Source organism: Coenobita brevimanus, chromosome 72, assembly GCF_032717465.1.
Source record: "Coenobita brevimanus isolate Jiangsu-jjx chromosome 72, ASM3271746v2, whole genome shotgun sequence".
NCBI classification, from domain to species: Eukaryota; Metazoa; Arthropoda; class Malacostraca; order Decapoda; family Coenobitidae; genus Coenobita; species Coenobita brevimanus.
This window is the reverse complement of record NC_137025.1, coordinates 20,421,840-20,492,990: the sequence shown is the minus strand read 5'-3', so window position 1 is coordinate 20,492,990 and position 71,151 is coordinate 20,421,840. Positions and strand designations below refer to the sequence as shown.

General features: G+C 43.6%; 1 protein-coding gene across 1 annotated transcript; it reads left to right on the top strand.

Annotated features, from left to right (window-relative positions):
• The first annotated feature begins 31,551 nt into the window (after window positions 1-31,551).
• On the top strand, window positions 31,552-66,501 carry PIG-Z (phosphatidylinositol glycan anchor biosynthesis class Z). The gene is made up of 3 exons (XM_080278093.1): window positions 31,552-31,625; window positions 41,424-41,542; window positions 64,688-66,501. The coding sequence occupies exons 1-3, from the start codon at window positions 31,552-31,554 to the stop codon at window positions 66,499-66,501; spliced, it is 2,007 nt and encodes a 668-aa protein (XP_080134219.1).
• The last annotated feature ends 4,650 nt before the right edge of the window (window positions 66,502-71,151 follow it).

The following is a 71,151-nucleotide window of genomic DNA, read 5'->3' as shown; positions in this document are numbered from 1 at the left end:
TCTCGATGAGTCTTAGTTATGAGGCTGTAATTAATCTCCTTGGTTTCTAGTCAAAACTACTATCCCATCTGACTACACTTGGCCATCAACTGACCTGAAAGAAGTCAGGGAAACAAACCAACTATAACAGTGCTGGGGTTAAACAAGGCTACAACTAACCCTTCTGGTCCGAAAAGCTTACTCAGGTTGAATAACGTCGTCTGGAGAGAGAGAGAGAGAGAGAGAGAGAGAGAGAGAGAGAGAGAGAGAGAGAGAGAGAGAGAGAGAGAGGTTTATGTAGCAGGTGATTTAAAAACGTTAAATACCAGAAGAATTAAATTAAACCCAGCAGAGCCATGAGGCTCCCTTTCACATGATTCTGCCCACCACCACCACCACACCATTCCATTCAGATGTCGTGCAGTTTCTCCGCCTGATGAGATGACGAATTTCCAATGATCCGTTTAGCTCCGTGAGGTGCTTTTCGTTGTCTTCACATTACCTCCACGCGATGTTATGTATGTTTACGGAGCATTGTCGAGCTGGACGGCTTGGATGTAGCCTTCATTGCCACTTTCAAAATGTCTATCCCAAAAGCTGAACTAAATCGTCCTGAAGTAACTAACAACGATGTGATTCAAGGGGTTAACATCTTTACAATGGTTGACATTTTTTTCCATATAATTCTTTGCTACTGCCAGCTGACTTGTTTCAGGGCAAGAGGGACGTGTGGCAGTGAGGCGGTTAACCCAGAGACTGAGCAAACGCATCCTACCAGCATGCTCCTGCAGCCACCAGACGATTTTATACAGCTGTGAGGAGACATTTTGTACTGAACTGATAATTGAAGACCGTCTAACCCCTGTAGCTATAACACTATAACTTAACGTGAAAATAAAGTGTGGAGATAACAAAAATAAAATAAATACGTCATTAGATTTACTGTATAACAATAGTAAAAATATAAAAGGGAGGACGTTCACTGCCCTGTTGGAATTAATTACAATTATACAAAGACATCCTTTTCCTTATAAGTCGATAAGCAGAATACCTTGGCGGTGAATGACTATATCAAACGGTTGTTTAAGGAGATTTTGGATGGTGTCTGTCCAGTTCGTCTGAAAACATGGCTGTTCTTACTTGGTTTCACACACACACACACACACACACACACACACACACACACACACACACACACACACACACACACACACACACACACAGTGTCTCAGGACTTGATATACTACTGCAATATCGGTAGATGATGCCTAAGGTAATTCTAGCAGCCGTATACTTCAACAGACACAATATTCGGATACCGTTGGTAGCACTGAACGCTGATTGATATGCAGGAACAAAATGTAGAATCTACATTTGTGGAAGGCCACATTTGTGCGATCCTTAAATGCTACAATTTGGGTGAAACGTGAAGTGCGACAAGGTTCTTCACAATCACTTTTAGAAGCATATGGTATAATGATATACTATAAAACCATTCTTGTCGTTCCATTGCTCTTACTAATCACATACCACTTAACAATTATAACTAAGCGTACGCAAAAATTATACAGTCCACTTCTGGAGTGTGAGGATGACACAAATGTGCAATACAACAAACATTGCTTAAGCATATGACCCTAAGACGTCTGTGAACATACTGATACGTCACAGTTATGGGGTAAGAGCTGTTTATACCTGAATGGTGGTGACGGGAGATATTTGCCACCTCTAGTCCATGCTGCCAACCTCTACATTCTTCATTTCTTTATTTTTACTGAGAATAACATAAACAACAATAAAGAAATAACTGTCAAACCAAATAATAATAATAATAATAATAATAATAATAATAATTGTAATAATAATAATCCATCCATCCATCATCCAATCCTACGTTGCCCCATAAGAGGCGTAGGAGCCCGGGGCTAGGCAAGTTGGTCCTGACATTCAAGTTGCGAGTGACATGCTTCACTCATCCTTGAGCGGCATTACGTGAACAGTAAACCCCAGCCATCCCTTGGATATAAACCTTCACCGGCTCAATCTGACTGGAGCTCCGTAATTACCCACTGAACCACCAGGCGCCATAATTTGGTTATATGGTTACCAACCAGTGTAGTAAATGATTTCCTGGTGTACAGGAAACCATTTGGCTTGTCACTCAGTGTAGAGTCACCCAAAGGCAGAAGGACGAGGAAAGAATGAAGGAAAGATAGACAGAAGAGGATGGAAGGAAAGAAGGATGAGGGAGAGGAAAGGGCAGACACCTGAGAGCAGCACTACATCGAGTGAGTGGATGGTTAGCGCCCCCACCTACCACAATAATAATAATAATAATAATAATAATAATAATAATGCCATGAAGAGTGTTTGGGTGGACACTACAATGTGGAAATGGATAATTACCATAAAGCTTAACGAGTCTATAGTGTTTCCTCCCTACCCGTGGCGTCATACCTATGGTCGTACAACATGTAAGTCTCGGAATGGCCTCAGGCAGGGGCGCAGGCAAGATTTTATTTTGGCAGGGCTGAGTGTTGGTTACCATTATTACTGAAGTACAGCTGCTGCCAAAATATTATATTATGTAGATTAATAAAAATGTGTTTAGTGCTAAACAACAACAGAAGCAGCCCAAGAAACAGGGAACAAACATTAATAACTCAATGATAATATATATATATATATATATATATATATATATATATATATATATATATATATATATATATATACTAAATTCGCGTCTATCTGTTCCTCTGTCGGTCTGTGCGGATCATCATGGATAAACCGTAAAGTAAAAAATAAATTCTAAAGGCAAAAGTTGTTAAGCACCCATGGAATGTGTTGCAGGCCGCCTCCCCACCCCTCCACACACACACACACACACACACACACACACACACACACACACACACACACACACTACCTGATATTTGGAAAAAAGCAAATATAGTCCCCTTATTCAAGAAAGGAAATAGACAAAATCCTCTCAACTACCGACCAGTATCACTGACCAGTGTTGTAAGCAAGGTATTAGAAAAACTTATAAGAAAAGCTTGGGTAAATCATCTAGAAGAACACAGTATGATAACAGAAAGACAGTTTGGTTTCAGAAAAGGAAAATCATGTGTTACTAATCTGTTGAGCTACTATGACAGAGTAACAAACACAATACAGGAAAGGGAAGGATGGGTGGACAGTATCTATTTAGATTTCAAGAAAGCTTTTGACACAGTACCACACCAAAGACTTTTATGGAAACTGTACCATGAAGGAGGAATTCGAGGCAAACTGTTTTGTTGGATGCAAGACTTTCTCATAAAAAGAGAAATGAGGACAGTGATAAGAGGAAACTACTCATCATGGAAAGAAGTGACTAGTGGAGTACCACAGGGATCGGTGCTGGCACCAATCATGTTTTTAGTGTACATAAATGATATAAACAGTAACACTGGAAATGAGAGCTATCTGAATATGTTTGCAGATGATGCAAAAATACAAAGGAGAATTACTAGCACAGACTCTTGTAGGGAGCTACAAGAAGAATTAAATAAACTTCATGAATGGAGTAGTACATGGCAAATGGAATTCAATGTGGACAAGTGTCATGTAATCAAGTTTGGTAAAAGTGGAAAAAGACCTGATTGGGATTATAAGTTAGGAAATAAAACCCTATACACATCAGAAAGAGAGAAAGACCTAGGTGTGATTATCAATAACAGACTATCTCCGGCTGACCACATCAGCGAGAAGGTACGGAACATGTATACACTGCTTGCAAATATGAGAATAGCATTCACATACATAAATGAAGACATACTAAGAAGGATAATAACATCATTCATTAGACCAACCCTGGAATATGCATCAATAGTCTGGAGTCCTCATCTCAAAAAGCATATAGACAAGATTGAAAAAGTTCAAAGGGCCGCTACAAGATGGATACCAAGCTTAAGGGACCTAAGCTACGAAGAAAGACTAAATAAACTGAATCTACCAACACTACAGGAGAGAAGGAAAAGAGGTGACATGATAATGCTATATAAGTGCATATCAGGGAAGGAGAAAATAGACATAAATGATTACTTAACATATGGAGAAGCATCAGCAAGAGGACACTGCAAAAAACTGCATAAGAAGAGAGGTGATAAAGACGTAAGGAAATTCAGTTTCCCAAACAGAGCAATTGATCAATGGAATGCACTACCGAATGAAATAGTGTGTGCCAAAACAATTCACAAATTTAAGGATATGTACGATAAATATGGTTTAAGACACGGGACAGTACGAGCTTGACTCATTCCTGTAAAGATACAATTAGGTAAGAACAATTAGGTAGGTAAGAACACACACACACACACACACACACACACACACACACACACACACACACACACACACACACACAAATCCTAATAAGTCGACCGTGTACTTCCGTCGTGTCAGAAGGGCTGTTGTTCCAGGCCTTACACGCAGATGGTAAGATACATCAAAACACTCCAAAAACAAAAGTTGCTCATGACGCTCTGGTGTGTGCTTTATGTAAAAAAAAAATAAAAATCGGAAAGTCGATCGCATACCTTGTGTCGTGCCAGAATAGCCGTTTATATGACACGATGGGCCGGGACAACACAGTACATACATACCTCCATACATACATACATACATACATACATACATACAGTACTTTAATCTAACTCTATAGTCATGTCTGCCCGTCTGTCTGCAGTGCGAACTGTGTAAAGAACCCGCCCAAAAATGGGTTACAGATGACGAACTCTCAAAGCATAAGTTGTTAAGGACAACATGGAGTGTGCAATAGACAAGAAAAAATGCCTGGAACCCAGAACCTGTACGTGCATCGTGTCAGAGTAGCCGTCAATATGATACAGGGGAGCAGGGCAGGACATTACATACATACCTGTACATACTTTCATTTACTGTAATACTAAGGTCGTGTTTGTCTGTCTGGAGTGCAAACTTTGTAAATTGAACCGTGAAAAGGCATTTGGAGAAACGACAAACTCTGAAAACCTAAGTTGTTAAGGATCCTTCCAAGTGTACCATAGAAAAGAAAAAGGAAAAAAAATCGACCGGGTTCCTGCGTCGTGCCCAAATAGCAGTTCTGGGAAGCATCGCGCACAAAGAATGACAAAATCAAAGTCGAAAAGCGGAAGTTGCTAAGAACCCTTTAGGGCAGTGGTGCATAACCTTTTTTCTTGTTTACACCCCCATCAAAGCACCAGACAGTTCTCGTACCCGTGCCCCACTGTCGTGAGAAATAATACAGTTCTCAAGGGTATCCAATAACAGATCCATCCTGGTTTTTAATATTTATTTACAGTTCTACGTAACTGACAACTAAATGACTCATTACAAACAATTATTCATTCATTTCTTCATTACTGGTGTGTTTTGAGAGATAATGTTTGCCATGTAAACTCAGTGGCTTTGTTACCCGTCCCCGCCCCGGAGGGGCTCGGAGACAGGTATTGTTTTCACTCGGTTTGTTTGTCTGTCTGTTAACAACTTTACATGAAAACTACTGGTGCAATTTTAATAAATCACAGGGATGATGGGCTATGACCTTCTGATTACCTCATTAAGTTTTGGGCCAAATTGGTCTATGGCCAAGGCTGCAGACCCCCAAAAACGTAAAAGGACTGGGACGGATAAAAATCGTGTTTTCGCCATAACTCCTTTCAAATTAGCCATTTCGACATGAAACCAAAACCTAAAGGTGCATCTTTTAAATCTGCATCCTATAACATGCCTCATTACATCAGGGAGGTCACCTCCCAGTTAACGGTGGGGGGGGGGTCAATGTCAGGTGGGTCGGTCCTAAAATTTCAAATGGACATAAAATCGTCAATTTTCAACATATTTACTCCAAACTTGATATGTGATATCTTTGGCTAGATATCCTGTCGTGTCTGTACCACAGCACTAAAATGACTGCCGGGGACGGGTTTGCTGTGGCACTGCTTCTTATAGTTGTTTTTCTGTGATGGTATTGAACCTTGGCTTCTTTGTGCTAAGTGCTACTCGCATGTCGTGCTGAGCAACCACCCGATTTCTGCAAACAGTTTTTATATGAAGCAGACACGAGAACCCAGTTTCACAAAGATATGTGGTCGCGAATGGCACCAGCACAGCAAAGCCTTTCCTGCTAGTACAGGATAGGTTTGCAGCTGAGAAGCACAGAAGTGCCCCAGATGACTCTCGATAAACTCCATTTGGACTGCATGACTGCCTCTTTAATCGATGAGATCTTCCTTGATGTCAGTCATCATCAATTTCTTCTAAATTCATCCAGAGAGGGTGCCTGGTCCAGTTATCACAGACTTGTAGCTTTCCTCACCAAAAGCGGCCATTAAATGAAGTTTGCTTCATCTGCAGATGCTGAACAACACCTGAAACAATGCCAAGCTGCAAGGATGCATCTGCGGTGACTATTCCTTCAAGAGGTGGCAATTTACAAAATTACATTTCCATGCAACCAGCTTTTCATTTGCAGTTGCGGTAGTGCATCCCCTTCCTGCACAAAGTGACGGAGGGCACTGAGTGCTGTGAACAAATCAGACAAATATACAGGCATCAGAACAAACTCAGGGTCATCAAAATATTCAGCCAGGTCTTGTCCCTGTCCATGGAGACACTACTGAATATCATCTCGCAGTTCAAACACACTAGACACCACATGGCCATGTGACATCCATCTCACTTGTGTGTGGTACAAAAGCAAACTATGTTCATGGCCTATTTCCTCACAAAACAACTGTAACAGTTAATGATTCAAAACACAACCACAAATCGTTCACACAAACATCCAAAATTCTCCTCACGTGTGGAAACAATGTGCCGGTGATGAAAACAGTGGGTGATCTTCACGTCAGGAATTTCTTTCGTCATTAATGCAGCGAACCCTGAACGGCTGCCCAACATGGCTGGTGTCCCGTAAGTACATATCGCACCAATCATGTTGAGATGGAGTTGGTATTTTGTGAAGAATTCCTCTATCATACTGAACACATCTATAGCTTGTGCAGGTGTCTTCAAACACTGACAGAAGAGAAACACTTCTTTGACTTATTTGTCCTTTACATAGCGGACCACTACCAACAGCTGACAACAGTTTGACACACGTGTTGATCCATCCACCTGTTGGCTGATGTTTACTGGACCAGCCTTAATATTAGCCACAACCTGCTACACAATATCCTGGTTCATGTCCATAATTCGGTTATGCATCACATCTTGATCAAGTAACTCGTAGTTTTTCGTTGCCTCCTTACCAAGAACAATCTTGACAATTTCAAGGGCACACAGCTTGATGAGTTCCTCGTCAATTGTTTGGGCTTCCTTTGCCTTAGCACCGTGATAATGCAACTTGATAAGAAGCAAGTAGCAAAGGCTTCTGTGTTGGTGAAAACATAGCTACGTGGTAATGCAACTTGATAAGAAGCAGCAAAGGCTTCTGTGTTGGTGAAAACTTAGCAACGTGGTAATGCAACTTGATAAGAAGTAAGTAGCAAAGGCTTCTCGGTTGGTGAAACCCATAGGCTATGTCGGCCATGTCCCTGCACGGTTAAACCTGGCTCGTTTGTCCTTCAATGTTCCAATGTTCCCTGCATCCCTGCCGCCAAGTTTATTCTGGAAATGTTCCTTGAGCTCTGATGGCTTCAAATTCGCGCTGGAACATGATACTGCACAGGATACACTGTGAACGTTGTGAACCATCCTCTCCCTAACGCATGTGATACTAAATTAAGGTGACCAGAGTCCCGGTTTTAGGCTGGACAGTCCCGCTTTTTGGACGTCTGTCCCGATTTTTTAATTGTGACTAGAATGTCCCGCTTTTTGAGCAAATTTTCTTAAATGTCCCGCTTTTACAAAATTACTATCGCATTAGATATAACATAACCTTCTTTTATGAAATTAGGATGAATTAGAAAAATTATGCATAATCCTAACCAAATGAAATACCTAATTGTTAATATTAAATCTGTAATACTCACTAGCTGGTAACTTGGTCGAGCCATTCACTGCATCGTATGGTATGTTCGGAGTTATATATATATATATATATATATATATATATATATATATATATATATATACTGTATATATATATATATATATACACACACACACACACACACACACACACGCACGCACGAACGCTCGCACGCGCGCGCGCGATAGTGTCCCGCTTTTAGCTCCAGTAAATCTGGTCACCTTATACTAAACTTAACATTGTCAGCGTTACACTTCCGTTTTTTTCAGCATGTTAAAGACAAATCTAGAAAAAGTAAAAACAAGTAATAACAAGCAAATGAAATTAAATTAATACATAAAAGCTATGGTGTGTCTGGGAGGGCAAGATGGGATGGAATGACGAACATATAATTGCAATCGCATATGAGAAAAGTAACATGGTCTAACCAAGATTACACACGTAAAAACACCCATGAGAGATCTCACTTCGGTGCACAAGACTCCTAGCCGCAGATCTACCCACACTGGATTACGTGGGACGCAGATGGAATGGTTCTGCTATCGCTCCTGTCGACCATTAAGTGTGCGTGGCCCCACCCCTACGGTAACACTACCCCAGGCACCATCAAGCACATACTTGTACTCGCCTACTGGCGCCTGCTCTCCCTCGCGCGCATACCACGCTTACAAAGCGAAATATTCCCAGTACCATAAATTAAATGATATAACAGCATGTATAGCCCATTATACTGCACAGGTATTAAAATTAACTCACACTGCATAAAGTTCATTATTAAGTTGCATCACAAACGTTATAAAGATACAGCCTCACTTTATTCTCTACTCTCAAATGACGAACCACATTTGAGGACAGCATCCTCGTCACCCCTAACAGATCTGTCTCCCATCCCCCATAGGGGTGCGAGCACCCCTGATTAGGAACCTCTACTTTAGACCTTAGGGTGTGCTTTCAGACAACATTTTTTTCCAGAAACTATTCCAGTTTCCCTACCACCAATGAAAAAAAAAGAAATACTAATAATAAAAAGGAAAAGAAAACCCATTATACGCAGATGATAGGAAATTCTATCGCTCATAATGGAACGCATCATCGGCGAAGCCACAGAGGCTGAAGGCCTTTCTTGGACGAAGCCTAGGAGGTGCCGACGGTCTCTAGTGTGTGTGTGTGTGTGTGTGTGTGTGTGTGTGTGTGTAGAGAGAGAGAGAGAGAGAGAGAGAGAGAGAGAGAGAGAGAGAGATGGACCTAAACTCTCCTATTGAGGCAAATGTGAGTGAAAGATTGCAGCTCCTGATGACTCTACTCTGGCCGTGTGCACCTCTTCACCAAGTCAGCCGCCACCTATGACTGGGCTGCCCCACATTCTCTGGGATGGAGTGCATACCATACGGTAAGGGTCGGGTATAAAGCCCCCCTTAAGGCAAAAGGCCTGCTGCATTTAAGCTATTTGAGCTATTCATCTGACACCGGTTTTGCTAGAAACCTTAGTTAATGGACTACCATTGCTGAGATTTTTATTCATCTATTACTATTTTGTAGGGGTGAAATTGTGTATTACAATGGAAAAAAGAAAAGGGCCTTTTACCCCAGGCCAGGGGTAAAAGGCCCAGGGGGTGGGCTTTTTACCCTATACTAGGAATTATATTAGGTATCAATAAAACAATACTTTATATACTGAATTTCTATATCTATTTTGTTGTGAGACGTAGAAGATATTATTTAGTGCCCAAACAATTAGAAAATCATTCATTTTGAAATAAAATTAAAGCTCTTAGTTTCTTCTAAACAGTATGAAAGCAAAAACCTTCTCTATGTGAAAGAAAATGATTTTGTATGAGCCTTGGAGAAACATTCTTTGTTGCATCCGAACTGATCCTTACTCTCTACAAATATTTTTCAAATACTGAGCCTACTTAATAACAAATAAATGGCCTTCTCTTAAAATATTTTTCAATTACTTACTGATACCAAATAAATGAGCAAACTGAATTGCAGTTTCCGTTTTATAAAAACCATGTAATTAAGGAAAATTGTATTTCTAAATCTCTGCTAGGACTTTACATAATCAACATAATAACTTAACATTATCAATCTTCGTCAGATTCACAGTTGTGACAAACATACCAATCAAAGCCAGGTGTGCAGTCTTCATGTGACCACTTCTTGCATGAATTACACCGCACCCACTTTTCAGAGGGTCTGCTGCTACCATAAGGTGCTCCACATACTAAGCAAGGCCATTCTTCATCATCAGAAGAAACTGGGCTTGGAATTTTCTTCCTTTTCTTTGGTGCTTTTCCTTTAGCTGAGGTTTTAGAAGTTGCATTCTTATCAAGCAGTTGTTTTTTGTAAGGTGATGATGTTATGACCTCAGAATTCTGTGTTTTCCTTTTCCTAGCTCGCTTCTCACTTGGTTTGGGGGCTACAAAGACTTGTAAGTAACCTCCTGGCTTCACCGTCTTTGGACGTTCCAGCTTGAGGCTCTTGTGTGTTGGAATCGCAGGGATCATTAAGTGATACATCACCAATGTTACTGCTAGTAGGAATGTCTTCCACATCTTGATTCTCATTTGGAGGATCATTGTTGTTATTCTTGTCTTTGCTAGCAGCAGTGGGTGGTGGTTCTTCTGTTAACTGTGCTGCTACGAAGTCCTCATCTGTAAACACATCATCATTAAATGGCCAGATGCCTGTTGCTCTAAAACCATTAATGGCCTTGTCAATAGTGGCTGTCTTCATGTATGCAGTGCCAAATATTTCTGCCACATTAAATTGGGAAATGCGCTTGCCAGCATTTGCAAGCATCCAGTTGTCTGCTGCTCTGTTGTAGGCAGCCTTTAATGACTTGAAATATGATACATCAAGAGGCTGCATCTTGTGAGCACAGTGAGGCGGCAGAGTTATCAAACCTATGCCATTTTCTCTTGCAAAGTCAATGGCAGCTAGAGTTTTGTGACTGTGGTGCCCATCTAGAATTATAATGTGCCTGTCATCTTGAGTTGGTTTTGCATGGGTAACAAAATGTTGCAGCCATTGTAAGAAACAATCATCATCAGACCATCCATTAGCAGTGCATCTTGAAATAGATCCAGGTGGGCAACCAGTCATTAAAAGTGGTGTCATCCTTTTACGGGCAAATACAAACATTGGGGGAATATATGCTCCAGCTGCATTAACTGCACAAAGAACGGATGTTGTCTGTCCACGTTCAGCACTAGTTATATGTCCAATTGATTTTGCTCCTTTTGTTGCCACAATATTACATGGATTCTGCACATTCTTTATACCTGTCTCATCCATATTCCACACCTGTCTTGGACTGTAGTTACCCTTCGATAATTCATCACGATAAACCTTGAAGAATTGGTGAACCTGAGGACGATTAAATCCTACCGCTCGTGCCATATTAGTAGCCTCTGGTTTCCTGATTGATAGTGTTGGATTTCTTTGGAGAAATCCTGCTAGCCAATCTTTTCCTGCCATCTTTGAAGTCTTACAAAATCGATGGTCGATCTTCATTTTTTCAGCAAAATCAAAAGCAAGCCGCCGTACATCAATAGGTGTGAGGCCAAACAGAGCCTTTTCCATTGCAAGGATATGAGAAACTAACATAGCCTCAAGATTTTCATCAAAGTCTGGTCTGAAACGACCTAGCAGTGCTGCCCCAGGATTCTTGACTTTCCCATCCCGATGTCGTCTAAGAGTTTTGCAAGGGATGCCATAATTTTTGGAAACAGTTTTTAGTGGTGTTCCATCCCGAATTGCTTGCAACGCATCCTGTAGAACTCTGGTCCCATACGAAGCACGGTTTGTCTTCCTTTGGTATACACGTGGCATCTCTTACCTGAAGCACACACAAAAAAAAAAAACTATAGTTTATTTAATTAAGCTGAAGAAAATAGACAACAAGCATATAAGTTATCATACAATAATCTGTAATACGGAACATAGTATAGTAAAACCAATAAAGCAAGTAATTATAAACACCCAATACTAATGAGGGTTAAAAAGCCCCCACGTGGAGTAAAAAGCCCCCTAGTGGGCTTCTTGACCCACAACACAGTAGGCCTTTTACCCCAAACGCCATATTGGTGTAAACGAAACACCACAACTAAACAGCACTATATTCAATTGTGAAATGCACTGCAAAGCAATCTTACGTTCCTAACCTCTCTATCTATACCCACAATGTTAATATTGCATGCAAAGCATATGCACAAGATATCACAAACATATCCCTATACTTACATGAAATGTGGTCAAAGGAGAAAAACACGTGCTGCTTCCTTCCCCGGTCATCTGCTACTGATTTGTTAGTGTAGGGAAATGCCACCAGATGGTGTTGATCCCTTGATCAGCTGACTAGGATGAATAAGTAGATAATAGAGGAGGAACAAGGGGGGGGCCTTTTACCCCACTCTACCCTACACATTAACTGGTTCTTTGAAAGCCGTGAAAAAAAAAAAAAAAAAAACAGGGAAGTGAGTATGGATGTGAAAAAGTCGCTGCATGACGGTATTGTGATATTAACTCTAACTTATGGAGGTGAAGCTTGGATCTTGCTAGAAGGACACAAGTCAAGAGTGAGAGCAGTGGAAATGAGCTACCTGGTATTTGAGAGGAGCATGTGGGATTACGTGGAGAGAATGACACATGAGGAAGTGAAGGAGCGTTGTGGTATGGATGTAGATGTGACAGAAAGCGTTAGGAGAAATACATGAGGTGGTTTGGCAATGTGGAGAGGATGTAGGGCAAGAGACTGACGAGGAGAGTGAATGCGAGTGATGTGGAGGGGGGCTGAGAGATGGGGAAGCCGAGGATGAGATGGGTGGGAGGAGTGGAGAGGTATATGAGAGAGGGAGGGTGTGAGCTGGTAACAGGTCAGTGAAATAGCGTTGGACAAAGCGACATGGAGGCGATTGGTTTGGGGCCACCCCTTATGGGATTGAGGCGTCTGGCAATAGATAGATAGATAGACCATAGCTACACTGTGGTAGGTGGTGGCGACCATCATCCACTCACTCAGTAAAGTGCTGCCTACTTCTTCCTTCACCTTTATCATTCTTTTCCTGTTATTGCAATCCTCTCGTCCTATTTCGCTCATCTTTCCTGTCGTTTTTTTATTACTCTTTTTTCCTTTTCAGGTGGCTTTACATTTTGTGACAAACGTAATGGTTTCCTGTATGCCAGGAAACCATTTACAACGCTGGGTGGTAACCATATAACCAACCCACCCGTGTTCCCTACGTGACAATTGGGTTGGCGGAGGTTTAGTGCCCCTCTCCGTAAAACAACTAACGGCCACCCCTTAAGGGATTATGGTGTCTGGCTATAAATTACGTATTTAGAGTATATAGATAGATAGACAGATAGATTGTATGCTTGATTATTTGACCGACTGACTGATAGATAGATAGATAGATAGACAGATAGATAGATAGACAGATAGATAGAAAGACAGACAGATATACACTGAGAGAGAGAGAGAGAGAGATTAAATACGCACGTGGTTGTGATGGAGGTGTGAGGTGGAATGAGGGCTGGTGTGCTGGTGACCCCGCCCCCCGCACACACACACACACACACACACACACGCACGCACACACACAGAAACCTTCACCCATTAGGCAAGTCAAGGCCGCCAACGATTTGACGCCGATAATGTTGTGGTAGTACAGCGGTATATTAATGGGGAGAGAGAGAGAGAGAGAGAGAGAGAGAGAGAGAGAGAGAGAGAGAGAGAATGTTGGCAATCTACCTTAAAACTGAAGGAATACAAACAAAGAAGGAATACAAGCCGTATCCAGTGTAAGGGCTATATACCGTAGATAAGAGAGTAAGGCAACACCGCGGCACAGACTAAATGGGTCGCTGAGAAAAGGAGCGCTGATGGCACGAAAATACTCTAACTCCACCCAATTAAAAGATCTGTATAACACACACACACACACACACACACACACACACACACACACACACACACAAGAAAACATGACAACTATACTCCCTACACAACAAACCGAAAAAAAAAAAAAAAAAAAGGTCGGTTCAGCACACCCAGCGCACGAGAAGCCGATGTTCCAGGCTCAGTAATGTAATATCTGCAAGAGAGACGCGAAGAACGGAAACTCGAAGCTCCAAAAATTGAGGGCAATTGAAATGTAAAAAGCGGAAAAAAAAAAAAAAAAAGTAGTTTGCCTTTTTCCATCCCATCATTTTTTTTTCCTTGTTAAAGCCAAATGATTGAATTCAGACCTGGAGTGACTTTTTCAGCGGCAGGGTTAGATATATCAGCAGCAGAGTTAGCAGGATTAGATATATCAGCAGCAGAGTTAGATATAGGAACAGAGTCAGATACAGCAGCAGAGTTTGACAGCCTTCACTAACGAATTCAGAAAGAGAGATCTTTCCCGAGCTGTATAATATCATCGGTTGGAGGTAGGAATGATGTGTAAAAATTTATCGTGCCAGTGAACAGGTGAGAGAGAGAGAGAGAGAGAGAGAGAGAGAGGGAGGCACTTAACCCAGCTGTCTGCCAGTAATCTACCAGCCATAGCATTATCCAGTACCTACCATAATTCTGTATCGACCAGTGTATAAACATATTCAAATTACCGCCTTAGTCTACCTCACATAGCAGGTTCCCTACACCCTATTCATTACCTTTTTTTTTTTTTTTTTTTCTTACACATCACCTTTTTTGACATACTACACCGTGTTAGTCTCATCTATGGTGTTTATACCAGTAAAGTGCGCTTTGTGAGTGCGTGACCGGTGAGCGAACGCCATGTTATCACAATTTCCCTCTGATATACAGAGACAGGATTGTCAAGTTTGTTATTTCTCGAAATCGAGTCATAAACATTGGTTATGTCGTTTCCATGGTAACATCGATAAGGTCTGAATATTCAACGGCGTATCGATTTATTACGAAAGAAACTCAAACGCGTTGTTTTAAACTTGGCTCCCAGTTAAATAGAAGAATCGCATCGTACGAACCGCGCGAAATATACACAATGGACGAATAGTTCAGTGGACTACGGCATACTGTCGGCTACCAATCGCAAGATGTAAGAAGCAGGGCGTTCCCGGGAGTGAATTCTCCCTGGATGTTTTTCGGCTATTGATTAAATTTAGATTCGCCCACTGAGTATTGTGGAGCACACACTATGAAGCGAAGAAAACCAAAGCTAATCTACCTCAGGGTTTGTTTGGCCAACATAGGTTCCAACGGCAGGTGAGAGCTATTGTAAGGCGAGGCGCCATGGCATTCATCACAAGCGCAATGCTAAATTCTACACTCTCGCTGCCAACCTGCCATGTCGACGAAAATGAAACGATAAAGACTGAGTTATTGATGAGATGATTAAACCCAGAAATGAGGGTGTTTCCCTTGGTGATTTCACCATCAAAGCATAACAAATACACTAATGTAAAATTAATGGCAGAATCTTCGATTTTTAATTGCTAGAGTTGATGCCGAAAAAAAAAAAAAAAAAAAAACTGTTATGCCGGAAAATCTTTTTTAATTTCCATTCGTAACTGAGGTGTTCACTGATTAGAGCCAAACACTCCCTTGGAAAACTCGAGATTCCAGGGGGTAGCCTACGCCTTTATGAATGAGTTTTTAGTTGATAACAAAATTTATTGAATGAATGCATCACATGCAACAAGAATTTCAACTCTGCTTCACATAGGAGTAAAGCTATTAGTTTCTGCACAGCGTGACGGTCGGGTCGGGCCGGGTTTGACCGGGCCGCTCATCTCCAAGCTTAAATGAGCGTAAACATTGCTCGGTCGCTTGTAATAATTTTATTATGGACATGGTTTGCAACTATTCCTACAAGATAATATGATTTGTATGGTAAGAAATGATTCGCCAAGAAAGAGGTGTTAGGAAAACTCAGAAGCAATTCTTAATACTGCCATCCCTTCAGCCAGTGCCGAATATTGCCCCTCGAACAATGTAGGTGGCCGAGGCTAGGATACTATAACCAAGAACATACTGTACATCCTACAAACACACGGTGCTTTGCGATATAATGTTCCTGTTAGCAGTCGTAGCTCAACAGAATCAGGGCAGGATCTGTGTGCTGGCAGACTCTCTTAGTAGGACCCCGACGACGCCCACCATGCTCGTCAGGGGAGGGACGCCCACTGTGCTCTCTTCCCCGACGAGCATGGTGGGCGTCGTCGGGGTCCTACCTGGGAAATCTGCCGGCACACAGATCCTGCCCCAATTCTGTTGAGTGCTGGTCCAGGTGGGGGGTAATGCGGTAGAGCAACATACCTCTAGTTGATTCTGTTGAGGGGAAGTGGGGTGCGTGGTGGTTGGAGACTTATGTCCGCCTTGTCCTGATCGCTCGTTCACTTCTTGCGTGTCTGTATGGTCTCCCCTTGGTACTACCCCATACCCATCTCGCATTTCACCACTGTCGCGGCTTAAGAAGTCACGTCCTCATGACTGGAGGTGGTACACATTAGAGGAAGTGGTGGTGGTGAGGACAGGTGTACTGTAGGTGGTGAGAACATGCCTGACTAGTTGAATATCTCTGTCAAGGTCTCCCGTTGGGTCACAGATTGTGAAATGTTCTCTTACAGTGCTGGGGAGGATCCTTCTACTGCCTCATGTAGGACCGGGACGACGCCCACTGTACTCATCAGGGAGGGAACACCCAACGTGCTTCCCTCACCTGCAGCTCCCGCCCCAGCAGGACCGTGGCGACGCCCACCGTGCTCACCAGGGAGAGGACGTTCACGGTGCTCCTCTCGCCTAGCAGAACCGCGGCTGTGCCCACCATGCCAGTCGAGGAGGCGCCATCCACTGTATGGACCTCGCCTATGAGGCCTAGGACAACAGTGGAAGGCCCAAGGGAAGGAAGAACCTTCGAGCACACCACAGGGGACAGAGCAGGCTCCCCTGTGGAGTCACTGCTGGAAGAAGTCTGGAGTGGCCCGATAGTGAGTCCTGGGGTACACTCATTACCACCAGCGTCCCTAAATCATCAGTCACTGTCGGACTCCCAAAGGAGGTGTGACCGCAGACACCAGATGAAGAGGGACACCCCCAGAACTCCCGGTCGAGACCTCCCTAGACAAGCCGGGAAACTGTCCTCCACTAAGGGCAGGCACAAGGAAGCTCGCCTACTGGACCCGTTCGGCCCCAGCCTCAAGGGCCAACACACCGACAGAGGCCCCTCCAGTGAAAGGCCTTGCTCTACGCCGGCCAGCAGCCCTCGCTCGACAATCCAGAGTAAAATAGTGATCCCACGCCCCTTCAGAGAGTGCACACCTGACAAGGCACCTCCCACACCTGGGTGCCACCTTTAGTCATCTTACCAGCCCAGTAGTCTCAGACTCAGATCCTTATAATTCGTATAGTGTGTGTCATCCATCATATTGTGCTGTGTCAAGTCACTATTCTTTGTGGGTAATATATGTGTAAGACTGGTTAGCGTGTGGTTTTAAGCCCTGTTCCTTTGGTTGCATGCTCTGGACCCGGTCTTAGAAAGAACCCAATATCGGACCCACATACTCAGAGAGCAAGAAGCTGATCTCTGAGCACGTGGCATAACAAGATAACGTTAGATTCGTAGCACCTACTCTTTAGCGATTTATTCTTCTTTTTTTTTATGCGAGGAAGAAGGAACCAAAGGCCATGAGCCTGCAGTAACAGTTCCCTCCAAGAGAAAAACAAAATACAATAGAGAGCCAAATTCAAGAACAGATCATTTGGAGATGCCTGGACACACTGCGTTTGAAAGACTGGAGATCATAGGCAGCAGGAAATACAGACATAGGGAGACAGTTCCAGAGCTGACCTGTTGCATAAATGAAAGACTGGGAGTAACGGTTAACTCTTGCATTAGAGAGTTGGACAGAAAAGGGATGAGAGTTTGCTGCCAGACGGGTGCTACGTGCCCGTCGTAGAGGTGGAGGAATGCAAGCAGACAGTTCAGAGGAGCAGTGACCATTAAAGTAGCGATAGAAAAGAGATAAAGATGCAACAGTGCGGCGAAGAGACAGAGGTTGAAGGGAGTCAGTAAGAGAAGGAGAGTTAATGAGACGAAAAGCCTTTGACTCCACCCTATTGAGAAGAGCTGTATGTGGGGAGCCTCCCCACACATGAGAGTTGTACTCCACACAGGGGCGGATAAAACCCCTGTATAGAGTCAACAATTGTGCAGGGGTAAAGAACGAGCGGAGTCGGCATGTTACACCTCAGAAAAATGTGCCATTTTAAAGATGAATCTTAACCCGTCACGTCCCGAGGTTTTCCGCACCTCCGACATCCCCCAGTCCCGAGGCATTTTCGAAATTTTTTTTTTTGGCTAAAACCTTCGCTTTTGGTGAGAAACATCGAAAATTCATAGAGAAATCGCTCACCTGAGGTTTAAAGTGCCCAATCCAGGTAGGAGTTCCTCCTTACCTGAGTGGGTTTTCTAACATGCTGGCACCAAAGAAAACGAGTTCTATGGGAGGGTAACTATTTTATCCACTCATAAACGGTATTTATTTATTTACTTGGTACGAATGTATATGTAGTATGACAGTATATTGGTTTTCAAGCAGTAATAAAGGCATTATAAGCATTGTTTCACTCACTAACTAATCACCATACCTGACCTATTTTTGCCACACTACCTGATCATTATTTCTGGCTGTTTCTTCTTCTAATGCTATGTAAACATTGTCCTCCACATTGTCATCGATTGGGGAATCACTCTGGCCCTGAATAACTTTACTAGCCAGGTCACTGGTAACAGGTCCTTTGCCAAGACAATGGAGTGAGGGGGGGAGGGGGGAGGTTATGCAGTGTAAGGCATTGTCCCTGCTTGGTATCTTGTACAGGAATAGAGGAAGGTGTCCCGTGTATACATACGAAAAATCATGTGCGAAAATTGAAAATTGTGCAAATTAGGTACCTTGCAATTGCACGACGTACTGGTACGTCGCCGGGACTGGCAAATGCAAATCGTGGTGACGTACCCATACGTCGTCGGGACGGGGCGGGTTAAGAGACTTTGATACGCCTCTTTATATTGTCTTACAATTTATTATGCATACAACACGTTTATAACGTGAGCTACATAACTTCTAAGGCTGTCACAGTAGAGATAACTGATACATTTCAGTCCAGTCAACGCTACAAGGTTTTATTCACGTGGCTATGAGTCCCAGGAGCCTGAAGAGTGTTATGCTACGTGTTCAGGGTCAACTTCTTGTCCTCTGAACATGAGCAGCTGAGCCGCGGTTCTCTTCGAGACCGGGTCTAGAGCATGCAGCTAGAGGAACGGGCCATAAAAACTTGGGTTAACCAACCTTACATGTATATTGCCTTAGTAACAACAGAATATTGAACACAGTATGAACACTATACACGGTACAGGTAAAAGGCACAATAAGACAGGTGGACTCTGGTTCGGGCTGCTGAGGACTTGGGCTGCTCAAAGGTGTCGTCAGGTGTGCCCTGCCGCAGGAGCATGGGACCACTGCCAGGGGCCAGGTTGTCCAGAGTGGGTTGCTGGGCGGCATGGAAGGAGGCCCTTCTCTAGTGGGGCCTCGGTGGGGAGAGCGGCCCTCGGGGCTGGGGCCAAACAGAGTGAGCAGGCGAGCTTACTTGCACCCGCTCCTGGAGGAGGATTGCTTGCCGTTGGGGCTGGGGAGGTCACGCCCCGGAGTCCTGGGGGCACCCCTGGGTGATTGGGGGCTGTGGTCTTACCCAGGTGGAGTCGCCATCAGGGGCTGCCTGCAGCATCCCTTCCTCCTGGAGTCCGACAGCGAGGGACATGCTGCAGGGGGTAGTAGCTGAGAAGCATAGGGTGGCTGACTTCTCCTCCACATGGATGGTGATCATCGTGGCGCTACCAGGGACTGTGGCGAGTGCTGGCCCAGCTGGAGAGTAGTCTGCCAGGGCAGCGTTCTCTTGTCTGGCTCCGTTGAGGGGAAGAGGGACGCAAGGTTGTAGGGGACATAGGCCCATCTTGACTGGGCCCTTCGCACTCCCTATGTACCTCCCTGTGGTCTCCCCCTGGGGTGGGTGTTGTGACACCCTGTCCGTGGTTCCTCCATGGGGTGGGTATTTCACCATTATCAGTGGGTAAAAATCACGTCCCCATGGCTGGAGGTGTAGGTGTCTGAGGTGGTGGTCCAGTGGATCGGTGTGAGGTGGCAGAGGAGGGTGCTCCAGTGATGCGTGTGTGGGCTTGGTTCCTGATGCTGGGCGTAGGTGATGTGGAGGGTGGAGGTCTGCGGTGTCTTCAGGAGGCAGAGGAGGTGAGGTGTTCCTCGGATACATTGGCATTTTCCCTGGGCAGGGGTCCAGGTCATGCAGTGTTTTTTCATCTCTGGTGGTGGTGAGCGGCCAATGTCTCCTGGCTGAATGCTGGCGAATGGTGAGGTGGCCTGAGTTTTATGGGATTGCCGAGGGCAGGTGCAAATCCTCTCCCTGGAGGATTGGGTCAGTGGAAGTTTCCAATGCACCTGGTGTATCCTTAGTGTTTTGGGGTCGTGTTGGCTGTGGTGGGGGTGCGATGGAGTTGTTTAGGTGATGCTGGGGGTAAGGGTGAGGGTGTGGTTGCATACCTGGCTGGTGGGCAGGAGAGGCGGCCGGATATGGTTGTGGTGGTGGTGAGGACAGGTGTGTGTGGTGAGGAGCTGGGGCCATGTGGTGCGGCAGCCGGGCATGGATGGGTGGTTGATTGTTTCAGTGGTGGAGTTGGGTGTTAGGGAGAGGAGTCGTGGCAGTGGTGGGAGATGAGGGGCTGGTGTGTGGTCTGGCGTAGGTCGTAGTTGTGGAGCAGGGGATGGATGGGAAAGAAAATTGTGTGGGTGTAGGGGTGGCAGTGGGTGGTGTGTGGTGTTGGTGACGTGGTGGGGTGACCCAGGGGTGGGTGGGGGGTCTCCTGGTTGGGTGGCTGGGCCTTTGTGTTCTGTGGTGGCAGCGTGGTGGCGGGAGGTGAGGTGTCAGGTGAAATCACTGGGAGTGCATCGGGGGCCCATGGGGATGGTGTGGAGTGGGTGGAGGGTGGGGTGGGGGAGGTGACTGTGGAAGGGGGAGTGGGTGAGGGTGAGAAGGAGGGTGTGATATAGCAGGTGTATGAGGAGATGTGTGATCTGTGGTGGCAGGTGGTGGTGGGATGGCGTGGTGGGTGAGGGAGTGAGTGCGACGTGGTTGGGAGGTGTCAGGTGGGGGGCGAAATAGTCATATGTGGTAGTAGCGGTAGGTGCGCTGGGTGTTATGATACTGGACAGTAACTTGGTAGGGATTGGGGATGTTGATAATGGTGTAGGGTCCTACGAACCGTGGTAAGATCTTGTTTAGGATCGGTAATTGCACTAGTACTACCGAGTCTCCTGCCTTGTAGGGGTTGGATGGTTTGATGGGTTGTAAGTCCTGGTGTTTTTGCAAGTGGTGCAGTCGGCTCTTGAGGTGGTGAAGGGGGTCGGACGTGGGAGACATGGAGGGGGGCTGGAAGTGGTGTCGTAGGGGTAGGAGGAGGGGGGTTTCTCCAAATACCCGTTTGTGGAGAGTGATGCCATCTTCTTGGAGGCAGGTGTTCATCCCCCACTGTATAATTTTTATGCGCGCTGGCCAGTCTCCACTTTTTGTTTCTTCTATTTGAGACTGCACCTGGTTGAGAATGGTGCGGTGGCTTCTCTCACATATTCCATTCCCTTGGGGCCAGTAGGGAGAGAAGTGGGAGATTCGGCAGCCAAAGATGGTGGCGAGTTCTTTCCATATCTTGCTGGTAAATTACGGGGTGTTGTCTGAGTGAAGGGCTTGGGGGATGCCAAAGTAGGGGAAGATGTGGCAGGCGAGTGCGTTGGCCATGGCCACGGCATGGTGTTCCTTGGCTGGGCAGGTGATAAGAAATTTCAAGTAAGTGTCCACAAAGGTAATGATGTACTTGTAGCTGGCTTTAAGTGGTAGGGGACCAATTACATCCACAGACAACAGTTGCCATGGTTTATGGGCGATGATGTTCCCTGATGGGCCAGGTGTTTGGGTGATGTCCTTGTCTATCGCACAGGCCCGGCAGGCCTGGATGGCTTGTTTGGCCAGATTGGAGGGGCCGAGCGTCCAGTAAATATCGTTAAATACTTGCAGTAGCTTCTTGGTGCTGAGATGGATGCCGTTGTCTGAGTGTAGGTGAGTCATTGTGTCGAGGGCAGTGTCAGGGTCGAGCACTATATGTCTGGCCTGAGTGAACAGGTGATCACTATACCGGCGGAGCTTAGAGAATACCTGAGGTGGTATCCAGTGGGGGTGATCTTTATTCTGCCACTGGTGTAGGAGGCTGGAGGTGGCACTGATGGAGTTGATTGGCAGGTGGGACAAGGCTTCGGCATTGGTGTGTAATTTGCTGGGTTGATAGGAGATCTCGAAGTTGAATTCCTCGAGAGTTTCCCTCCAGCTGATCAGTTGGGCATTGTGGGTGAGGGACTAGCATTGCCATTGCAGGGACTGGTGGTCTGTTATGATGCTGACATATGTGCTGGAGAGGAAGGCTCGGAAGTGCTCCAATGCCTAAGCATTCTCGTTTGGTGGCTGTGTAGTTTTTCTCAGCTTGGTTGAGGGTGCGGCTGGCACAGGCAATTATGTGCTCTCACCGTTCTTGGACCTGGGCGAGGACAGAGCTGATCCCCACTAGGGACATGTCAGTATGTAGGTGAAAGGGCAGGGTGTAGTTGGGGAATGCGATGATCGGAGCGGTGATGAGTTTGGTTTTGAGGGTGTGGAATGGTGTGACTCGATCGTCGGTCCAGCTGAAAGGCTCGCCCTTTTAAGTCATGTTGTGGAGGAATTTTGTGACGTTGGCGAATCCTTGTATGAAGTGCCAGTAGTAAGATGTGAGCCCAAGAAAGGAGTGCACTTCATGGACATCTCGTGGTAGGAGGAGGTCTGCAATAGCCCACAGCTTGTCTGGGTCGGGTGCCATGCCTTCCTTTGAGATGATGTGCCCCAGGAAGGAGATGGACCATTCAGCCAGGATGCACTTTGAAGGTCTGAGCTTAAGTCCCGCCTGGCAGATGTGCAGGAAGACTTGTTTGAGGCGCTGAAGGTGGTCGGCCCATGTCTGGCTGAAAATGATTACGTCGTCCAGGTACGCCACGCAGATCTCCCAGGTGAGGCCACTGAGGACTGGCTCCATTAGTCGGGAAAACGTAGCAGGGGTGTTGCAGAGTCCAAATGGGAGGACGCTGAATTCACAATGTTTCCCGTTACTGGTTGAGAAGGCTGTTTTTCCTCTGTCGTCTGAGTGTATGGGGACTTGCCAATATCCTGATTGTAGGTCTAAGGTGGAGAACCAGGATGCCCTATATAGGGAGTCGAGGAAGTCGTCTATCCTGGGTAGGGGGGTGGCATCCTCTGTGGTCACATCATTTAGTTGTTGATAATCCACACAGAAGCGCATGGTGCCATCATTCTTTTTGACCAGGACGACTGGAAAGGACCATAGGCTGATGGATGGAGAAATGATGCCAGCATTGAGCATTTCCTGGACATGCTGGTCTCCCTCAGCCCGTTGTTTGGGGTTTTTCTGCCATGATAGTTGGCAAATAGGTGGTCCTGTGGTGTGGATCTCGTGTGTCACGTACGTGGTGTGGCCGATGTCTGCTGGTCCCAACGAAAAAAGGTCTTGAAAGTCCAGGAGGAGGCGTTGGAGGCTGTCAGCCTGGTGGAGTGAGAGGTGTTCAGGTAGGGAGGGTAGGGTGGCAGAGGAGGAGTGGGGTGCACAACGCTCGGCTTCCTCCATTTCTCTGACCACTAATCCTCTGGGGAGGGTTAGGGGGGTGGTGAAGATGTTGGCAACACATACTGCCCCGAGGTGAGGGGGGAGGAAGGTGGGGAACAGTAGGTAGAAGTCTCCAAGTGGTAGGCTAGGGGAGAACAAGATGGAGGTTCCATTGGGTCTGTTCAGGTGTCGCCAGGCCTCATGTTGGGGGGAAGATGGTCAGGGCAGAGGCAATGGTTGCGGGGAAGGTGGGGTGTGGAAAAGCGGGGGGGCAGGAGGGGTAGAGAGCAGGGTGGAGGACATGGCAGGGGGGGATAGGGCGAGGGAGGGGGTGGGGGTGTGCATGTGCAGAGTGGCTAGGAGGTGGGATCTGGAGGCTTCCAAAAGTGGAGACGTCACTTGTGACAGTCGATGCTGGTATGTAGCTTCTGTAGGAGGTCCAGCCCCAAGTAGCCATCGTAGGCACGGCAGGTCGAGTTGAAAATGATGAACTTGTGTTAGGTGGATACTTGCTGGTGGATACCGGCATGTAGGGCCCAAGTTTCCCCACGTATTGGCAGGGGGCCATCCCCCGCATCTATGAGGTGAGCTGAGGTGGGGAGAAGTGGGCTGAAAGCCAAGATGTGACGGGAGTAAAAGCGGCTGTAGGGGCAGGATCTGGAAGCTCCTATGTTGACCAGTAGCCTCGCTTTTACCTCATTCAGTCTCACCTTGATGTAGACTGGGGGCCGGTATTTCTGTGAGATGGCCCCCACCACCGTGGGGAGGTGCGGGGACAGTCCTAAAACACCAGCTGTTGTGGGGCGTCTTCCTTTTCGGGCTCCACCTCCCCGGGGTCGGCGTAGTCGGTGGATGAGTTGTCGTCCTCGGCGTCCATGTTGTCTAGTGAAGAGACATTGTGGCGCCCTTGGGTGGTTGTCCTGCACCAGGCAGCCTTCAGCTGCTCACAGATATCGTGGGTAGGGCATCTGTGGCTGCAGGCAGAGAATTCCCACGGGTTGATTGAGATAACATCAATATTCTCCTTGGGGGTGGGGTGCCTCTTGGTAGGGTGTGCCCTGGGTATGGTGGGTGTTGCATGGGTGGGGGGCATCTGTGGTTTGGGGTGTGGTGTTGTCCTCTATGTGGGGAATTTAATGACTGCACCGATGTGCTGTGGGGTGGAGCAGGTGGCTAGGAAATGTCACTCTAGCTGGACATCTTTGCTGAGGTCACCCGTTGGGTCATATATCATAAAATGTTCCCTTATGGTGCTGGAGGGGAACCTCAACAGTTTTTTTTTTTTTTTATCCGAGGAAGAAGGAACCAAAGGCCATGAGCCTGCAATAACAGCTCCTTCCAAGAGAAAAACAAAACACAAGAGAGAGGCAAATTCAAGAGCCGATCATTTCAAGATGCTTGGATACACTGCATTTGAAAGACTGGAGATCATAGGAAGTAGGAAATACAGTCAGAGGGAGACAGTTCCAGAGTTGACCTGTTGCATAAATGAAGGACTGGGAGTAATGGTTAACTCATGCATTAGAAAGTTGGAAAAAGGGATGAGAGTTTGCTGCTAGACAGGTGCTATGCACCTGTCGTAGAGGTGGAGGAATGCATGCAGACAGTTCAGAGGGGCAGTGACCGCTGAAGCAGTGATAGAAAAGAGATGAAGATGCAACAATGCGGCGAAGAGACAGAGGTTGAAGGGAGTAAGAGGAGGGGAGTTAATGAGATGAAAAGCCTTTGACTCCACCCTATTGAGAAGAGCTGTATGTGGGGAGCCTCCCCACACATAAGAGTTGAGTTGTACTGCACACAGGGGCAGATAAAACCCCTGTATAGAGTCAACAATTGTGCAGGGGTAAAGAAGGAATGGATTAGGCTCAGCACACCTAATCTCTTGCAAGCAGATTTTACAAGAGATGTAATATGATCTTTCCAAGATAAGTCCCGTGTAAATGAAACCCCAAGCATGTTCATGGATGATGCAGGATTAACCTGAATACAGTATTATTAAACATTAGCGGGCATACCTGTGGAAGATTTTGTCAGGTGGAAGATTTTAGGTGTAAGAACTGAGTCTTAGATGCATTAAGAACAACCAGATTATTTTTACCCCAGTCAGAGATACGAGCCAAGTCAGACATTAGGTGTGCATAGCCTCATCCCTTGTTTGTTGAAGTGACTGCTGAGATGGGCGTTGTGGGAACCGAATGGAAAGGTGAAGGGTGGAGTCATCAGCGTATGAGTGGATAGGGTTAGATGTACAGCTTAGAAGGTCATTAATGAATAAAAGTGTTATGCTGGGTGTTTTTAGTCCGACCTCTCGTCCTAAAAACGCCCGCGACTGAGCGGGGTCCTCTTTCCGGACCGGAAGTAAAGCACAAACAAAGGAACAGGGCATAAAAACTCAGCAGTATACCTTAGCACATCTATTGTCTTAATTCAAACACCTTACAATACAAAGACAAAGAGACACTGGATACAGAATGGACAGGGTGACAGAGTTGCGTTTCAGATACAAAGTGTACACAAGCACAACAGTGATGTTGAGGGACAAATGCAATGATAGTCACATACATAGATATTGTCAGTCACTCCAGCACGGCATAGGTGTTGGGTGTAGGGCACAACTGTCATTTAATATATTCAACAGGATACACTGTACGTGAATGGAATAAAGGGTCAGATTGGTTAATATTACTATATACACTATGTAGAGCGCGAGCCACAGCACACGGAATTGTCACTTAACCGCGGCGAAACTATTTCACTGGTTCTGTCTCTGCTGGCTGGTCTCAGTCTATCTCGGGGCGCCACTAGTATAGACAAATCATTTCCATATATCCAGTTGCCTTACTATTCATGCTCACTGACCCTCGATTTCTGCCCTTGTATTTATATGCACTTCGTCACTTTATGTTATATTCTTATGGTTCCACTGTCACTTTCACTTCTGTCTCATTCACTTAAACTTGGGCACGACTTGGGAGGTGCGTTTAAGTCGCCACTAGGCCCCTGTTTCCTGGGGTTAACAGGGGTGGCACATGGGCGTGGGAGGGGGCCCTTCTGGAGAGCCCTCCTGCAGGAGAAAACATACGGCCCTCAGGGGCGTCACTGCCCGGGCCTGCTTCATCCGTGGGGTGCAGGGAGACCCTCCCGTCTGGGGGCCTCGACCTGATAGGTGGCCCTTGGGGCTGGGGCCAAACAGCTTCAGGAGGCGGGCCTGCCGCCTCTCACTCTGGGCGGAGGGCCAACGGGGAGCAAGGCCTGTGCGGTCCTGCTTTGGGGCCCGCTGGCTGGCCCTGGGAGGCCAGATGCTGTGGTTGCCTACAGAATGGGGCACCATCAAGAGTAGACTGTGGCACCTCTTCTGTTGGGCGTCCGTCAGGGGCCGTCGTCGTCCTGGGGTAGGCCGGGACAGGACCTCGCCACCACTCCTGGAATGGCAGCACCTACGGGGAACCACACCTGGAGGGAGAGAGTAAAAGGGCGTCCCACGCAGCCGAGAGGTAGTGAGCCGGGTGCGCAAGGGACCTTCTCCTCCAGGTGAACCCTAGAGACTGGAGGTGAAGGGCGTACTGTGGCTGCTCCTTCCCCCACATTGACGGTGCCCATTGTGGCGGTTCCACAGTCTCTAAGGGTTGCAGCAGAAGGGCGTACTGTGGCCACTCCTTCCCTGGTATGTACTGTGACCGTGACCACGGTGCTGCTCCCGAAGGAGGAGAGGCAGATGAGGGGCATACTGTGGCCGTTCCCTCCCCGACACGTATTGTGGCCGTGGTCGTGGTTCCACTCCTTCCTTTGCCAGTCGGTGCACTCTCAATAGCTAAGGCTCTGAGGACGTCTCCAGATCTGGCTGTAGCTGAGGGGCGTACTGTGGCAGCTCCCTCCCCAGTACGTACTGTGTCCGTGACCATGGTGCTACAGGGGGAAACAACTGAGGGGCATACTGTGGCCGCTCCCTCCCCGGTACGTTCTGTGTCCATGACCGCGGTGTTGTTTGGGACTAAATCTGGAGCAGTCCCACCCTGAACCTGGTGAGGGCTGCTCCGTTCGTAAGGACATCTCTCATTTCTGCGTTGTTGTCATTGGGTCGGTAGAAAGGAAGAGGGACTCCAGGTAGGGGTGCCCCGGTGCCCTTCTCGCCCTGGGTCAGTCTCACCCTGACCTGACCCACCGTGGTTTCCTCCTGGGGTGGTGTTGGGGCTGTGGCTCAGCAGCGGGATGGGTGGTCCGGTGGCAGCGAAGGTGTGTATTTTAAAAAGGAAGAGAGTTGGTGATAGGACAGAGCCCTGAGGAACACCATTGTTGATAGATCTAGGAGAAGAACGATGGCTGTCTACAACAGTGGCTATAGAACGACCAGAAAGGAAGCTAGCGATGAAGACACAGATAGAAGGATAGAAACTGTAAGAGGGCAGTTTGGAAATTAAAGATGTGTGCCAGACTCGATCGAAAGCCTTTGAGATGTCAAGTGCAATGGCAAAGCTTTCGCCAAAGTCCCGAAAGGAGGATGACCAGGAGTCTGAAAGGTAGGTGAGAAGATCACCAGTGGAGCGTCCCTGAGGAAACCCATACTGACAATCAGAAAGAAGGTTGTGATAGGAAAGATGCCTTAATATTCTTCTATTAAGAATTGACTGGAAAACTTTTGAAATATAGGATGTTAAAGCAATTGGACGATAGTTAGAGGGTTGGGAATGGTCACCCTTCTTTGGGACTGGCTGAATGAGAGCAAACTTCCAGCAAGAAGGAAAGGTACAAGTTGACAGACAAAGGCGAAAAAGTTTACCTACACAGGGTGTAAGCACAGAAGCACAGTTATTGAGAACAACAAGAGGGACTCCATCAGGCCCATATGCCTTGTTAGTATTGAGGCCAGTGATGGCAGAAAATAAATCAGCTGAAGAAATTTTAATGTCAGCCATGAGGAAGTCAGAGGGGGGAAGTGATGGAGGAACAGCACCGGAATCGTCTAAGGTGGAATTGGAGGAGAAAGTCTGAGCAAAGAGATTTGCTTTATCAGTAGAAGAAATAGCTACAGAACCAACAGAGTAGAAAAGGGGAGGGAAGGATGATGAGGTAATGTTGTTAGAAAGGTTTTTGGCAAAGTGCCAGAAGGAGCGGGAAGAATTCGAGTTGGAGAGTTGAGAGCATTTAGTACGGATGAAATTATTTATAGCAGAGCGAAGAACAGAGCACGATTCCAGGCAAAAACATAAAGATGATGTGATTCAAGGGTGGGTTGGCTGTTCCCGGGTGGCTGCGCCGGTCTCCAGGTAAGTGGCGGCGACAAGTCGCCTGGCCTGGATGAGTGTGTTGTCCAGGTTGCCATTGTAGGTGAGGGTGTTGAGCTGCGACAAAGTTACAACTTTCCCCAAGGATGGCATGGCTGCCTGAATCACAGTTTGGGCGAATTACGCCCATATCAGCTCCGGGACGATCTTGGTGGCAATACTTGACACTGCTTTGTCCAGGTGAGGCAGGGTAACTGCTATCTTCTCCCTGTCGTGATTGAATCCTATGTCTAGCAGTGGCTTAACCATGGACAGGTATATGTTAATATCGTATTGTTTGGGGTCAAACTCTGGCATCTGTACGTGTGGTTTGGCCGCCATTTTTCTAAACTTTCCCTTATGTTCCTCGTTGCGCTCTGACCGGATCAAGAACCGTCGCTAGCCACCAGTGTCAGGGGGCAACTTTTTGTCCTCTGAACACGAGTGACTGGGCTGGGGTTCCCTTCATGACTGGGTCTAAAGCATGCAACTAGAGGAACAGGGCCTAAAAACTCAGGTCAACCAACCTTGTACGTATATTGCCTTAGTAACAACACAATACGGAACACAGTATTAACACTATACACTGTACAGGTAAAAGGCACAATAACACAGGTGGGCTCTGGTTTGGGCTGCTGGGGACTTGGGCTGCTTACAGGTGTCACCCAAGTGTGGGAGGGATCTCGTCAGGTGTGCCCTCCCGCAGGAGGCATGGGACCACTGCCAGGGGCGAGGTCGTCTGGAGTGGGCTGCTGGGTGGCGTGGAGGGAGGCCCTCGGGTCTGGGGCCGAACAGAGCGAGCAGGTGCGCTTACTTGTGCCCGCTCCTGGAGGATGACTGTTTGCCTATGGGGCTGGGGAGGTCACGCCCCTGGGGGCACCCCTAGGTGACTGGGGGCTGTGGTCTCCCTTGGATCGAGTTGCCGTCAGGAGCTGCCTGCGGTGTCTCTTTCTCCTGGAGTCCGACAGTGAGGGGCATTGTCGAGGCACTGGCTGCAGGGAACAGATCCCCAGGCTCACCATGGGGCCTCGCCAGATCTCCTCCAGCTGCAACTCTGCCGGGGGACTGCCTCTGTGGGGAGAGAGAGAAGGGTGTCCTACTCGGCCTCTGGATGGATGGTGAGAGAAGCAAGGGACGTCCTCCGTGAGGGGAGACACAGGGGCAGCAGACAAGGGACATACAGTGGCTGATCCCTCCCCAGCACAGATGGTGGCCATCACTATGGTCCTGCTACCCCTGGGACAGCAGGTGAAGGGTGTACGGTGGCCGACCCTTCCCCAGCACAGACATTGGCTGTCATTGCGGTCCTGTTCCCTAAGGAGGTGGCAGACGAAGGACGGATGGTGGCTGATCCTTCCCCGGTGTAGAAGGTGGCCATCGCTGCAGTTCTGCCCTTCTCGTGACAGCAGAGAGACTCACGGTGGCTGATCTCTCCCCGGTGTGGACAGTGGCTGTCACCACAGTGCTGTTCCCAGCGAAGGCTGCAGGTGAAGGGCATACGGTGGCTGACTCTTCCCCGGAGCGGATGGCGGCCGTCGCTGCAGTCCTGCAGGGGGTAGTAGCTGAGAAGCGTACGGTGGCTGACTTCTCCCCCATGCAGATGGTGGCTGTCATCGCGGTGCTACCTGAGACTGTATTACTACAAGTCCCACCCCGATCCTGGCGAGTGCTGGCCCGGCTGGAGAGTAGTCTGCCAGGGCGGCGTTCTCTTGTCTGGCTCCGATGAGGGGAAGAGGAGCGCTAGGAAGTGGGGGACATAGGCTTGTCTTGACTGGGCCCTTCGCGCGCCCTATACGCTTCCCTGTGGTCTCCCCTTGGGATAGGTGTGGCTCTTCCATGGGGTGGGTGTTGCGCCATCCCCCCCATGGTCTCCCGTTGGGGTAGCTATTTCAGAGTTTCAAAATGTAAAATGAAATTTAAATTATTTAAGCAGTAGCGGCTACAAAGTGAACCCTGACAATCAGATTAGGTTCCCGGAGGACATCAAGGCCAAGGTGATGTCATGAAGCAGTTCCTCCGCGTCATGGGTCAAATTTGTCGCCTGTAATCCCCCGCTGGTGAGAAAAGCCGCCCCGGCTTTTCAAGACACCGTTGACCACCAGTGCATAGTTAGTCATCCCTGCAGGGCTCCGCTTCCCAGTGTTCCACATCCATCAGAGGAGGGTGTATTAACTTCAGGGCTTCTCTACCCTTCAGTCTAAGAACTTATGGAACCATCCACTTACTCTGCTAGACTTACTGCAACAGACAGTACTATATACTTAAAGAAATACAAGTTGGAGATTTAGTGGTAATCATAGACCTATACATAATACCTGAGGGTTTGACTTTTTTTTTTTGCTACATTCTAGCAGGATGAGAAATATTGATCTGGCAACACTGCTTTGTGACAGTCCTGAGTAAACAACAACAACAGTGTTGGGTGGCTGCTGTGGCAGGACCTGTGGTTGTTATGTTCTTAATGTGACTTAAAACTAGCATTCTCGGTGTTAGTAAAAGGGTTGTATTTGTTCTCTGTCATTATTAAAGAAGAGGTTAGTTGCCGTTAATAATGGAAGTTAAAAAGCGGGTGAAGATCAGTACAATGCTGAACCGAGTGGCTCCTAAAATTATACCTTCAGTTAGGTGAGTTTGTAAGTGAGTGTAGGTAGGTGGCTGCCACTGTAACTGTTGGACAATAGAATCATGTGTCATTTTATGGAGTACTACTAGTACAGTCGTTTTAGTGTATAAGTAATGATGGTACAAAGAGTAATCGTGGTAAACATTCACTTTATTTGAAGCAGTACCGTAGAAGCACCTTACCAAATCAGTTCTTCATGATAGTCCATTATATTTTTCTGATTATTTCTGGGGCAGTAATTAAATGTTTCATACCAGTACAGAATCAGTTTCCCTATTGTTTGTAGCCACATTCTGCTGTGTCAACTCATGCGACTCACAGGGTAATGGCACAAGGGACTGCCCTAACCTGTTTAACTTAACCTAACTTAACTGTACCTAATAATTAAATCTAACCTAACCCAGCAACTAGTTAGGGAAGTTGGGAAAGAACACCACTTTTGAGTGCATTGATTAGACAGTAATAGGTATGGCTTAAGGAATGTGATGGTAACTGTGGGAAATTTTTCAGAAAGAAAAGGTAATTTACCACCCCAAAAATAGTCAGGAAAATACAGAAAACAAAAACTGGATGAATATGAACTGGTAAGGTCCTACTGCTACAAGTAAAGTGTTCATTTAGTGTAATAGTCATTCCTTATACAAGAGTTGGGTCAAGTTTTATTTTAGACCTAAGGGGCATCACCAGAAGGAGCTTATCAATCACTATCTTTTTTTTTTTTTTTTTTTTTTTTTTTAAGCTTTAATATCATTCTGTTTTGTAGTTATAACTGATTTTTGTTTAAGAGAAGTTGATTGATACAGTAATACTTGAATGTGACCACTCCTATCACACTTTTTGATTACTACGGCAATACTTGAATGTGACCACTCCCACCACACTTTTCTCTGTTCCCCAAGAGAAACTGTAGACAAATGAATCTGATACATGCTAATAAGTAAGAGCATTGATGCACCTCCAGTCTTTCAAACTTGCTGTTGTTTCAAGTACCGTATTAGCTAATCATTCTGAAAGCCAACACAACCTAACGATCTAATGACCAAACCTGAACTAAAGCTCTCCCAACTTAACTAACTTCACCAAACCTAACCTAACACCTTGATCTAACTAATCCTAGCACAGAAGGAAAGAATACAAAATGCAGTGCATGGATTTGACAATTTGAAATGATACTCTTGTTTAGAAACATATAATGACAACAAAGATTGGTTCGCCTATAGTATATACGTCATAAAGGCCGTGTAGACAGCATGGTAAGAACTCAGGAATGGTTATTATAGAAAACTGTCCATCCATTAACGAAAATCAGTGTCACAGCTGCAAAGTACACTCCCAGTTATCCATCATCGCAATAACAGCCCAGTGCAGTATCCAACACTGCCAGCTCAAATCTATCAAAGCAGTATCCAGTGAAATTATGCAATATCCAGCACCAGAATGGGGCGTAAGTGGCAGTTCTATGCAAAATCCAGTGTTGAGGTGTATCAGCTGGCTCTTAAATGGTGCAGTAGCCAACTAGCGTTGTATTATTGTATGGTACCGGTATCATTATTTTATTGTATTGTATGCTTAACTTTCATCTTTTACTCCTGGGAAAGTTTTTAGGAAAGAGGTTCGAGACATAGTAATGCAATATCCAGCTCGACACCAAATAGTGAGCTAATGGGGGGGTACTGTGCAATATCTGGCATTTTGCTTTAACTGGGTTAGGGCTTGGCTGATATATGCCGGATAATTGAGAGTTACAGAATTACCGGTATACCAGTTGCTAGAAGAAATCTTTAAGGATGTCAGAATGACTGGTAAACTTCATCTGGCAATGCCCCTAAACTAACATTGTACCAGTACATCAGGTAGTTGGAGCTTATTTTTCTTTTCTTTTTCTCAGCAGAGAAGGTAGCTAGAATTACTAACACGAAGAGGATTGTGTTGTTCCATTGTGTTTCTTATGATCCCCAAAACTTTCAGGTGTAATGTCGAACCTCTCCAGTTGAAAAAAAATAAAAAAGTCTCCTAAGGTAAATATAATAATTTGGTGACAATAGACATTGTTAATTTTTTAGTTTGTTAAAAATGGCCTTGCAGTATTTTTTTTACTCTTCCTCAACATTTTCTCCTCAAAGTAGGAAGAGGTGGCCATCGTTATGACTTTTCCTTTGGCAGTGTGTTTGTGTAGTATCATTGATAAAGGCTCCAACATACTGTACTTGCATGCGTCAGCCTTGGTCACCGAATGGCAGCTCACTACACTGCTTCACCTCTGGCAGCCTCGCTATTCAGTCCTATATCCTTGAGGTCACATTTTGTGACTACGTCCCAGGTCCTTTTTTGGTCATCCTCTCTCAACCTTACCCTTGATGTTCATACCTCTGCATCATCACATCATATCCAAACCATCTGAGTCTACCCCTCCCCATAACAATAGCATACATTCTACATTCCAGTCCCATCCTTCCTTTCATCTTGTCTGTCACAATCCTAGCCCTTCCCTCAGGCCATTCAAGGATTCACTACACATCTACGGTATCTGATTGCCATTTCTGTAAGTTTAAACCAGTGAATATCCTCTATCTTTATTGCCCACTGTCATACACCATTACACTCCTAACACACACTGCATATAAGGATCCCTTAGCCTAGAGGGAGAGCTCTCTTAGTGTTAGGTGAGGCAACAGATCACTGAACTTCCTCCATCTACACCATTCCCTAGCCACAGTAATAGCTCCAGCCTCGCCTCCAACACATATGTACCATGTTTCCAAAATAACAAAACTCCTCCATACATTCATGAGACTCCAGCAAGATCAGTCCTTTCACACCTGTCAATTGCTGCTTGCTCTCCCTGACACAGTGCATGCACACAATCAGCATCGTTTCACAGCATACCGTACCTCTAGTACCACTACATTTCTTATTCAGCCACATATCACACACACAGCACAAGATGGAGTTACTTCCCATACCCTTTTGGCAAACTAAACATAACCCCACTCTGATTGCTTTGACAGTACCGCTACCAGCCCTAGATTTATCATCACTTTTGTTTTGTCCGCTACACAAAGCCTTGTACCCCATCATGCCTCTCCACTTCCTAAATCCTCTGCTGCCCTCTTATTCTCTGCAGTCAGCACTAAGTCATCAGGATACAACATCTCCCATGGGAGTCTACTTCTGAAGTCATGTCAGAGAGCATCAAACACCATGACAAACAATAAGGGGCTCAAGACTGACCCTTGATGCACACCAGCAATTACAAGAAAATTGTCACTCAGATCCATATTCATTCTCACTTGGGTGCAAGCACCCACATACATAGCCATGACTACTCTTACCATCCACTCTCCCAATCCTAAGCTTTCTCATTGCCCACTTCACCACCTCACTAGGGACTGTTAAAGGCCTTCTCCAAATCAACAGAAACCAAAGTTTCTATGCAAAATTCCTTTTGTTTCCTGTATATTTTTACTGAAGCAGTCAGACAATGAATATGGCATTAGTGGCATAAACCTGAACTGCATCTCATCTATATTCACCCTTTCCCTTACCATACCTTCTAGGACTCTCATTACTTTCATTATCTGTTCCAAAAGTTTTATGCTTCTATAATTTCCTCCCTCCAGGACAACACTGATCTCCATGTACACATTTAAAATCACACTCTTCAGTCAGTCATCTGGGACAACACACCCATATATAACTGAATTGATCAAAGCAGTACCGGTACCATAACTAAACCCACTCCATTGTCTACTGAGACCTTCAACATTGCAACAATCAACCCAGACACACCCACCACCTTCCCCACCTGCATCCTACCTGTTGCCCTGCTCATGGTAGCTACAGTAGCAGCATCAAAGGCCAATGGCCAAACACCACATCTGATGACTTCAGACCTTCACTGTTCCAGTCAAACTTCACATTCAGGTTCCATTTATAATGCTCTCTCCAGGTGTCTTTAATTTTCTGATTACCCACCACTACCTTTCCTTTGTCATTCTTATCACTCTGCTTACCTGTTTTCCCTTTTCATCCGATTTGCCACCTGAAATACCACATTCTTCCTACTGACACAACCTAAGTTATCCTATAAAGGTCTTAGACTCAGAGTTTGTCCTGTATACCTCCTTTCTGGCCATATGCTTGGCAGCATATTCCTCTGTTACCATCCCTTTCTGTTCCTGGAAAAATCTCCTTTTCCACTTAGCTGTGGCTTCTACATCCTCATCCCACCACCATCTTACTGTACTTTATGCTTTACAGGTCCCCTTGTCCATTCACACACTGAATCTGTAACTCTCCAGAGACTGTTTTTGAGACCCCCGTAGTGCTCATTAACACTTATGTCTATAACTCCCTGCTCAGTCACGATAGCAAAGGGGGATGGTCAGGGTATCCTGAGGACTAGTGAAACGGGAGCTCAAGCTCTCCCTATCACCAGCCATCCCATCCTCCTCGGAGTACAGCCCTGAACAGCTGGTGCTTCAGCTAACTCGCTACCAAGGTTTTATTTTTGTCAAAGCTACAGTTGACCCTCACTATAATGGACCCTCGTATAGTGGATATCATATTTAACAAACACCGCCAAACTTCCATTGGTTTTAATGATCAATGTCCGTTAACTAGGGCACAGTTGGTCGCAGTACATGTGTTTCCTACCCTCTTTACTCCAACCGAACCTGAAATTTCCCTCTCCTCATTGTGACTGTTGAGTTGTAATAACAGACGATAGTGATACTATACTAGTCATGAAGAAATGCTATGACAAGGATGTGAAATAAGCTGTAGAAGGGCAGAATTATTACCCATGTTAGTGTAAAATGGGTGTAGTTTACATTTTTAGTACTAGAGTATGGAATTGTACTCATTTATTTTCAAACATGTGCATGAAATCACATGTCAGGGGGAACCATCAGATATGGCAGAATGTTGGCTTTATCTGATCAGCCATCCCTCAGTTAGTCTGTTTTAGCGCGAGTCTACTGTATATTGCTTCCCATAAGCAAGGTGAGATCTTGACCTTGCAACAGCTGCCTGAAAATAATTTCTGATCATGCTGCCCTCTATCATTCATTCTTCTTCAATTCCTGGGAGATCCTTTACATCAGCCAGTGAGAGGAGTGTTGAGGTGTTGACAAATCAGTGGAAGCACCAAAGCCCCATCTAATTAGAGGCTGCATGTGACCCAACAGATGCCAAAGTGACTTAAGCATATCCCCCACAAAACTGCACCCTACAAAATTATTAGCCTTTGGCTTTGAAATAATGCAACCAGTCTGGACTTTTTCCATAGCCACAATGCTTTACCAAGTAAGATGGTGTGTCCGATGTGTGATAGTTACAGTAATTTGTGTTGGTATTGTGAAAAGTGCTTCTGGCAGTGTTATCATGTGTACTTTCTTTTCAAGAAAAACAAGTAACCCAGTGAAGTTGTTCTGGAGATGGGGGCATTTTCAGTCTCCGATGTGACATGTTAGCTGAAAAGCCAAGACAGTACCGTACCTTTCACAGTTACATTGGTTTCCAAGATTGTAAATGCATGGAAAGTTTGAGTGGCTTTCAGGGTTGTTTATAGCAGCAGTCTGGATGGTTAATGTTATGGGGAGAATCTGGGGTGGGGGCAGCCCTCCACCCTGCATTAGATACAGTCTGCATATTTCTGAAGGTTTTTCATGTCTTTCAGTTAAGTTTTTATACCCATTTTTATTGGAAATACCTTAGTTTGTCATTGTGTTGTCAAGGGAGGGGGAGAGAAAACAGCAAAATGGGGTAAAATCATAAAAATGAGCATCAAACATATTCAGAATAAATGAAAACCCACCAGAAAAGCCAAAAATCAAAACCAGAATACAGGGTTACCACTATGTTAAACTAAAAGATTTCCAGAAATTAAATATGCTTTCATAAAGTGTCAACAAATTGAAGGGATTTAGGCATTATCCCTTGAAGACCATGCTGGTAGCTATACAGTAGTCTGTCCACTTTAACTTGGCCAAAATTCCCATCTGACCATTGTCAGCTGAGCTGCTTTTGCCCTTTAGTGATCCCAGTCTGTCTGGCTGAGTAGACCTATCAACCACAGGCAAGCAACCACCCCTGCTGGGCCATCCCATGCAGTAAACTGATGTTTCCATGCTTTAGATTGCCTCGCTATAGTGGGGCGCAGGGTAAAGTGTGGAGGTTTGGTTTCTGGATGGACGCTGCATTTGCATCTCTCCAACCTGTTAACAGGGGCACTGTAATAGGCTCCACATCATCCTGTTATTCGGTTATATAGTTACTACCCAGCATTGTAAGCAGTTTCCTGGATGACAGGAAACCATTAGGTTTGGCACTCAGTGTAGAGCTGCCTGAACTGGAAAGAAGAGGACAGGAAGAAGAAGAAGGAAGAAGTAAAATGAGAGAAGGGCAGGCATTAAAAAAAAAAAATAGTGGTGAAGGAAAAAGTAGGTAGCACTACATCAAGTGAGTAAATGATTTTTTTTATTAATGCAAGAAAGAAGGAACCAAAGGCCAGGAGCCCACAAAAAATTCCTTCCAAGAAAAAAACAAAAACAACACGAAAGAGATCCAAATGCAAGATCCGTTCATTTCGAAATGCCGGGACACATTGCGTTTGAAAGACTGGAGATCATAGAAAGTAGGAAATACAGACAGAGGGAGACAGTTCCAGAGTTGACCTGTTACATAAATGAAGGACTGGGAGTAATGGTTTACTTTTGCATTAAAGAGTTGGACAGAAAAGGGATGAGAGTTTGCTGCTAGATGGGTGATATGCACCTGTCGTAAAGGTGGAGGGATGCATGCAGACAGTTCAGTGGGGCAGTGACCTTTGAAGTAGCGACAGAAAAGAGATAAAGATGCAACAGTGCAACGAAGAGACAGAGGTTGAAGGGAGCCAGTAAGAGGAGGAGAGTTGATGAGACAAAAAGCCTTTGACTCCACCCTATTGAGAAGAGCTGTATGTGGGGATCCTCCCCACACATAAGAGTTGTACTCCACACAGGGAAGAATAAAACCCATGTATAAAGTCAACAACTGTGCAGGGATAAAGAAGGTACGGAGTCGGCTTAGCACACTTAATCTTGTAGAAGCAGATTTTACAAGAGATGTAATATGATCTTTCCAAGTTAAGTCCCGAGAGTTTGAAACCGCAAATATTTTTAAGGATGATGCAGGATTAAGCTGGATATTATTAAACGTTAGTGGGTACTCCTGTGGAAGATTTTGTTGAGTTGATAAGTGTAACAACTAAGTTTTTGATGCATTACAAACAACAAGATTATATTTACCCCAGTCAGAAAAATGAGCCAAGTCAGACATTAGGTGTGCCATAGCCTCATCCCTTGTTTGTTGAAGTAACTGCTGAGATTTACGTTGCGAGAACTGAATGGTAAGGTGAAGGGCTTAATCATCGGCATATGAGTGGATAGGGTTAGATTGTACAGCCTAGAAGGTCATTTATGAATAGAAGGAAGAGAGTTGGTGATAGGACAGACCCCTGAGGAACACCACTGTTGATATATCCAGGAGAAGAATGATGGCCGTCTACAACAGCAGCTATAGAACGACCAGAAAGGAAGCTAGCGATGAAGGCACAGATAGAAGGATAGAAACCATAAGAGGGCAATTTGGAAATTAAAGATGTGTGCCAGACTCGATCGAAAGCCTTTGAGATGTCAAGTGCAATGGCAAAGCTTTCGCCAAAGTCCCAAAAGGAGGATGACCAGGAGTCTGAAAGGTAGGTGAGAAGATCACCAGTGGAGCGTCCCTGTCGGAACCCATACTGACGATCAGAAAGAAGGTTACGATAGGAAAGATGCTTTTAAAATTTTTCTAAGAATAGACCTGAAAACTTTTGAGACACAGGATGTTAAAGCAATAGGACAATAGTTAGAGGGTTGGGAATGGTCACCCCTCTTTGGGACTGGCTGAATGAGGGCAAACTTCCAGCAAGAAGAAAAGGTACAAGTTGATATGCAAATGCAAAAGAGTTTACCTGTGCGGGGTGTAAGCATAGAAGCACAGTTCTTGAGGATAACAGAAGAAACCCTATCAGGCTCATATGCCTTGTTAGTACTGAGGCCAGTGATGGCAGAAAATGCATCAGCTGAAGAAATTTTAATATCAGCCATGAGGAAGTCAGAGGGGGGAAGAGATGGAGGAACAGCACCGGAATCGTCTAAGGTGGAATTGGAGGAGGAAGTCTGAGCGAAGAGTCCTGCTTTATCAATAGAAGAAATAGCAACAGAGCCATCAGAGTAGAAAAGGGGAGGGAAGGGTGATGAGGTAAAGTTGTTACAAAGTTTTTTGGCAAGGTGCCAGAAGGAGCGGGAAGAATTCGAGTTGGAGAGTTGAGAACATTTAGTACGGATGAAGTTATTTTTAGCAGAGCGAAGAACAGACTTGGCACAATTCTGGACAGAAACATAAAAAAGATTAGATTCAGGGGTGAGTTGGCTCCAGTACCATTTTTAGGCCTTCTCCTTGTTGTGGACAGCATTAGAACAAGCGTGATTAAACCAGGATTTTTTTTGCATTAGTCAGTGGATATGAAAAAGGAATGTATGCTTCCATGCCCAAGAGAATAACCTCCGTAATGTGCAAGACACACTCAGATGGCTTCCGGCCATGGAAACAATAATCACTCCAGGGAAAATCAAAGGAGTACTGCCTGCGGGCTTCCCAATCAGCTGCTCCAAAGTGTCACAATCGACGTTTCTTTGGAGGGCCCACAGGCAGTACCAGAGCGATAGGACAGGTTAAGGTAATACGGTTGTCATCGGAGGAGCCCAAAGGAGAGGAAAGATTAACAGAGTAAGCAGAAGGATTAGTTGTAAGGAAATGGTCAAGTATGTTGGAGCTCTCTCCAAGGAGGTCAGCGATATGGGTAGGGTGTTGTGCAAGCTGCACTGGGTCATTAAGGATAGAAAAGATGTAGGCTCGTTCACCAGATGGTTCAGTGAAAGGACAGGAGAGCGAAAGGTTGTGGTGAACATTGAAATCTCCTAGAATGGAGATTTCAGAGAAAGGAGAAATGGATGTGTTCCATCGTAGAAGTAAGATAGTCGAAGAATTGTTCATAGTCAGTAGAAATAGGGGATAAGTAAACAGCACAGATATATTTAGTAAGAGGATGACAGGAAGGCTGAAGCCAGAAAGTAGAGAATTCAGAAGTATCAAGTTCAGGAACATGAGAGCAGGATAATTCTTTGCATACTGTACTTATATACAACAGCCACCTTTCGGCTTTGAAATTAGTATAGAGAAAGTAGGAGGATACAGAAAAGGGTTTGCTATCAGTTGCCTCAGACAGCTGAGTCTCAGTTAAGAAGAGAAGGTGAGGTTTAGAGGAGGAGAGGTGGTGCTCAACAGAGGGAAAGTTAGAGGATAGGCACTAATCATGAAGAAGTGCTGCAGAAATAGTGTACAGCCACAGTAATGTCTTATTATGTCATTGAGCTATAGAAAAGAAGCAGCAGAATGACAGAAATCTCCATGTTCAGGTGGATGAATAAAGAAGTTTTGTGTAGAATGTTAGTGTTCCCTTATCATGCCAGTGGGTAGTGAGAAATAAACTGCAAAAGTATGAAAATCTCTGCCAAATTATTTTCTTCATTTGAGTGCAGTTTTTGTTGAATAGACATCTGAAGCTAAAACTTATAATGCCCTCTGACTTGTCCTTACTGAGACTCCTGGCATTGAGAGTGGAACATGTCACGGTACTTATTTGGATTATGTTTCCAGTGGCTTCTTATTGGTTGGTGAGTTAATCAAACTCTGATGTGTCCATTTTCTTGCAGAGTGCGGGACAGTTCTGTATTGTGGTGGATACTGGCAGGGGCACGGCTGTACCTTGCCACTGTCCAGACTGGCTACATCCACCCTGATGAGTTCCACCAATCCCTCCAGGTCATGGCACGTATGTAGTCAGGTGTTGCTACCTCTTCCATTTTGTATATTTATTTAGGAGTGTTAGGTCAGTATTAGTAGGTACCCCATTACCCACTCCTCAAATGTGTCATCTTGTACAGTCACTCTGAAAAGAAAATCACCTCAGGCCATGGTCCCTCTCTCCTGTGGCTGTTTTGATTTGGTACTTACACAGACACATGCACAGTCACAAAGAATGGAACTCGAGGTATGAAGTGCTGGGCTGCGTGAATCTTACTCCAGTTAAGGGAGAGAGAGGGTGGGGTATGATGGAGAGACATGAGGGTGGGAATTGCTGGGTAATGGAGTAGTGTTCGTGTTCTAAGTCACAGTGTGCCTACTGACCACACTTAATGAAAGTATCCTAGTGATTTATGAGTTCATTCATGCTTTGGCTGGCCGATGATGTTATTTACTTCATCCAAAAAACTCCCATAAGCTGACTAATGACGTTCTATACGTCATTGAAGTAAAATATTCACCAGCAGACCATTTACTGTTCAATGTTTGTGGGACTATAGTAGTTTTTTTTCCAGGTGACGTAAATGTTGGCAGTCGTCATCCTGAGCTGGGAAGGAAATACAGAATATCTTTATGTCCCTGCAAATCCTTCCAAGCACAAGCACATTCCAAGCATTTTCACTCTCTCATGATGGTTTTGAATAAGTGTAGGAGCAGTCCAGAAAAAAAAATGCTTATCAAGCTTAAACGCAAGGAAAACAAACAATTTAAAAAATTAGGTGCATAAACACCTACGCGACGAGACTCGCTTTTTTGGTCATCCAGAGGCACTTACTGTATCATCTTTCATGACTGAGATGACTATCGATTTCGTTTCATATTAATAGTGGTAAATACATTGAGCTAACGTGAATAAATATCAGCATTTGTAGTGTCTGAGTTTATGACTGAGGTGACGATGGATTTTGAATCAGTGGTAAATACATTGAGCTAACGTGAAGAAATGTATTGTTAATTCCTATCTGCATTATACAATGAAAAAAAGAATTAAAAAAATACTTCAAAATATATTAATCAGGGAAAAAATACAAACAAAAGGAAAACTGGCCACCAAAGTTAGCACCTGTGCAATATTTTAAAATATACCGTATCCCACTATTGGCGGGAAACGATTGACACCCAACTCCCTGCCTCTCACCCTTCTCTCCAGTTCCTCTTCCAACCTCCACTCCTACCATTCTCTCCCAAAACCCTTTCTACCCCCACAACCGTAACAGTGTACAATATATTTATATGTTTCATTAGTAACTGTTGTTTTATTATTGCTTTACAGACCCCCAGCTAATTTTTAATATGCCAATATTATAATATGTGGCAACTCTGTGCCCAGTAGATCGTGAAAACCTTAACCGTTGCCCATTGGTTCAGACTCAGTATCCACCACGATGTGACGGGATGCATGTATTAGTCATACTTCAACTTTTGTCTTTTTTTGTTACTCCTTGTTGTTCAGTGATTCTCCAGGCATGATTGGTTGTATAGCATTAGCTGCTCTCACTGAGGAAACAATGCTGTGGGCTGGAGTGGAGTGAGAGGACATGTTATCCTATTGAAATATTAAATGAGATCAAGAATCCGGGCATATTTACCGTCCTGTTTTGACTAGGTAAGTGACAGTGAAAACACATATGTGAAAGTTATGTGTATATGCAAAATAATACCAAAATCAGCAAGGATCATACAGAATTGAGTACAGTGTAGAGAGGTGTTGACGGCAGCACTGTCTGAAGGCGAATGGTAATGTTTATGATTGCTAACTCTGGCAGGCGGGATGTCGATTGCCGACATTTACGTCAGCTGGAAAAAAACTGACTAGGTTTAAAATGCAAGCCATTGTCTTTCCGTTCTTCCCATGCTCTCCAAACATCATTGGACAGTAAGTATAGATATATTTACAGTATATAGATTATTTTTCTTAAATATGCATATACTTACAATAATTATTCTCTTGTACTAAGGAAAAGAGGAAAAAGAAGTATGTGGTAATCATAGGGGCATTTGTCTTGTTAGTGTAATAGGAAAAGTATATGGTAGGATACTTATTGACAGATTTTGGGAAATAACAGGGGAATTAGTTGGAGAAGAACAGAGAGGTTTTAGGAAGGGAAGAGGGTGTGTTGATCAGATATTCATTCTTAGATCTTTAGTAGAAAAGTTTCAAAAGAAGGGAAAGAAGTGGTATGTGGCCTTCATGGATTTGGAAAAAGCATATGACAGCTTGGATAGACAAGGACTGTGGAAAGTATTAAGAATATATGGAGTAGATGAGAAGTTGCTGAATCCTGTGAAGAGTATGTATGAGGGTGCTAAGGCTGCAGTGCGTGTGGATGGTGAACTGAGTGAATTTCTCTATTTGAAGGTTGGATTGAAACAGGGATGTGTCATGTTTCCATGGTTGTTCAGTCTGTACATGGATGGGGTTATAAAAGAGATACAAGGTAGGGCAGTGGATATTGGAGCGGCCCTAATGAGAGAGGGCAGTGTTTGGAAATTCGCTGTACTGTTGTTTGCAGGTGGTACTGTGTTGTTAAGTGAAGACAAATGGGAGCTGCAAGGCTTGGTGGAAGAGTTTGGGAGAGTATATAAGAAACGGAATCTAAAGGTGCATGTAGGGAAGAGTAAAGTTATGGCCTTCAAGAGAGGTGGAATCAGTGAATGTACAGTGAGACTGAATGGGGAGGAAATGGAAAATGTGAGTGCGTTTAAGTACTTGGGTAGTGTGATGAGTATGGATGGAAGTTTAGAGGGTGAAGTGCTTGAAAGGGTGCAACAGGGAAGAAAGGTTGCTGGTTCCGTAAAAGAAGTAATAAAAAACAGGGAAGTGATCATGGAAGTGAAAAAGCTACTACATAACAGTATTGTGATATCAACTCTAATGTATGGAAGTGAAGCTTAGACCTTGTTGGAGGGACACAAGTCAAGAGTGAGATCTGTGGAAATTAGTTATTTGAGAGGAGCATGTGGAGTCACATGGAGAGACAGATTAAAAAATGAGGAAGTGAAGGAGCATTGTGGTTTGGATCTGGATGTGATAGGAAGTGTTAGGAAAAACACACTGAGGTGGTTTGGCCTTGTGGAGAGGATGGAGAGTGAGAGACTAACAAGGAGAGTGTATGAGTGAGGTGGAGGGGGGGAGAGGGAGGGGGAGGCCAAGGATGAGATGGAGGGATGGAGTGGAGAAGTATATGAGGGAGAGGGGTGTGAGCTGGGAGCAGGGAAGTGAAATGGCAGGGGACAGGGCGACATGGAGGGAATTTGTTTGTAGCCACCCCTTACGAGATTAAGGCATCTGGCAATAGATAGATAGATAGATAGATGCATATACAGTATATTTATCCTTTTGCTGTATGTACTGTGTTAGTAAGAGTGAGTTTGTGTTCTGTTCATTCACGAATGCATATGTTACTGTAGAACAAACTCATACAAACAATTAGAGACTAGAATGAATGAAGTAGCATGCAAAATATTGTCAGAAATAATATAAAGTATAAGTACAAATATTTAAAAGACTGTGTGCTGATGGAGCATGCCTGGCCTTCCTTATGGTGTTAGTAATAGTGATGTTGGTTGTCTGCTCATCATTTTATACATATGTCATTGTAGAACAAACACTTTCGAACTAAATAAAATAGCACAAAAACTAACATCGATAATAAAGTGTATAAACATTTACTCAAACTGCCTACATTTTTCACACTTCATCAGTGTTAGTAATAGTGATGTTGGTTGTTTGCTCAGTATTTTATACATATTGTTGTAGAAGAAACACTTGCGAACAAAGAGATTAAAATGAATAAAAAAAGCACAAAAAATTATGTCGAAAATAAAGAAAGAGTATAAACATCTACGCAGACTGCCTACATTCTTTTCACGTCATAGTACATTCTATTATAGTATTGGTAATGCTGGTATTCTCTTCAGTCTTATATGCATATATCCTTATAAAAAGATCAGTTGTAAACAATTTGATACTAAAATGAGTAGCTAGCACAGAAAATAAGCGCAGAAACAAGAAAAGAGTGTAAACATTTGCGAGTTACTACAGGCTGCCTGGCAAGCCTTGGCTGACCTTGGTGTGTAGCGAGGTGAGTGCGTGGGGCCAGCCAAAGTGTTAATAGTTTTCCAGTTAGTAAAGCTTATTATACAAGGTCTGTTCAGAAAGTATCCAACCTTGGTCTCTAAAAAATTAAAAAGCTAACCTGTTGAGCAAGGGCATCATTCTCCCTCAAAGTAGGCCCCTCCTGACCTGACACACGTAGCCCAGCGTGCTTTTCATTGCCTGAAACATTTTTCAAAGCTGGTTTTCGGTATCTCCTGCAGGTGCTTCGTAGCATTTGTCCTGACGTCTTCTCTCGGATGAACGTCGCTCAAGATGTGTTGGAGTGTGCAAATGATGATCCAGACTTTCTGAAGACCGGTATCACTGGAGATGAGACTTGGGTGTACAGATACAACCCAGAAACCAATCCACAGTCATTTTAATGGAAGCATGCAGGATCGCCTTGGCCAATAAAAGCAAAGCAGGTCTGCAGCTTGATGAAGTGCACTCTCATGTTGATTTTTTTTTTTAACCCCTAAAACGCGGGGCGTCGCGTTTGCGACGCTCGCCAAAAAGGACATAACGGCGGATCGTCGCGTTTGCGATTCGAGTTAATTTTGAATAAACGCCGGCAAGGATGTTCCAGCTGGTATTGTCTATCAGTACCACCACCCTTTAGCTACAATTAGCATACTTTACCTTTGTACTACTGACCTCCGTTGTTGCCAAGTATCGCGTTTTCCCCCCTCCCCCCCCACCACGGCCCGGCCAGCCTGGCTGTGATACATGGCAGCGCTCTGACTGCTCAGAACTGTAAATCTGCGCTCTCCTCTCACAAGCAGTTTATGCTAATAGGAAACGCTTGTTTCCCCAGTTGTCACACTAGCTTTTTTTCGCACGGTTTGCCTCTGTTTAGCGTCAGTTTACCACAGGCTTTTAAGTGATATTATGGCGAGTTCTAGCTCTTCTGAGTCAGAGCGAGCGGCCGACAGGAACGAGAATAAAGTGATGGGCGTAAGGCAGAATAAAAAGAGCGCTGCGATGAACTTTTGGGAAGTAATATGATTGAAAATAATGTAGTATACGTGTTTTTAGCTGTGAAAATGGAAATGTTTGTTGAGTGACGGGAAGACCGTCGCCGCGTTGATTTTAGCCTTATTTTCAGTGCGTATTGTACAAATACGGATTCCAAACTACCTGTACGTTGTAGTATAAAGTATACTGTGACAGAATGAGGCTGTGGTAGAGGGGAAACCGGGTTGCTGGAGGTAGGAAAGTGAAGATTTTGTTACCCAACTTTGCAAGTCTCCACAAGTCCTTGGGTAGTCCACGAAAGCTTAATACCTGTCTCTGGAGAAAGCTGAATGTAAGTACTATCTGCCATACCAAGTATAATGTTCTAGGGTTAATCTCTGATATTTGGCTATTATTTTCCTACAGGTACTCAGACCGCGATCGAACCCCGCCACCCGGGGGGGTGTCGGCTGTCCATTGTATACGCATTAGGGGTTAAATATATATATATATATATATATATATATACAGTGGGCTCACACAATACATGAGTGGATGGGTGTTCCTGATCCTCATGCACTGTGAAATCACACTCTGTGAATACATAATTGTATGGGAAAAATTACATATGGGCAGTACCCCCTCATACCATGACTTTTTTTTTTTTTTTACCCTTAGAGACATAATAAAGGAAAAATTTTTAGACATACGCTAGAGACATAGCAACAGTAACAAAAATATGGTTAGTCACCTTAACAACAAACGACAGCAGGCCCGATGGACTTTAATAACAAGGGTTCCGAGGTGCAGCAACACACTTAGAGTGCCCCCGCCGCCGCACCAGCAGCACACGCCTGTTTAATGGTTGCCAGTGTTTTATTATTCCAGGCTTTGATGAAGAAATTTACGGCCTGTCGAATATTATATTTCTTCCAGAATGCAGCAAAAATCATGATGGTGGAGGTTGCAGGTATGCCAGGTGAAGCAGGTAAGTCAGGTGGGGCTGTGGAGGTGAAGGGGGAGGCAGCTGGTGAGTCAGGTAGGGCAGTGGAGGTTGAGGGGACGGCGGCGGGCAAGTCTGGGGAGGTGGTGAGGGGAGGATCCTCCATCTCCTCCTTGCAACAGATCATATTTTTGGCAATTTCCTTTACCTCTTCTTGTTTGCCTGTTTCATTCCCCAACTTGTTACGGTCGTATTGGCTGTATAAGAACTTGGCATTCGCGAAATAACCTTCATTCAAGTGAATCAAAACATTTTTATAGAAACTGGGTATCTATTCTAACTTACCGTTATTGCCGAAAACGTTATCGTCAAATTCGTTATTGACGAGATCTTACTGTAGACCCCACTTGAGCACCTTCACCACAAATCTCTAAGTCACTATTGGTGCGTCGTGTGGGGAGGGGTGTCGCGTAGTCAGGGAAAATAGTGGTTTTGGGCCACTCCTTGCCTCTGCCTTGCGTATTGTGGGCTAAACTTGCACATTCAAAGTTTTATGGGTATGATTTTTGGTCACTCGCGTGCTATGCAATTTCCTCACTGTGATCACGTGCAAACGAACTGTATATATATATATATATATATATATATATATATATATATATATATATATATATAATATACATATATAATATATATATATATATATATATATATATATATATATATATATATATATAGTATATATATATATATATATATATATATATATATATGTATAATATTTATATATAATATATATATAATTATATAGATATAATATATATATAATTATATATATATTATATATATATTACATATATATATAATATATATACAATTAATATACAGTAATCACTCCAATATCCGGAGTAATAGAGCCATTGGTAGGTCCGGTTATTGGTTTCGTCCGGATATTGGGCCCCAGCTTATGGACTTGTACTTATGGACCCTAACTCAGAGAAACACCTATACAACTCTCTCTGGACATGCATAGCACTTATTTAACACCCAAATCACATCAATAAGGCACATAAATGACTGAAATAAATGCAAAAGAAACATAAAATGAGGGTTTAGAAGTATGTTCATACATTAATAAACATTCTGGTACTTATGGACCCTAACCTAGCCTAACTCAGAAAAACACATTCCTACTGCACATGCATGAGGTAAGTATAGTATCGAAAAAAGTACAGTATGAAACATTCTGGTAAGTATAGTATGGAAAAGAGTACAGTATGAAACATTCTGGCTACTTACAGCAAGTCCCTGGCCACCTTGATGAATAACCGCCTCCTCTCGGACTCTGACAGTAAGAACGATATATTTATATATATATATATATATATATATATATATATACAGTATATATATATATATATACAGTATATATATATATATATATATATATATATATATATATATATATATATACATATATTTATATATATATAGTATATATATATATATATATATATATATATATATACACATACAGTATATGAGTCTCTGTGGTACAGCTTTAGAGTGTGCGTTTTGCACGCTGATGAGTGCGGGTTCGCCTTCCGCCAGAGTTGTAAAAACTTTGGGAAGCATTCACCAAGCCACTTGCTACTCTGGCGGACACCAGGGGTGCTGTGGTTGAACCAGTGTCTCATACTAGTATGCTTGCACCCAGTCGGGTTAAGGCGGGCCGATTACACTTGGTTCATAGACTACACACACATCCAAAGCCACTACAACATTACAATCACACTCACAAGCACTTCTCACCCTAGATACAGTCTCTACCAGACAGCCTAAGCCAGTAGTTAGAGATACATTGGCTGTATCATCCCCGCTTCGGTAGGGATAGGCCTGTCCTGCAGTGGACCTCAACGGCTAATGATGATGATGATGATGATGATGTTATATATATATATATATATATATATATATATATATATATATATGTATATCATCATCATCATCATCATCATCATCATCATCAGCCGTTTGAGTATCCACTGCAGGACCGGCCTATCCCGACTGAAGTCGGGACGATACAGCCAATGTATCTCTACCAAGTGGCTTAAGCTGTCTAGTAGACATTGTATGTAGGGTGAGAGGTGCTTGTAAGTGTAATTGTAGTGTTGGAGTGGCTTTGGATGTGTGTGTAGTTTGTGAACCAAGTGTAATCAGTCCGCGCAAGCTGACTGGGTGCAAGCATAGTTTATGGTAAGCGACACTGGTTCAGCCACAGCACCTCTGGTGTCCGCCAATGCAGTACGTGGCCGAGTGAACACCCCCAAAGTTTATTACCCTGGCGGGGCACGAACCCTGGCTCACCCATGTACGAAAACGCATTCTCTACCACTGTACCACAGAGGCTCATATATATATATATCCCATTGGATCCCAGGGGTACTGAGCAAGGCATGGCACTGGGTGGGTACTAAGCGTACTGCCCTCCGCCTATCGGCTCATAGTCGCGAAGCTTATAGGTCCCTACCTGGGGGTTCCCTACTTTATAAAGACTTGAAAAATCCCAGTTCCGTCCAGTATTCCAGACACTGGGGTCCAATGGGATATATATATATATATATATATATATATATATATATATATATATATATGTACTGTATATGACTACTGTGGTGTTGTGCATCACGAATATGCACCAGATGGTCAAACTTTCAATAGTCATTACTACCTTGATGTCATCCGTCATCTTTGTGACAGTTCAGTGGAAGAGACCAGACCTTCGGAAGGCATCAAGCTGGAAGCTGCACCATAACAACATCCCTGCCCATTCTTCTCAATTGATTCAGGAATTTTTGGCCAAGCACAATATCCCACAGGTCCGGCAGGCTCCCTGCTTACTGGACATGGCTCCATGCAACATTTGGTTATACAGTAGCTCAAAACTCTGCTGAAGGGCTCTTGATTTGAGACGAGAGAATAGATTATGACGAATGCAGGAGATACCAAAAACAATTTTGAAAAATGTTTCAGGCGGTGGAAGGAATGCTGGGCTACATGTGTTAAGTCAGAAGGGGCCTACTTTGAGAGGGATTTGTGCCCTACATCAACAGATAAGCTATTTATTTTTTATAACCTAAGGTTTGATACTTTCTGAATAGACTTTGCAAACTAGTACCTCATTCAGTGACAGTGATATCCTTACCATTTTAGTATTTTTCTCAAGCAAGCATCAGATGATAAAGCTCATTTCAGAAAAGCACTGCTTGCTTATGGGAAGCGTTAATAATATTGACCCCCACACTTCCAAGTTGCATTTCCCATTTTAATAAGAAACAACATTTTCCCTTCTCTTGTCTGATCTTCTGGAAGGCCACACATCTGCCCACTCACCCTGCCCATCCATTGTACCCATCCACCTACCCACCTTGCCCTCTCTACCACCCATCCACCCATTCATCCTGACCACTCACTCACTCATCATGACTGCTCACCTACCTACCTACATTTACCACCCACTCATACAGTACTCACTCTACCCCTCCTGCTCACCAACTATCCACATTTACCACCCACTCACCTGCTTTACTCTCCCTACCCTCCTACCCACCCACCATGACCACCCACCTACATACCATTTACCACCCACCTATCCATCCTGTCCACTCACTCACCCACCTAACCAACCACACATCCATTCACACTTGCCACTCACTCACCCATCATGCCTGTTGTACCAACCCAACCCCACCAACTATCCTGACTGACCATATGTTCTACCCACCCCACCCACCTTACCACAGTTTTCCTCAAGCACTATGACTTGAAAGTGTGTACACACACACACACACACACATGAGGGCTCCGTCTCCGTCGGCGACAGAGATGGAGCTTTCGTGGATCGTGGGGAAATAATCGCTGAATCAGCGGCGTAAAGGAGCCAGACCTTTTGTGATTATGTGCATGAATACGTGAGTAGTTGTCCCATCTGATATTAATGAAAAAAAACGCAGATTTTGGTCAAACGAGTACAAAACAGAGGAAGTGGAAAGTTTTCATAGGTTGCATCATGGTGGAAGGAGGGAGCTCTTTGTTTACATCTGATGGCAGTGAATTTGAGGGCTTTTCAGATGAGGATAAGGGTAAAGGAAGTACTAAACTGAATCAAACAAGAGTAGCAGAAGTGGAGAAAATGGCGGAGAGGAATGTCCAGGAGTTGACAATAATTAGAGTGCTGCAGGAATGGACCTGACCTTAGAACAGGAGAAAGAGATTAAGATACTTCAGACCAAGTTGGGTAACGTCTGTACACGCAGTGCGGAACAAGAAAGGTAAATTACAGAACTGAAATTGAGTAATGAATCTGCCTCAGATGAAATAAAACAGCTCAACAGGGAAAATAAGAGGTTGGAAGAAGAAAGGGACAGGATGAAAAGCTAACTAGATGAACGTGAATCAAAATCAAGGATGCATGATGAACATATTAAGGAAATCAAGGAACAATACAAGGGGTGGAAGAAAATTCAAGAGGAAGGAAATATAAATTTCAAAGAGATTATAGAACAACAAAGTGAAGAAAAGGTGGAAAAAGAAGTGGTTAGGGTACTAAAAAGTAGAGAATTGTTAATCAGGGATGTAGCAGACAAGAAAAAATGCATGATAATTTCAGGAATAAAAGAAAAACATATGACAGTAAGATCAGTAAGGGAAAGAGAAGAACTAAGGCAAATGAGATAGAATCAGGAGGGTAAAAACAAAGCTCAAGAAGAGATTGAAGAAGTGTTTAGGCTTGAAAAGTACGAGGAAGGAGGGGCGAGGCCACTTAAAGTTTAAGTCTCAGATATTGGTAAATGAAATCATTAACAGAACATGGAAATTATCAGAAAAGGAGGAGTTCAAGAATGTTTGGATAAGGAGAGATGCAGAAGAGGAAGAAAGAGCTAAGAAAAAAGAAACTAGTAAAGGAAACAAAGGCTAAAAACATACAGAGAATTAACAGAAGTCAGAAGAAGTAATATGGAGAAATAGGAGAAGGGAAAGACGAGAGGAAGGAGTAGCTGCAAGGGAAGTGGAAAGGTTACAAGAGGATGAGAGAAAGGCAGAGTATAAGAGAGAAGTGGAGGAACGATTGGGCAAATATGAATTGGAGCAGATGGGGGATATGGAAGGTGTGTGCAGGATATTTACAGAAGAAATATGTGCAGCATGTGATGTGGTGTGTGGGAGGGAGAGAAGACGAAGGGGGGGTGCAAGGAACAGTGTGGTGGACTGAAGAGGTGAGACAGGATGTGGCATAAAAGAAGAAAGCATACAATGAATGGATGATAAATAGGGGCGTGGAATAAGTTGAGAGGCGGAAGAGAGAGTTATATGTAGAAAGAAACAGAGAGGTGAAAAGATTAGTAAGAGAGAGTAAGAAGAGAGTAGATGAGGAATTTGGAAGGAATTTGAGTGTAAAATAGAGGGACTGTAAGAAAATGTTCTGGAAAGAGGTGAAGAGAGTAAGACAGGGTGGAAGTGAAATTAGCAGGGGAGTGAAAGATAAAAATGGTAGATTACTTGTGGAGAAGGGTGAAAAAGTGAGCAGATGGAGAGAACATTTTAAGGAATTATTGAACATACAGGATGGAAGTAATGTGAGTATAAGTGGCTGGGGAATGGCTGGGAGAAGCAGGGGGGTGAGAAGACAAGAAGAAATCAGTGGGATAGAAGTTGTGGAAGCAATGAAGAAAGTTAAATTGGGGAAAGCCCCAGGAATTGATGGAGTGTGTGGTGAAATGCTGAAGCATGGGGGAGAGATAGTAGTAGAATGGATGTGGAAGATCTGCAGATTGGCCTGGGAGGAAAGTAGAGTCCCGGAGGATTGGAAGTCAAATCAATCAATCAATTGCCAGACGCCATAATCCCGTAAGGGGTGGCCATTGACTTTGAGTTATTTGTTTTACGGGGAGGGGCACTAACCTTCCACCAACCCACTTGTTGACACGTAGGGAGCACGTTTGGTTTGGTTATATGGTTACCACCCAGCATTGTAAATGGTTTCTTGGCTTACAGGAAACCATTTGGCTTGTCACTCAATGTAAAGCCACCTGTAAAGGAAAGAAAAACAATAAGAAGAGACAGGAAAGATGGGAGAAATAGGAAGAGAGGAGAGCAGCCACAGAAAAAAAAAAAATAAATAAAGGCTGAGGAAGATCAGGTATAATTATTCCCTTGTACAAAGGAAAAGGGGAAAAAGAAGTGTGTGGTAATCATAGGGGCATTTGTCTTCTTAGTATAATAGGAAAAGTGTATGGTAGGATACTTATTGACAAAGTTAGAGAAAGAACAGAGGAATTAGTTGGAGAAGAACAGGGAGGCTTTAGGAAGGAAAGAGGTTGTGTAGATCAGATATTCGTTTAGATCTTTAGTGGAAAAGTTTTCTAGAGAAAGGAAAGAAGTTGTATGCGGCTTTCATGGATTTGGAGAAAGCATATGACAGGGTGGATAGACAAGGATTGTGGAAAGTATTAAGAATATATGGAGTAGATGGGAAGTTGTTGAATGCTGTGAAGAGTATGTATGATGGTGCTAAGGCTGCAGTGCGTGTGGATGGTGAACTAAGTGAATTTTTCTCTTTGAAGGTTGGGTTGAAACAGGGATGTGTCATGTCTCCATGGTTGTTCAATCTGTACATGGATGGGGTAATAAAAGAGGTACAAGGTAGAGTAGTGGATGTTGGAGTGGCCCTGGTGAGAGAGGATAGTGTTTGGAAACTCCCTGTATTGTTGTTTGCAGATGATACTGTGTTGTTGAGTGAAGACGAAGGGGAGCTGCAAGGCTTGGTGGATGAGTCTGGGAGAGTGTGTAAGAAACGGAATCTAAAGGTGAATTTAGGGAAGAGTAAAGTGATGGTCTTTGAGAGAAGTGAAGTCAGTGAATGTACAGCGAGCTTGGTTGGTGAGGAATTGGACAATGTGAGTATGTTTAAGTACTTGGGTAGGGAAGAAAGGTTGCTGGTTCCTTGAAAGCAGTGATAAGAAACAGGGAAGTGAGCATGGAAGTGAAAAAGTTACTACATGACAGTATTGTGATGCCAACTCTAACGTATGGAAGTGAAGCTTGGACATTGTTGGAAGGACACAAGTCAAGAGTGAGAGTAGTGGAAATGAATTATTTAAGAGGAGCCGGTGGAGTCACATGGAGAGACAGGCTGACGAATGAGGATATAAAGGAGCTTTGTGGTGTGGATGTGGATGTGATAGGAAGCGTTATGAGGAACACACTGAAGTGGTTTGGTCATGTGGAGAGGATGGAGGGTGAAAGACTGACAAAGAGAGTGTATGTGAGTGAGGTGGAGGGGGGAAGAGGGAGGGGGAGGCCGAAGATGAGATGGAGAGATGGGGTGGAGAGGTATATGAGAGAGGGGAGTGTGAGTTGGGAGCAGGGCAGTGAAATGGTGGGGGACAGGGCGACGTGGAGGCAATTTGTTTGTGGCCACCCCAAATGGGATTGAGGTGTCTGGCAATAGATAGACAGAAAGTATTCTGTTGGAGAGTTATGGATCAGAAAATAAGGAGAAAATGAGAGAAGAAGGAATATAGCACAACAAGAAAAGTTGAAAAGTGGCATATACTAATGTTGATGGTTTAATATCGGCAATGTTAGAAATCAATGATTACTTGGGGGTACATGAACCAGATACTATATTATGCGCTTTGTAGAGACTAAGTTAAGAGAGGATATTGATAACCATATGGGAGATGGTAAATACAAACTGTGGAGAAGAGACAGAAAAGAAAAAACGGGTGGAGGAGTGATGATGGCAGTGAAGAACAACATCAGTGTGGAAAATGTGGAACTGGGAGAGGGTAAGGCTGAAGCAATCAATATGAAACTAGAAACTGGAAAGAATGGCAAGAGAGACGTTGGAGTGGTATATGTTCCCCCTAAGACAAGGGCATGGAATGACGAAGAATACCAGGAGATGTTGTCAGACACGGCTAGTTATCTACAGAAAGTGATTGAGGAAAGTAACAGCATAATCCTAATGGGTGATTTTAATTGTAAAGAGGTGAACTGGGAGTAATGGGACTCGGGAGGCTGTGAAGATTCATTGGGTACTATGTTGTTAAATATAGTAATGAATAATGTAATGACCCAATAGATCAAAGAAGAGACAAGATTCAGAGGTGATGACATGCCAGCAAGACTAAATATACTGCTAACCAAAGAACCTGATGTAATTGAATCTTTGAAGTATCTGTTTCCTATAGGAAAAAGTGATCATGTGGTCATTGAGTTCCAGATGATAAAAGGGAACATGGTGCCAAGAGATGAGCTTTATAGGCAGGGAAGATACAACTTTGGGAGAGCGAACTTTACAGGATTGAGGAAATATTTTGAAAATGCGGATTGGAGAAAATTCAAAGAAACGAGAGATACAGAGGAAGTGGGATATCTTTCAAGACATCTATAATTTGGGAGTGGAAAAGCATATTCCTAGAGTAAGTTGGAAAGAAATCAGGAAGAAGGATTGGTTTAACCGAAGGTGTATGATAGCAAAAAAAGGAGAGGACATGGCATGGAACAATTAGAGAAAGAGAGGTAATAATAGAACAAAGGAGGAATATGGAAGAACTAGAAACGAATATACAAGAATATGTAGAGAGGAAGAAAAGAACTTTGAAAAAGATATAATTGACAAATGTAAGGAAGAACCCAAATTGTTTTACAGATTTGTTAATGGCATTTTGAAACAAAAGGAAGGAATCACCAAACTGAAAGTAGAAGGAGAGGTCTATAAAGATGCATCAATGCAAGCTGAAAAAATGAAAAAATGTTTCCAATCAGTTTTCACTAAAGAAAGGGATTTTGTGAAGGGGGAGGGAGTGACTAGAAATATAATGATAAAAGATATAAAAGTGAAAGTGCAGGAAGTGTATAAACTACTGGAAACTCAAGATATAAGGAGAGCCCCAGGACCGGATGAAATCACCACTTGGGTATGGTACTGAAAGAATGTAGAGAACAACTGGCGGATAAGATTCACGGTTTAATTGTGTGTTCACTGGAAGAAGGGAAAGTGCCTCGGGAATGGAAGAGGGCCAATGTGGTACCAATTTATAAGGGAGGAAACAAGGATGAACTCCTAAATTATAGACCAGTGTCCCTGACCAGTGTAGTCACAAAGTTGTGCGAGAGAATTCTGAAAGACAGATGGATAAAATATCTAGGGGAGATGAACATTTTGGCTGAAAGTCAGTTTGGTTTCAGAAGTGGAAGGTCGTGTGTTGCCAACTTGTTGAGCTTTTACTCAAGAGCAATTTGTGTGCTACAGGAGAGAGACATCTGGGTGGATTGTGTGTATTTAGATTTGGAGAAAGCCTTTGACAAGGTATTCCACAAGCGACAAATGTGAAAATTGGAGAACTGAAAGGAAGCCTCCTGGAGTGGATGAGAGACTTCTTGAGAGAGAGACAAATGAGGACAGTAATAAAGGACAAGATGTCTGGATGGAGGAGAGTAACAAGTGGAGTCCCACAGGGCTCGGTGTTAGCGCCAGTGATATTCCTGATTTATGTAAATGATATGGTTGATGGAATGAACAGTTATGCAAGTCTGTTTGCTGATGGTGCAAAGATCTTGAGGAGAGTAGAAGTTGAGGAAGACTGTAAAATCTAGGAAGACCTAGATGGGATTCATGATTGGAACCGGATGTGGGAAATGAAATTTAATGCAAAAAAATTTAAAATGTTGGAAATGGGTAAAAGTACCAAGAGGCCATTAGTGAATTATATGATGGGTAATGAACCTATCACAAAAGTGAGAGGAGAGAAAGATTTGGGAGTGCTGGTTCAGGATAGTTTGTCACTGGAAAAACACATCATTTCAGTGAAATACATAGCTGTTTCAAGAGCTACGTTGGTAGTGCTGAATAACCCTCAAGTAGGCCTCAACCCGGGCCGGCCCTCCTATCAGTTCTCTCTCAGATTCCGAAGAGGAGGTACGGCTCATCCTCTTGCTGACTTCAGGGCCTTTTTTCACCCCCATGCAAGGGCCCTGTGACCTTTACCCCCTACTAAACCTCGTGTGGAAAGAGGTAAAGGGCTGACAATTGATAAAAGAGTGACTACGATCTTTCTGTTGAGTAAAACAGTGCAAGTGGAATTGTAAATAATGTGTAAATAATGTGTAAACAGCAAGTGAAAGTAATGAATGTAAATATACGTGAACAATGGAAAATAGTTTTATAAGTTACTTCAAGTGACAGTGCATAACACAGTGTAAATAAAATAGAAATGTAAATAACGTAAATAAAATAGAGAACATAAATAGAAATGTAAATGAGTAGTATTATAAGAATACGAGTATATACCCTAGGAGTAATGAAAGTGAAAGTTTCACTATAGCATGTCTGAATACTATGAGTTATGAGAGTGAAGATGAAAGTGACATTCACTCTCAATGCCAGTATACAGGACGAGAAAGTGAATGCTACGTATTTTACTGAAAGAAATTGAATCCCTACAGTGGCAATAAACTAATACTACTGAAGGAAACTTATGGATAAAGACTGTAGATATATATAAGTGTTATGTAGTTATAGAAATATAAAGTGTGAGGGGTTTTATGAATAATAAATGACAGAGTACCAAGAGCGAACTAGTGGAAGTGCGGCGGTCAGACGCGCTCATAATTTTCATTGCTTTCACAGTGTTTTTTTTTTTGGAGTATGGATCCCAAACTACTTGAAAATCATAGAGTAGTATTTATTGTGTTAATATCTGGCTGTGGTAATCATATTACGGGTTGTCGGGAACTGTAAAGTGGAGACTTCGTTACCCAACTTCAGAGGTCTCCACAAGTCCTACGGTAACAGACGAAGGCTCAACAAACATTCCAGGAGAAAGCTGAAGGTATGTGCCATAAGCATATATAATTTTAATATTCTAGGACTAATAACTGATTTTTGGCAAATATTTTTTGAGAGTCTGTCGGAGCCCGAATAACCCCGCGGCACACGCAAAACATCGGTAAACATCCCCGCGGTGTAGGGGTTAACAAGATAGTTAGAGAGACGTACAATCTCTTGACTAACATAAGAGTGGCATTCCATTACATGGATGAGGAAAAATTGATAGTGGCCATGATCCACTTGAAGTTGGAATATTTATCAGTAGTATGGTCCCCACACAAAAAGAAAAATATAAACAGGATCGAGAGAATACAAAGAACAGCAACCAAGATGGTCCCTAGCGTGGCAGATGTCGTACAGAGAGAGGCTGGAAAAGCTGGATCTGCCTTCCCTAGAAGAAAGGAGAAAGAGGGGCAACATGATTGCGGTGTTCAGGGCCATGATGGGAGTAGATAAAGTTGACAGAAAAGATCTGTTTGTATGGGATGTGAGGGTAACAAGAGGACATGGAATGAATCTGAAAAAGCCAAGTTGCTTGAAGGATATCAAGAAATATAGCATAGATCTGTGGAACAGCCTGGACAAAGAGATCATCCAGTCTAAAAACTTAAATGAGTTCAAAGCAAAATTTGACTTATCAAGAAAAAGAGATGGGACCACACAAGCGTAGCTCATTTCCTGTATATCACAACTAGGTAAACACACACACACACACACACACACACACACACACACACACACACACACACACACACACACACACACACCGCTTGCTGGTGCAGTGGTAACGTTCCTGCTTGCCAACTGGTGGACGGGAGTTTGCGCCTTGCTCAGGTTGCGAAAAGTTTAACTGACGAAGTGGGTGGTTACTGTCCCCCTTGAGCAAGGGGACGGGTGTATGCGTGCGTGAAGGCCACAGCCTTGCCCTTAGATCGGACTATATGAGCTCTCAGCTCCCTTCCGGGAGGGTAAAAGCTGACGATCACGACCATCAGGTGATCCTGACCGACCCGGTGAATTACACACACACTTCAGATGCGAGAGAGGCAGGATGTACCACACATCGCTCCATGCTTGGCCAATCTCGGCCACAAATGGCCATACCTAAATAGCATTTTTATATGAGTCAAACTCCGTACTAGGTTAAACTAAGTGATGTTCTAATATAAATGAGGAAATTTAAGTAAAAGTGTTGTTCAAATAACAGAATACAACAAAGTAGTGCAGGAATGCACCGAGCAGGCTAAATCAGCTGTTTTGTCTGCATCACAGGAATGCAAAACTGTTAGTAGAATCTTTCCCTTAGTACCACAAGATGACTGCCTTCTTTAGTAATGCAAGTTTGGAAGAAGCTTAGAAAAGGGATAAAGGTAGAAAGCAGGATGATGATTTCTACCAAAAACTGTTTGAAATGGAGATGTACAATAAGCTGGTAGAATGGGTAAACAGATTAGAGAAGGCATTTCAGAGTGAAATGGATGAAATTAAGAAACAATTGCACATGCAGAAGGAGGAAAATGAAAAATTAGTAAAGGAGGTTAACAAGAAAGACACAACAATAGATGAGCTGTCAGTTGTGGTGGGTTCACTTAGAAGGAAGATTGGTGAAATGGCAAGCATGGTTGTCAACCACGAGAGTATTATAGAAGAGTTCAGAGAGACAATAAGGCAGCCAAGCACTCTGATAGGTCAGAGTAGTGATATTGAGGAGAAGATAACCCAGGTGAATGAAGTGATGCAAAGCTACAAAAATGATGTGGAAACTACATACAGTATGCTGAAATGGTGAAAGTAAAGAAAGACTTAGAAACAAGAGTTGAAGAAAAGAGCATTAAAAAAAAAATGAAGAAAATAATCCAAAACAATTCAAAATTGATCAAAGATTCAGCAGACATCAACAAATCGATAGTAATCACTGGTATAGAGGAAGAAGAAATAAAAAACAAGATTTCGAGAGACAAAAAGGATATGACAAATGTAATGAACATACTGAAGGAAGTGTCAGAGGAAATCTGTAGTAAAGACACAGAGGAACACAAAAGGCAAGGGAAATATGAGAGAAACAAATCAAGGTCCCTGAAGGTAACCTCCTAGATTGTAAACACTGTGGAGGAGATACTAAAAAATGCAAACAAACTTATAGAAAAAGAGGAATTCAAAAATATATGGATAAAAAGATGCCTAACTCAAGAGGACCTGGGATTACTAAAAGAGAAAAGGGAGGAGGCAAAAACAAAGAACGAGGGAAGATCAGAGGAAGAGAAGAACACATTTTTTACAAAGTAATTGGATTGCAGGTACGAAAGTAGTACATAAACAGGGGGGAATATAAAAGGAGGAAGGTAGTAGATCCAAGTCACGACAAGTTTGTAAACAAGATGATTAAGTTGATGTACTCTAATGTAGATGGAATGGTATCTAAATTATTAGAGATGAATGATTATATCAAAGAAAAGGAATCACATATTATTTGCCTAACTGAAACAAAATTAACATCAAGGATATCAAATGATATCCTAAACCTAGAGGAATACAATATATGGAGAAGAGAGAGGAACTTAAAAAAAGGAGGAGGAATTATAATATTAACAAAGAAAAATCTGCAAGTCAGAGAAATAGAACTAGATATACCCTCACAGGCAGAACTGATTGCAGTAGAGATTAATACATCTGAAGGGAAAGTAATTGTGGCAGATTTATACATGCCACCAAGATCAAACACTTGGGAAAAAGGCGAATATGAAGACCTGGGAGAGTACAATTCAAAGTTTAAGAGCATTACTACATAGAATGGAGGAGAAATCTGAAAGAATTATACTAACTGGAAATTTCAGTACAAATATAAATTGGAATAATCAAGACATAAAAAGCCAGGAAAGCTGTTGGGACCAAAAGCTCCTGGATCTTGTGCAGAAGTTTTTCCTAAAGCAACATGTAAAAGAAAGCACCAGAAAAAGAGAACTTGATATACCATCAGTACTAGATATTATATTTACTAGGCAAGAAAATGATATTGACAGTATTATGTATCACCTTCCATTCAGCAAAAGCGACCATGCAGTATTAAATTGCAACTTCATAATTGCATATGACGTAGTTAACAGTAATGAAAGTTACAAAAAGAGCCTTAACTACAAAAAGGGCAACTGTCATGACCTAAAGAAATACTTCTTAGAAATAGATTGGGAAAAAGAGCTTAGCGGACAAGATTTAAAGTACGGTATATATCCTTCTTTCCTTCCATCTTCTTCTGTCTTTCTTTCCTTCAGTCTTTCCTCGTCTTTCTGGTGACTTTACACTCCCTCTTCTGTCTTTCATTCCTTCATTCTTTCCCCGTCCTTCTGCCTGTGGGTGACTCTACACTGAGTGTCAAGCCAAATGGTTTCCTGTACACCAGGAAACCATTTACTACGCTTGGTGGTAACCATATAACCAAATTTTGGCTCCTGGTGGTTTAGTGGGTAATTATTGTGCTCCAATCGGATTGAGCCGGTGAAGGCTTATATCTAAGGGGTGGTTGGGGTCTATTGCTCATGTAATGCCATTCAGGGATGAGTGAGGTTGGTCACTCTCATCTTAAATGTCAGGACCAACTGCCTAGCCCCGGGCTCCTACGCTCCTCATGGGGAAACGTAGGCTTGGATGATGGATGAATGGATGGATAGAAAATTCTGTGAACTTTAGGAGTCCAAAATTACATCCATCAGCTCAAAGAGGCAGAAATGAAAATAAAAAAATGGTTTAGCAGAGAATGTAAAAAATCAAAAGAAAAAAGGGACTTGTTGTGGAATAGATACAGAAGACACAGTAGTAAGAGGGCGTAGAACAACTATAAACAGGCAAGAAACAAATATACAAAAATTAGGAGAGAAGCCCAAAAACAGTTTGAGAAAGACATCATAAAGAAAAGTAGTTATCAACTGAAGCTATTTTACAGCTACATCAGAAGCAAAGCCAAAGTAAAAGATAAAATACAATGCATTACGGATGAAGGGATCATCTATACACGAGGGCGATATTTGTGAAGCGCTAAATAAGAATTTCCAGTTTTTACACAAGAAAATAATTTTGAGAAGGATGATATGGAACAGTCATGCCCAAACATATAACCAGGTATACATATATCAGAAAAAGAAATACAGGAAAAGTTAAGTAAAGCAGACAAAGGAAAAGCAAATGGTCCAGATGAAATATCATGTTGGGTGCTACATGAATGTGCAAAGGAGCTAAGTAGACCATTATCTTTAATATTCAAGAAATCCTTGAGTCAAGGTAAACTACCTGATATTTGGAAGAAAGCAAACTTTGTTCCCTTATTCAAGAGAGGGAATTGACAGAATCCACTCAACTACTGACCAGTATCACTAACCAGTGTTGTAAGATACTGGAAAAGCTTATAAGAAAAGTTTGGGTAAACCATCTACAAGAACACAATATGGTAACAGAAAGGCAATTTGGTTTCAGAAAGGGAGAAACATGTGTTGCTAATCTATTAAGCCACTATGACAGAGTAGCAGAAACATTATATACAGAAAAGAGAAGGGTTGGTGGACAATATCTGTCTAGATTTCAAGAAATCATTTGACAGAGGTGGTAGGTGGTGGCAACCATCATCCACTCACTTGATGTAGTGCTGCCTACATCTTCCTTAGTTTTTATCATTTTTTTTTTTCTGTGCCTGCCCTCCCCACTTCCTATTTCTCCCATTATTCCTGTCACTTCTTATTGCTTTTCTGTCCTTTACATGTGGCTTTACATTGAGTGACTAGCCAAATGGTTTCCTGTAAGCCAAGAAACCACTTACAAAGCTGGGTGGTAACCATATAACCAAACCATATGTGCTCCCTACGTGTCAACAAGTGTGTTGGTGGAGGGTTAGTGCCCCTCCCCGTAAAACAAATAACTCAAAGTCAGTGGCCACCCCTTACAGGATTATGGCGTCTGGCAATAGATAGATGGATTTGACAGAGTATCGCACCAAAGACTTTTATGGAAACTGTACCATCAAGGAAGAATCCGAGGCAAACTGTACTGTTGGATGCAAGATTTTCTCAGAAAAAGGGAAATGAGAACATTACTAAGGGAAAATTACTCATCATGGAGGGAAGTGACTAGCGGAGTTCCACAGGGCTCAGTGCTGGCACCAATTATGTTTTTAGTATATATAAATGACATAGACAGTACTGTTGGAAACGAAAGCTGTCTAAATAATGTTTGCTGCTGATGCAAAAATACAAAGGAGAATTACTAACACAGACTCTTGTAAAGAGCTACAAGAAAAATTGACTAAACTTAATGAATGGAGTAATACATGGCAAATGGAATTCAGTGTGGACAAGTGTCATGTAATCAAGTTTGGTAAAAGTGGGAAAAGACCAGATTAGGATTATAAGTTAGGAAGTAAAACCCTACACACATCAGAAAGAGAGAAGGACCTAGGTGTGATTATCAATAACAGACTATCCCCGGCTGACCACATCAGTGAGAAGGTACAGAACATGTATACGCTGCTTGCAAATATGAGAATAACATTCACATACATAAATGAAGACATGCTGAGAAAGATAGTAACATAACCCTGGAGTGTGTATCAGTAGTCTGGAATCCTCATATCAGAAACACATAGATAAAACTGCAAAAGTTCAAAGGGCCACTACAAGATGGGTACAGTACCAAGCTTAAGGGATCTAAGCAATAAAGAAAGACTAGAAAAACTGAATCTGCCAACACTACAGGAGAGAAGGAAAAGAGGAGACATGATTATTCTATATAAATGCATATCAGGGAAGGAGAAAATAGACATAATATATAACCAATGGGGAAGCATCAACAAGAGGACACTGCAAAAAACTGCATAAAATGAGAGGTGGTAAAGATGTAAGTAAATTTAGTTTCCCAAATAGGGCAATTGATCAGTGGAATGCACTGCCAAATGAAATAGTGTGTGCCAAAACAGTTCATAAATATGAGGAGATGTATGATGAAAGTGATTTAATACAAGCGACAGTACGAGCTCGACTCATTCCTGTAAAGATACAATTAGGTAAGAACACGCATTTTAACGCATGCAGGCACGCAAACACAGACACACACACAGACACACACACACACACACACACACACACACACACACACACACACACACACACACACACACACACACACACACACACACACACACTATTCTGCAGTACCTAATATGTTAACATATCATCCGCAGGAGATATGCTTGGTATAGATGCTGCAAAACCTTGGGAGTTCCAGAGTGACAACCCCATCCGGTCAGTGACATTCTCTGGCATTGTGTCAATACCATTCCTGCTGCTGCGCTACCTGAGTCCAGTAGTGAAGTACCTGTGGGGGTATGACCTGCTCACCCCTCGTGCACTTCTGGTGATGCCCCGCATCTTCATGACACTGATATCCTTCCTGGCAGACTACAGTGTGTACCGTACAGCGCGCCTCTGCTACCTTCGACCCTGGAGCTGTGTGGATGTGTTTGCCAGCTCATATATCATGCTGGTATATGCCACTCGTACATTTTCTAACACAGTGGAACTTGTGTTGATGGCCGTACTAGTGTGGCGTGTGTGTGAGTCCATGGTTGACAGCACCAAGATTATTAGGAAGGATAATATTCTGCAAGATTTATACGAGTCTGCGGAAACTGTGCGCCAACGAGTACGTGTAGCACGCATGAGATCCAAACTGCCAGCATATAATTATGTAGATAGTGGAGTCATTTCAGTAGTGATAACCTATGGAGTATTTGTACGGCCCACCTTCTTAGTGTATTCCTTCATACCTCTGGCTTACTGGCTGCAACGTGGTGTGGTCACTAAGGAGTTGGACTTCTCCTACTTCAACCTTAGGTGTCTGAGCCTCCTGCCAGGTGTAATTGTAACTTTTGTGGCCTGTGTACTGGCAGACTCCTTCTACTTTGGCTCTCTCACATTCTCAGAGCTGCTTTACTGGAATGTGACTGGAAGGTCTTTCATAGTGACTCCTGTGAACTTCTTTCTGTACAACTCTCAGCCAAGTAACCTAGCCATCCATGGGCTACATCCCTTCTATCTGCATCTTGTGGTCAACATCCCTCTTCTACATGGTATCCTGGGTGTGCTAGGGCTGTGGTCTGTGTCTCGCTATGTAGCAGCCTTCATCACCCAGGATATGACCAAGAAGCCCCAGGTGTCCAGTATGGCCACTATGTTGCTGGCGTCCTTCATTGTTCCAGTGCTGGTGTTGTGTGCAGTGCCTCACCAGGAGCCACGATTCCTGCTGCCCACACTGCCACCACTAGTTCTCCTTCACTCAGACAGCGTGCTGTTACTCACCACCCGCAGAATCAAGACCACCCGCCACTTCGCCTTCCTGGTATGGCATGCATGGAACATAGTTTGTGTGGTGTTTTTTGGGTTCCTGCACCAGGGTGGAGTGACATCAACAATGCTACAGGTACACCAGCACAACCAGCAGCACTCACCACACACTAATATGCATGTCGTGTTCTACCATCTGTACTCTCCACCGACCTTTCTGCTGGCCCGGCAGTTGACTGTTCTTGCCAGCACAGAGGAGGGCCGAAGAATCAGAGTGACCAAATCTGTGTTCACGTACGAAGCTGCCGGTGGTGAACCAGTGGGATCCCTGCACCAGCTGGCTGCCAATATTCACCAACAGGCCATCACCAACTCCAGTCGAGAGGCAGAGGTGGTAGTGTGCTTGCCAGCCACTTTGTCTGGGGAATTTTTCTCTTCCCAGCCAGCAGGAGTTCGTCTGCGACGTCTGTACCGTGTAAGAGGCCACATCACACTGGAGGATCCCCCAGACTTCTCTCATGCTGCGTCCTCCATCACTCCCTCGTGTGGTCCACCATGTGCCTTACTGCGTTGCCTTGACCAGTTTAGTGTGGACATCATTGCCATAGAGTTTGGGAAAAAGGAGGGAGAGCAAGCAGCCTTGCCCCCAGCTCACCCTCCACCTACCACAAATCATCACAATACATCCACAAGGGATGCTGCAGACCTCTGAAAAAAATGTTGCAGGCATGTGTGTGTGTGTGTGTGTGTGTGTGTGTGTGTGTGTGTGTGTGTGTGTGTGCATGCGTGAGCACGCCCGCAGTTATGTTAAAGCACTTGTAAAACTTTTAACTAAAAGCACTAAATCTTGTCCTGACAGTTAGTAAACAGAGTTAATTTAAAAGTTAGATCAATATCTTTCATTTGATGCATTTTCAGCAAAGTTGCTCTTATATTTAAGCATTGACCGTTGGTGGTTCAGTGAGAGAGTATTGATGAAAAAAATTTTGTATCAAGAAACAGCTGGTTACAATTTCAAGTTGCTGTACAGATCTTAATCAATCATAATGATTACTCAGAGTTTGGTTGATCTTGTAGGTCCAGTAAATCACATTGAAAATCAAGAAAAAGTAGACTATATTGGTGTTACCTAGTAATGAGCAAAATGTATGTGAGCCAGGCTTCAGGCCAATTTTTCTCAACTGGATGTAGTTAACAATACTGGTGCAGGTACCGTACTGTAGAGGTAATTACATTTAAGTTCATGATGAAATACTGGACAGTTTTACTGTAGACTGCAGTATTTAATGCAGTGACATTTCCATTAATTGTCCAACTTAGTGCTAGTCATACACTCTGGTATGAATGTAGTCTTGCCTTTATTCTAAACCATGGTGATTAATTAATATATCCTGTTATATGTAGTTTTGTAATTCATGCATCCTCAAAATAATGAGTTACTCTTTATTTGGAAGAGAACATATTGATACCATGTATCTGTTTGTTTTGTGTCCAGGTATGGCATCCACAATTAAAACTTTGCGCTGTTTTACATCCAGTTATGTAGCTGCTTACATATCATTGTAGCTACAGTAGTTAAGTAATTCATTAAGAGGTTAATTATTATTGATAAAGAAAAATTAAGGAAATCTAAAAGTGTATAATGATTTTTCAGCACAACAAATGCATTGGAAGTATGATACCGGTACATAGCAGTTACACTGCATTACTAGTTTATTTTAGTGATGTGGGTTGCAGTCAACTCTGTGATCTTTGTTGTGTACCAGTATGGCTTTGCATAACATTGCTCAGAATTCTGTCACTGAAGCAGCTTTTATGTAAGTTATACAGTATTAAAGAATTACTGCTCAACTCTCAATGTAACCATTTCAGCGTAAGGTCAGATTTTATTTTTACTTATTTTGGCAAATGCCAGACTATTTTCTTTAGGACTAGGAGAGGAGACCCTTTGGGCAGATGGATTGGAACAAGTCTCTATTAAACTCTTCACCCAAAGGATGTCACCATGTTAGTCTGGTGTTGGAGAGGGATACCTTCATATGATGGTGCCAATAAAATCAGGCACTGTACTTCCACTGCCAGGTTTCAAGCATCTCCCAGTTCCCTCCCCATTCCCTTAAAGGAGGATGGTGGACTTCAGGAAGGCAGCTTCAGCTTGTATTCCATGGAGTTATGTTCAGATGAACCTGGGGCTGCAACAACATGCTACTCTGATTAATGCCAGACAGTTTTATTCAGTTGTAAAACAGACCCATATGGCTGAAAGCGAGATGAAGTACTTATCAGTGCTTTACAACCTTGTGATTTAACCCCTGCTGTACTGCTTCTTTGTAAGTAGTTTACTTCACCTGAGTCACTGTTTTGTAGCAAATGTAAATTGTACCTGACATGAAGCTTGCAGCTTGGTCCGAGCAGACCTTCATTGTGCATTAATGAGATCTGCAGCTCAGCATGGGTTAAGGTTTTGCTGAAGCATGTGACTGTGTGTTTGTTGTGTGTTGCTGATGTTGGCAGTTTTGCCTGAAATGTCCAGTTTTAGTTCTCAGATGAGGAACAGGCTTTTAAACTGATCTCATCACAAATCTAGTCATTATATTATTGAAGTCACATGTGACTGGTCTGAAAGTTGATTTGAAGATGTTGACTTTTCCTGTGTCAGTGTTTTTCCATTTGTGTTAAGTGCTTTCAGTAGCTCATTATTATTTTTACTGTAGACCTTCTTTATACTGTAACAGACCCCAGTATAGAGGATACCTGATTTGACAGATACCAAGAAGCCCACTGAACTTTGTCAGCTGTAACAAACAGCATCCATTAAATGGGGTGCAATGGATTGCAGTACATGTGTTTCCTACCATTTTTACCCCAGCCTGGCTTGAATTTGCCCTCTCCCCATCCTGGTTGCTGAGTTTTAAAAACAAACTACAGTATAGTTATATTGTACTAGTTATGAAGATGTGCTGTGACAACGATGTGAAAGATGCTGTAAAAGGGCAATGCTTTAGGCCAGGTTAGTGTATAATGGGTATAATTTACATTTCTAGGACTAGAATATGCTGTTGTAGCTACTCATTATTTTCAAATATGCCCCTGAAATTCAACCTTGGAGGGGAACCCTCAAACTCATCAGCTTTAACAGACCTGGCATTCTCCCAGTTTGTCCATTATAGCGAGGGGGTAACGTATTATTGATATTATTATTGTTATTACTGTTGTTATTATTAATATTATTATTATAATTATTAATTTATCATCTTCATCATCATCATTGTCATCATCATAATTAATCTCAGTTAAACATGGTTTCTTGTCCATTTATAAATGAGGCTGCCTCTGCAGCTTTTGACAGTATTGAGGAAGGTGGTGAAGTGAACAAAGAGAATGTTTGGAATTGAGGAATGGTTGGTTAGAGTGGTTATGGCAGTGTGCAAGGATGCTAACACACCCAGGTGAGAGTATATGGAGGTTTGAGTGATAGATTTTCCATGAATGTTAGTGTGCATCAAGGGTCAGTTTTGAGCCCCATAGTGTTGATCATGGTGCTTGAAGCTCTCTCTCACGTGATTTCATAACTGGACTCCCATGGTAGGTGTTGTTTGCTGATGACTGGGTGTTGATCACAGAGAATGAGAAGATAGTGAAGGTAAGATTTAGGATGTGGAGAGGTAGAATGGGGTAAAAGGGTTTAGGAGTAAACATGGATAAAACAAATGTGATGATATCTAGGGCAGGTGGCAGTTTTGTTATTGCAGGACAGTGGCTAGCCTATGCATAGTATGTCACAAGGATGAGGGAAATAACTCCATTTTTTTTGCAGCATTTCTGATAAGTTGGTGCTTAAAATATGTAGTGGCATCAGTGTCAGGTTGCAAAATAATACTTATTTTGAATGTGTGATATGGAAAGGATAGCTTACAAGAGAGATGTGGAGAAGGGTTAATCTTGATAAGAGAGTCTCTTGAGTGTCTGTAACGTTGTTATATGGGAGACAATATGTGCTGGAGACAGACAAGGAGATAGCCAAGTAGCGGCATGAAGGAGTGGCTGGATTTTTTTTTTTTTTTTTTTTTAAGGCAAAACATAAACAAAACAAACGATCTGTTCATTTTGAGATGCCTGGACACATTGCATTTAAGAGACTGCAGGTCATTGGCAGTAGAAATTGTAGACAGGAATAAAGTTCCAGAGTTGACCTATTGCATACGTGAAGGACTGGGAGCAACAGTTAACTCTTGCATTAGAGAGTTGGACAGAAAAAGGATGAAAGTTTGCTGCCAGATGGGTGCTATGCACCCACCATAGTGGTGGAGGGATGCAAACTGACAGTTCAGAGGAGCAGTGACCACTGAATAAGTGAAAGGAAAAGAGATAACGATGCAGCAGTGTGGTGAGGAGACAGAGGTTGAAGGGAGCCAGTAAGAGGAGGAGAACTAATGAGATGAAAAGCCTTTGACTCCGCCTTGTTGAACCCCCGTTTCCTTGCTCATTGTTATCGTGGGGGAGCTTCGGAGACGTCAACTGGGACTTGATGTGTAGGGGAGCTGTATCAGGGTACCTTAATGCACTCCAAAGTGTATGGGAGTCTGGTTGCTACGTGGATGTCTCGCTCATGTCTCCACTTTGCTTTACCGTCTCCCCTCTCCTTGAGTCCCTGCTGCTAATTTTCCAGGGCTCGTTTCTTCTGCTATTGCTTCTTCTTTCCTTATCCTCTTTATTCTGTCTTCAGCATTAGAGTGGAAATTTCCACATTCATCAAAATTCTCATCTGTGACCTCGAGTAAGTTGGAACAGGAAGGATAAGGGTGTGCCCGTGGGCTATTGGTCTGGCCAGTTGTAGGGATCATGGTGGTTCGGCACCACCCCAGTATGTGGACCTTTGCAAAGGTAGACCTCTGCAGGGGTGGAACTGCTGCTAAGCGGCAGCTTTTGGATTCGGGGTTGCTGTTGCTTGGCGGTAGGACTCAGCCAATTGCCGGTGGCCCATCATTGTGCAGGGACACTTGGTTCTCCCACACGGTGTTGCTATCCCTTGTAGGGCAGGGTGGGGAGTGCGTTCTAGGAGCTTGATCCCTACTTGGGTCATTGGCTGGGCCTCTAGACTCCACGTTCAACCCAAATAATCCTTTCTTTTCCAACAGTCACGATTAGCCTTTTCCATTCCTCAGTAAATTTATGAATATTGTTATAGGTTCCCCCTCCCCCGCTTGTGCCTATTTTTTTACCCCAATTACGACCCTGGCTACTCTTTCTGAACTTTCTCTTGGTCAGGCAAATCCCCCCTTCCCTACTTTTTCGCCCCTTTCTTCCTCTTCCTGTTCTCCTCCTATATCGTCTTCTACCTCCTCTCATCATATAGTTACAT

Bases quoted from the DNA above. Each gene is read 5' to 3' on its own strand.
- PIG-Z (XM_080278093.1), top strand. From the start codon at position 31,552: ATGGAAGTTAAAAAGCGGGTGAAGATCAGTACAATGCTGAACCGAGTG. The intron at 31,626-41,423 runs GTGAGTTTGTAA...ATTTTCTTGCAG, and splicing joins AAAATTATACCTTCAGTTAG to AGTGCGGGACAGTTCTGTAT. The intron at 41,543-64,687 runs GTATGTAGTCAG...TATCATCCGCAG, and splicing joins ATCCCTCCAGGTCATGGCAC to GAGATATGCTTGGTATAGAT.